This window comes from Globicephala melas, chromosome 15, assembly GCF_963455315.2.
Source record: "Globicephala melas chromosome 15, mGloMel1.2, whole genome shotgun sequence".
Classification (NCBI taxonomy): Eukaryota; Metazoa; Chordata; class Mammalia; order Artiodactyla; family Delphinidae; genus Globicephala; species Globicephala melas.
The window spans coordinates 38,997,247-39,060,231 of NC_083328.1; the positions used below are offsets into that span (position 1 = coordinate 38,997,247).

The 62,985-nt window shown below is 45.8% G+C and overlaps 2 protein-coding genes and 1 non-coding gene across 6 annotated transcripts; 1 reads left to right on the forward strand and 2 right to left on the reverse strand.

Moving 5' to 3' along the window:
* Positions 1-22,056: 22,056 nt before the first annotated feature.
* On the reverse strand, positions 22,057-50,469 carry SNX5 (sorting nexin 5). Of its 4 annotated transcripts, XM_070043796.1 has the most exons (14): positions 50,318-50,469; positions 49,997-50,078; positions 40,196-40,300; positions 38,969-39,079; positions 37,792-37,913; positions 36,607-36,730; positions 35,837-35,932; positions 34,520-34,625; positions 34,362-34,437; positions 33,058-33,097; positions 32,882-32,968; positions 31,483-31,642; positions 28,887-28,972; positions 27,470-27,638 (listed from the first exon to the last, which is right to left on the reverse strand). In XM_070043796.1, exons 2-14 carry the CDS (start codon positions 50,045-50,047, stop codon positions 27,588-27,590), a joined length of 1,215 nt encoding a protein of 404 aa, XP_069899897.1. In that variant the 5' UTR covers positions 50,048-50,078; positions 50,318-50,469; the 3' UTR covers positions 27,470-27,587. The 4 variants fall into 4 exon arrangements, with proteins under 4 accessions (XP_030728266.1, XP_069899897.1, XP_030728276.1 ...); XM_030872406.2 differs by lacking the exons at positions 27,470-27,638; positions 50,318-50,469 and adding an exon at positions 22,057-22,662 and having other exon boundaries at positions 49,997-50,204; XM_030872416.3 differs by lacking the exon at positions 50,318-50,469 and having other exon boundaries at positions 27,470-27,617; positions 49,997-50,204.
* Positions 44,848-45,084, reverse strand: LOC115861663 (small nucleolar RNA SNORD17). Its single transcript, XR_004042850.1, has one exon. It is a non-coding gene; the product is annotated as a small nucleolar RNA SNORD17 (small nucleolar RNA).
* MGME1 (mitochondrial genome maintenance exonuclease 1) lies at positions 50,285-59,321 on the forward strand. Its single transcript, XM_030872421.3, has 5 exons — positions 50,285-50,742; positions 51,820-52,397; positions 55,533-55,752; positions 58,500-58,632; positions 59,020-59,321. The coding sequence occupies exons 2-5, from the start codon at positions 51,887-51,889 to the stop codon at positions 59,179-59,181; spliced, it is 1,026 nt and encodes a 341-aa protein (XP_030728281.1). The 5' UTR covers positions 50,285-50,742; positions 51,820-51,886; the 3' UTR covers positions 59,182-59,321.
* The last annotated feature ends 3,664 nt before the right edge of the window (positions 59,322-62,985 follow it).

Sequence of the window (62,985 nt, forward strand, 5' to 3'; positions counted from 1 at the left end):
CCTGAAGCAGAACCCTCACCCAGAGAGCAGGAGCCTCAACTGGCCACTGTGCTCTTCCTGTGTTTCCTCTCTGGTTTCTCCTTTGCTGAAATGACAGAAACAAAAATTATTCTAAAGCTGTGACCCTTGGGCATGTGTGGCTATTTACGTATAAATTAAAATTAAATAACATTTAAAATTCAGTTTCTCAGTCACACTAGCCACGTGTCAAGCACTCAACAGTTTCACGTGGCTGGTGGCTACTGAAATCGCATAGGACAGATTGTAGAGCAAATTTCCAAAAGTTCTGTTGAACAGCCCTAGTCCAAAACATTTTACATGCCCTTCACTACCCACGGTCACTCTTCATTCCAAGTTAACTTTAAAAAAGTAAAGAAATGAAACTTCAAACCCACAAAGCGTGCTTTTACCTTGTTCTCATTTGTCAAATAGAAGCCAACGTTTTCAGCCATGAAACATCAGGTGTTAGAAGGGAGGCCCCTACTGGCAACACATGGGATTACAACCTAGCACAATCAGACACTGGAAACAGGCCAGAGGCTGGGGTGGAACAGCCATCACTGAGGTATCAGGGAATACACAAGTGTGGGAGAAATTCCATATCTGGATAGGATCAGGGATGAGACTCCAGGAGCAGACCCTCAGGCAGAGAATCCATCCATCGCCAGACTGAAATCTCCAGTATCATATACCTCATGCCTAACACAATGCCTGACACCAAGAAGATACATAATAAATGTTACTTAATTTCTAAAAATCTAAAACCAGTAAATGGCACGAATTTTCCAGTCATTTATCAAAATGGGCATATAGGTTTCTGCCTTTGATATTCTGATGTGATGATTATGTAACTTCCTAATAAAGCTTGGTCTTGATATTAAAAAAAAATTAGTCACTTAAATAATTGATTGATTGATTGATTCTGAGGATTCCAGAACTGCACCACTGATTATTTAATCCTTTTATCATTTTTTCCCCAATTGGACACATCCTTCTTTTTTGTTTTTAATTTTATTTATTTATTTATCTATTTTTGGCTGCATTGGATCTTCGTTGCTGCGCGCAGGCTTTCTCTAGTTGCGGTGAGCGGGGGCTACTCTTCGTTGCAGTGCGTGGGCTTCTCATTGCGGTGGCTTCTCTTGTTGTGGAGCACAGGCTCTAGGCATGAGGGCTTCAGTAGTTGTGGCTCACGGGCTCTAGAGCACAGGCTCAGTAGTTGTGGCGCATGGGCTCAGTTGCTCCGCGGCATGTGGGATCTTCCTGGACCAGGGCTCAAACACTTGTCCCCTGCATTGGCAGGCAGATTCTTAACCACTGCGCCACCAGGGAAGCCCCCATCCTTTATATTAAGAAGCCAATGGAGAAACAGGATTTACTATTTCAGACACTTAGCTGACACGAGAGTGTTCAATAATCAAGGGTGGTTAGGACTTTATGAAATCATCAAGAACAAGATGTCAAAATTTTTGAGTCTCTGGTAAAACATGAAAAGACATTCCTGGTTTTTCCTTTGGCCCAAGGTGGCAGGAATGAAAGATCGCCTGCCTGATCGGGAGATGAATCAAATCCCAAACCATTCATTTATCCATTCAGTTCACAAATACAGACTCGGCCGCATGGGAGCCAGGTGGCAAAGGAAATGAGCTGGCGGCTGCTTATCTGAGCCCTGCACACAAAAGAACACAACACATCCAAAGCTCATCCCCAATCTGGAAAGCACCCTGGGCTGAGCAAATGCTCCACAAAGACCTGGGCTGGGGAGGGCAGCCTGTGGTCTCTGACGTCTCTTCTGGGGTTCCAGGTGCTGGGAGCCCTGGGCTATTGGATGCAAATCTTGACCGTGAAGAAATTGGAGTATAGATAGTGATGCAATCCCAGGGCCCTGCAGAGGACCCCCAGTTATTGGGGAGGCTTTTCATGGGATCCAAGCAAGCCGATCAACAGGTCTGAGTCAGGGCTGTATTAACGATCTGGTGGCCTAAGGCTGCTTATAGGTCTCTGTCCAGAACTGGAGGGGACACGGGGTCTGGCCTAGCTTCACGGGGATGGAAGAGTGGAGAATGGAGAATATCATTTATTGCAAGATCCAAAACAGCCCGCCCTCCGTCAAAAAACAAAGGATGGTCCCCCTATTTGATGAGTTTCACTGGGTTCCAGCCTTGTGCGTGGTCCTGTTCTAGGTGCTGGGGAGACAGATCGGTGAGCTTCCGGGGCCGGGGGCAGACTCATTACAAAGGGCCCTTCTATCTCATCCTCCTCTTCACAATCCCACTTGAGCCCCCTCTCAATTCCTGGCATAAGTAAGGCACTATTTCACGACACTTCTACCTTAATTAAAAGGTCTCAGATACCCATACCCAATGTGCAAACGACTTGGACAGGGGACTATCCGAATGGCTGGGAAACATGAAAAGATGCCCAACAACAATGGTTACAGGGAAATACAAATTAAAACTACGAGTGCTGTGACTGCACCCTCACCAGAATGGCTAAAGCCAAACCTCTGGAAATGTCCAGGGTGGGTGAGGTTGGGGAGTAGCACACACTGTCAGTGGGAGTGTGGATTGGTCCAAGCACTGCAGAGAACTGTCGGGCAATTTCTGTTCAAGTTAAACAGGGACTTCCTTGGTGGCGCAGTGGATAAGACTCCGTGCTCCCAATGCAGGGGGCCCGGGTTCAATCCCTGATCAGGGAACTAAATCCCCCATACCGCAACTAAGAGTTCGCATGCTGTAACTGAGGAGACTGCCTGCTGCAACTAAGACCCAGAGCAACTAAATAAATTTTTTTAACAAAATAATAATAATTAAAGTTAAACATACACTTAACATACAACCAAGCAGTTCCACTCCTGGGGATAAACCCAAAGGAAAGGAGGGTGTTCGTGCACCACAAAGGCCATGTCCAGAAATGCACATCACAGCTGAACTGCGAATACCCAGATCCTAAACATAACCCAAGTGCCCATCAGTGGAAGAATGGAGAAATATCACTTACGGCACCGAAGGGAAATGACCGAACTGCTCTTACATGCGATAATATGGATGAATCTCAAAAACAATGTTCAGGGAAAGAAACCAGACACAAACGAGCACATCCCGTGTCACTAAGTTCATATGGAGTTCGACAGGCAAAACTCACCGGGGGGACTTCCCTGGAGGCGCAGTAGTTAAGACTCTGCGCTCCCAATGCAGGGGACCTGGGTTCGATCCCTGGTCAAGGAACTAGATCCCATATGCATGCCCCAACTAAGAGTTCACATGCCACAACTAAGGAGCCCGCGAGCTGCAACTAAGACCTAGCACAACCAAATTAAAAAAAAAAGTCCTCATCCATGGCGCTGGGGTCAGACAGCGGCTGCCTGCTGGGGCGGTGGGAGGTGGCGACTGGGAAGAGGGCTTGAGGTGACTCACTGGATGATGGAATGTCCTCTGTGCTGATCTGGGTGGTGGTCACATGGGTGTAGACACAGGTAAAAATTCATCAAACTGTCCACCTAAGATTTGTGCATTTTACCGTGTGTAGATTATGCCTCAATAAAAGGGTAAAAGCAATCAAAGGTCTTGGTGACCACACTTGACAGAAGCATGGCTGAACATCAAAAGCTTACATGAAATACCATGACCACATCCCCTGGGGGTTTAACAGAACAGCGTCTCAAACACAGTCACAGTCCCCAGGCCCTTGGCAACAGTTTCCATCCTTACTGCTCACCTAGCACCAAAAGGGATGTGTCCCTTTCCAGCCAAGCGGGCTGCAGCCCCTCCCAGAGCTCTCAATGGACTCACTCCCTGGAGTTGTCCTCCAACAGCTCCCAAGCACCTGGGGTTGAGTGCTGCCGGCGCAGCCCTGCACCCCCGGAGCCAGGCCTGCTCAGAGCCTCGGAGATGGCCCTGCTGGACTTTAGTGGAAACTTACGGGGCCCTGAGCAAACTAGACACGCAGGGCTGGCCTGCAAGGAAAGGTTAGACAAAGGGGGCTTCCCTGGTGGCGCAGTGGTTGGGAGTCCGCCTGCCGATGCAGGGGACACGGGTTCGTGCCCCGGTCCGGGAGGATCCCACGTGCCGCGGAGCGGCTGGGCCCGTGAGCCATGGCCGCTGAGCCTGCGCGTCCGGAGCCTGTGCTCCGCAACGGGAGAGGCCACAACAGTGAGAGGCCTGCGTACTGCAAAAAAAAGAAAAAAAAAGTCCTGCTGTATAGCACAGAGAACTATATTCAATATCCTACGATAAAGCATAATGGAAAAGAATATTTTAAAAAAAGAATGTATATATATATATATATATATGTATGTATAAATGAAGCACTTTGAGCAACAGAAATTAACACAACATTGTAGATCAACTATACCTCAATAAAATATTAATTAATTTTAAAAAACCAAGAGAATGAGTTAAAAAAAAAAAAAAAGAGCTGTCAAGTGGTAGGAAAGATCCAGACTGGAGGTATATTTGGGCATCATTAAAACAAATTCAGTTTTTAAGTCCATAGGAATCAATGAATCGCCTGAAGAGAGATTTAAAGAAGAAAGAGCCTGAGCTCCTAGGAACCCAGACTTTAGAAATTGGGTAGAGCAAAGGGAGCAAGTAAGGAAGCACAAGAAGACTCCAGCGAGGCAGAAGGGAAACCAGAAGAGGCAGGTGTCGCTGAGGCTGAGAGACAAGAGGATTTGGAGAAGGAAGTGGCCTCCCGGGTGGGACGCGGCCCATAGGGTGGGCAGCACGGAGGCGGTCAGGACCTGGACGAGGCAACTCCAGTGTGATGATGGGCAGAAGCCCACTGGGATGGACCAAGGGATGAATGGACAGAGCGGGGTGGGGAGTGGAAGCTTGAGTGTCAGTGACTCTATCCAGAAGGTTGGATCAACTGGGTGCAGCTACAGGCAGATATGGACCAAGGACCGATGGAAGAATGGGCGGGAGGGTGTGCAAGCTGAGTGTCAAGACTCTATCCAGAAGGTTGGATCAACTGGGTGCAGCTATAGGCAGATATGGATAAAGGATTGATTCTCTTCTGCTCAACATATTATTGTGAAAAACTTCAAACCTGCAGAAAGTTGAAGGAAGAGTACAACGCACAGCTCTTCACCCTTCACCTAAAGTCATCATTTGTTAACATTCTGCCGCATTTACTTTCCACACACACACACATATTCATTTTGGGGTGAATCACTGGAAATAAAGTTGCAGATACTCCTAAATACCACAGCATGCCTTTCCTAGGAACAAGGCCATTCTCCTACATGACCTCAATGCCACATCCCACCCAAAGAAATTTAACATTGAATCGGTAACATCATCTAGCAGACAGACCATATTTACGTTTCCCCAGAAGTCCAGACACGGCCTTTATAGCTGCTTTCTATTTCCTGGTCCTGGATCCAATTGAGGTTCACTCCTTCCCTTTTGTTGTCAGGTTTCCATACTTTAATCGGAAACAGTCCCTGGCCTTTTTCTTGTCTTTCAGGGCACTGACATGCTTGAAGAGTTCAGGCCAGTTGTCACGTTGCCTGTCCCCATACTGGATTTATCTGATTGTTTCCTCATGACTGGATTCAGGTTAAACATTTTTGGCAGGAATACCACATAGATGATGTGAGCTTCTCAAGGGAGAGTTTTTGAAAGATGGAAAATACTCCATCGACTTGAATGCAGATGTAAATGACACAGTAGATCAGGATGATGACGGGGAGGGAAATTGGCTCAGTGAAGGAGGTCATAACATCCTTAAATTGGCCAGAGGTGGGGTGCGGGGCCGGGGGATGGGGAGGGTGGAAACAGATGAAGGGATAGACATACCTGACTGGCAGCAGGTACGTCTCCTTGGTTGTAGCAAACAAGGAGACGCAGAAGGTGGTGTGAATGAATGAACATAGTCTGAGGCAGGGAGGGTGAGTCTGTTTGGATCTGATAGCTTCTACCTCCTCACTGAAATGAGGTGGCTGGTGGGAATGTAAAAAGGCACAGCCGCTGTGGAAAACAGTATGGCAGTCCCTCAAAAAATTAAGTAGACAGGAATTCCCTGGTGGTCCAGTGGTTAGGACTCTGTGCTTCCACTGCAGGGGGCATGGGTTCAATCCCAGGTCGGGGAGCTAAGATTCTGCATGCCGTGCGGCATGGCCAGAAAAAAAAAAAGAAGAAGAAAAAGAAGAAATTCCCAGGCCTAGATGTTTTCACTGGATAATTTTATAAAATATTTAAGGAAGGCTTAACACCAATTTTATACAATGTCTTCCAGAAAACAGAAAAGTAGGGAGTACTTCCCAACTCATTTTATGAAGCTAGTATTATCCTGACACCAAAACCAGACAAAGATAGTACAGAAAAGAAAACTAGAGACCAATATCCCTAATGAACATAGATGCAAAAATCCTTAACAAAGTATTAGCAAGAAAAGTCAGTCATATATAAAATGAATCATACATATTGACCAAGTAAGATTTAGTTCAAACAATGAAATATTTGAATGCAAGTTTGGTTCAATATTTTAAAAATCTATCAATGCAATCCACCATACTGACAGTCTTAAGAAGAAAAATCACATAATCATATCAATCAATGAGGAAAAAAGCATTTGACAAAATTCAACATCCATTTATGATTTTAAAAAAAAAGCTCTTAGAAAAATAGAAATAGAGAGGAACTTAACTTGAAAAAGGAATCTACCCAAAAAATCTACCACTAATGATATACTTAACGGCAAAAGACTGAATGTTTGCCCCGTAAGAGCAGGAAAAAGGGCAAGTAAAGGCTCTCACAACTTGTATTCAGCATCGTGCTGTAAGTTCTAGTCAGTGCAATAAGGCAAATACGAAAACAAAAGAAACAAAAAAAGTAGGAAGGAGTAAAATGCATATGACTGGAAGAAAAAAATTGTTCCTGTTTGCAGAGAACATGACTGTCTATGTAGAAAATCCCAAGGAATCTGAGAAAACAATTCTAGAACTAATAAGTGAGCTCAACAAGATCTCAGGACACAAGTTAAACATATAAAAATCCATTGTATTTCCATGTTCTAGTAATGAACAGTGGACAACAAAATTAAAAATACAATACCATTTACAATTGCACAAAAAGAAAAGGAAATACTCAAGAGTACACATCTAACAAAACTTGTTCGAGATCTGTATGCTAAAGTGACAACATGCAAGTGAAAGAAATGAAAGCAGATCTAAATAAATGGAGGGACATAGTATGATGGTGGATTAGAATACCCAGCATAGCTAAGACGTCAGTTCTTGACAAATTGATACACAGGTTTAAAGCAAACCCTATCAAATTCCCAGAAAAGGGCTTTTTTTTTTTTAGATACAGACAAGATTATTTTAAAATTTATACTGAAAGGCAAAGAAACTAGCATAGCTAAAAGAGTCATGAGAAAGATAAATAAAAAGAGAGGAATCAGCCTATCAGATTTCAAGACTTGCTGTTAAGCCTGCAATTATCAAGGATGTATGGTATTGGCAGAGGAATATACATATAGACCAATGGAACAGAGTAGAACATTCAAAAATAAATGCACACAGACTTGCCCAACTGATTTTTTACGAAGGTGCCAAAGCAGTTCAATGAAGGAAAGAGAGCCTTTCCTACAGGAGCAATTAGACATCCACAGGCAAAAAAAAATTATCATCAACCTAAACCCCACATTTAATACAAAAATTAACTCCAAATGGATTACTGACTTAAAGGTAAAATGTGAAACTATAAAACTTTTAGAAATATGCATAGGAGAAAATCTCTAGGATCTAGGGCTTATACTTGATACTAAAAGCGCTATTCATAAAAGGAAAAATCAGTAAATCGAACATCAAAATTAAAAACTTTTGCTCTATGAAAGATCCTGTTAAAAGGTAGAAAGACAAGGTACAGAGTGGGGAAAAAATATTTGCAAACCATGTATCCAACAAAGAACTATTATTTTGTGTATATAAAGAACTCTCAAAACTCAACAATAAGAAAAACAAACAATACAATTAGAAAATGGGCAAAAGACATGAAGAGAGATTTCTGAAGAGGACATACGGATAGCACGTAAGCAGTTGAAAAGATGCTCAATGTTATCAGCCATCAGGGAAACACGGTTTGAAACCGCTATGAGATATCAGTACACATTTATCAGAAGTCTAAAATAATAATAGTGACACCACCAAATGCTGGCAAGGATGTGGAGTAAATGAATCCCTCCTACATTGTTGGAGGGAATGTGAAATGGAACAGCCCAACTGGGTCTTGGAAAATCTAAACATGCAACTCCCATATGAGCCAGAAATTGCACTGTGGGTAAATTATCTCAGAGAAATGGAAACTTATGTTCAGACATAAACTAGTACATGAATGTTTATAGCAGCCTTATTTGTAATAGCCAAAAACTGGAAACAACCCAAATTCCTTTAAGGGGCAAATAGTTAAAGCAACAGTAGTACATCCATACCATGGACTAATGCTCAGCAATAAACAGGAACAAACTATTGATACGGGCCGTAACCAGGATGAATCTCCAGAAAATTATGCTGAGTGAAAAAAAAAAGCCAATTGCGAAAAGAAATCTAAAGAAGAATGAATATATGTATAACTGAATCACTTTGCTATATACCTATATAACAAATTGTAAATCAACTATTCTCCAATAAAAATAAAATATTAAAAAAACAAAAATTTTTTCAAAAGCCAATTGCAAAAGATTACACATTGTGTGATTCCATTTATGATTCCATTGTTGAAATGGCAAAATTATAGAAATGGATTAAGGAGGGAATGGCTGGGCTTCCCTGGTGGCTCAGTGGTTAAGAACCTGCCTGCCAATGCAGGCGACACGGGTTCGATCCCTGGTCCGGGAAGATCCCACATGCCACGGAGCAGCTAAGCCCGCGTGCACAGCTACTGAGCCCGTGCACCTACAGCCCGTGCTCTGCAACAACAGAAGCCACCACAATGAGAAGCCCGCGCACCGCAACAAAGAGTAGCCCCCCGCTCGCCACAACTAGAGAAAGCCTGCACGCAGAACAAAGACCCAACGCAGCCAAAAATAAATAAATAAATAAATAAATAAATATATATATATATATATAAAAGGAGGAAATGGCTGCAGGAGGCAAGTGGGTGTGGCTATAACAGCTCAACATGAGAGCCCTCCCCATGTACACAGGATCACTCTGTATTACTTCTTCCAACTACATGTGCGTCCACAATTATCTCAAAATAAAGTTTAATTGAAAAAATTCCAGTTGAATTATTAGGAAATAAAGTCAATGACATTTTCCAAAAGTAGAATGGCAACAAAACATGATAACCTGGAAACTAGGAAAGAAAATGTAAAAAAAATACAGCATTCATCCAGGTGGTCTGACATCCAGCTAAGATGAGTTCCAGACAAAAGAACAGAGAAAAACAGTGGGGCAGGAGATTATCAAGGAAATTATACAACAAAATGACCAGAATGAAAGGAAGTGATTTTCCTATTGAAAGATTCATATAAATGTAAATCATCACGAATGTCAGGACTCTAGGGTGGAAGAACCCAGAGAAGGAGAAAACAGAAGTGTCTCTGGGGTCCTTTGGTGTCAGCACTTTCCACTTCCCCACTGCCGGCCACTATGGATCCCTGTGTCCTGGCTGCTCAGCCCCTCCAGCTTCTTGTCTCTGTAGGGTTTCTCTCCCTTTACTGTCACTTGGATTCAGGAAGGAGCCGACACTACCTGTGCTCGGTCTACCCTCAACTCAGACGTCAGGTGCTAGAATTTTACTCTGTGTTTGAACCTAAAATCTAAATTCTCTCCTCTGCCACCTCACAAAAGGCTCATGTACAACCAACAAGCCAGTCCCCTCCCAGCCTCTCAGTCTGCAACTGTGCCTTCTTCACAGGAGTTCACACCTGACTCTTACTGTTGTCTAGTCCACATTTCACCTGCATGGCAGAGTGAGTGCTTTATCCCTCGATTGGGAGGTGGGGCGGAGTCTGGAAAATTCACTTTCCAGTGTAATTTGCCTGTCTTAGATCAACATGCCTAGATGTCATGTTTTTTAATTATACGAGTAATATTTAGATGCATTCTTTTCATAAAAATTAAGCCCTTACAAAAGATTCTGCCTTTACCCAGCATTCCCAATACAGGCAGACCTTGCAGGTTCGGTTCCAGGCTACGGCAATAAAGCAAGTCAGGGGCTTCCCTGGTGGCGCAGTGGTTGAGAGTCCGCCTGCCGATGCAGGGTACATGGGTTCGTGCCCCGGTCTGGGAGGATCCCACATGCTGCGGAGCGGCTGGGCCCGTGGGCCATGGCCGCTGAGCCTGCGCGTCCGGAGCCTGTGCTCCGCAACGGGAGAGGCCACAGCAGTGAGAGGCCCGCGTACCGCAAATAAATAAATAAATAAAAGAAAGCAAGTCAGATGAACTTTTTGGTTTCCCAGTGCTCATAAAGCTATGTTTACACTCTACTGGAGTCTATTAAGTGTGTGATGGCATTAAGTCCAAAAAACAATGTACACACCTTAATTAAAAAGTACTTTCTTGCTAAAAAATAACTCTCATCTGAGACTTCAAGGAGTCATGATCTTTTTGCAATAGTAACATCAAAGGTCACTGATCACAGATCACCATCACAAATATGATAATAATGAAAAAGTTTGAAATATTGCCAGAATTACCAAAATGTGACGCAGAGACACGAGGTGAGCAAATGCTGTTGGAAAAGTGGCACCGATAGACTTGCTCAATGTGGGGTTGGCACAAACCTTGAATTTTTATGAATATTGTAAAACATGCAATATCTGCAAAGTGCAATCACGTGAAGTGCGACAAAACGAGGTGTGCCTGTACCAGAGGGATGCGTTTCCAGTCCCTTTTCTATACATTTTCATACATATTCACAAGCCCATAGAAAACATAGAGCATTGTTTTATTGCAGATTTTCTTTTTTACATTTAACACTTCAGAAAACTGTATATCCTTTTTCTACTCAATAACATGTCTCAGCCACCTTTGCACGTCAGGTCTTATAAATCTCCCATCTTTATTTCTTACTACTACACGGGTTTTATGCTATGGACATAACATGTTTATATAGTCATTCTTCTATTGATAAGTATTTAAGCTCTTTCCAGTTTGTTTTGCAAGCAGCACAGCTGAGCATCATGACTCAGAGTCTGTGATCCAGCAACCAGGGCTGGCCCCGAGTTGTGAGGCAGGGGTTGGGAGGGAGTGGTAAATACTAAGAAACTTTTAGACCAATTTGGCAGTGATGTTATGTCAAATCTCACAATAAAAATCATGGGCTTGTATTTTGTAAGCCTTTCATTTTTAAAACTTTCTCTAGTGATTCATTTTTACTGTAAAAGTAAAAATGTATGAGTTTGTGACAGATTGGAAATAAAGGCTAGAGCTAGCCCAGGACCACTGAGAAGCCCTGCTTTTGTGAACAACCTCACGCACACCCAAGACCTTACCCTCCTGCTCAAGGGTCTCTGTCCCACAGATTCAAAGACGTGATTCTCTGGGTTATAGGATGTGGAAATTTTTTTATTGCAATAGGTAGTCTCAACTTGCCTCTTTAATTCACTAGTATTTTTTTTTAAGAATTTATTTATTTATTTATTTTTTCTGCGCTGGGTCTTCACTGCTGTGCGCGGGCTTTCTCTAGATGCGGCGAGTAGGGGCTACTGTTCATTGCGGTACGCAGGCTTCTCATTGCGGTGGCTTCTGTTGTTGCGGAGCCCGGGCTGTAGGTGCGCGGGCTTCAGTAGTTGTAGAACGCAGGCTTCAGCAGTTGTGGCTCACGGGCTTAGTTGCTCTGCAGCATGTGGGATCTTCCCGGACCAGGGATCGAACCTGTGTCCCCTGCATTGGCAGGCGGATTCTTAACCACTGTGCCACCAGGGAAGCCCCTTCACTAGTATTTTTAATTCATATGTTCCTGAAAACCGGTGAGGTGGAGCTTCTTTTTAGATTGTTTTTTTTTTTTTAATATTTATTTAATTATTTTATTTTTGGCTGTGTCGGGGCTTAGTTGCCACCACGGGTTCTTCGTTGGGATCCTCCACTGCAGCGGGTAGGCTCCTTGTTGCAGCACATGGGCTTCTCTCTACTTGTGGCCCACGGGCTCAGTAGTTGTGGTGCGTGGGCTTAACTGCCCCAAGGGCATGTGGGATCTTAGTTCCCTGACCAGGGATCGAACCCACATGCCCTGCATTGGAAGGCAGACTCTTAACTACTGGACCACCAGAGAAGTCCCAGAGCTTCTTTTTATATGGTTATTGTCTCTTTCTGTTCCTTGGAGGCCAGGAAGTCAGCCAGGCCCTGGGTTGTGACAACCCTTTTGTCACCTCATCTGCTTTGAAGCCCTAGGCAGTCCTAGGAGGGGGACCAGGCGAGGGTAATTTCCTCTTTAAATTTCCTCCTGTGGGTAATGGAGGCGGGGGCTGCACCCGGGCCCCACATCCACAGATATTTATTGGCAAAGCCCAGGTCCCCTCCCTCCCGACTCAGAACGAAAGCCCAGGCCCAAGAGTTCACCAGGAGAACAGGCTGGGAATACAGGAGGGGCCGGAGGAGTAGTGAGAACATGAAACAGGAACTAGATGCAGGAGGTCAGGAGGGCCGGGGGAACAGTGCAGAGCTGGGACACACAAAGCGTGACTCGGTTCCCTCTTCTGGAGCCGTCAGAGGGGCTGCCTGGGGCCAGAGAGACAGTGGACTATCCATCAGCCCGACAGTCTAAGTCAATAAGAAGCCAGGCGTTTCTTCTATTCACCTAATCTTTTAACACTGTTTATTGGAGGGGTTGACATAACTCAAGCCTCCTGAAATAATGCAGGGGCTTTTCCCCAACCAACTCAAACATCGAACCTGCAACTACCAAGACACTAGGCGGAACCATCACAAACACACACCCTGCCCAGCCTGGGAGGCAGTTTCCTGGCTAGCAAGAGGGCTGCAGAGGAGGAACCTGCCGTGAGAAGCAGGGGCAAAGGGAGAAGGCTCCAGGGTGTTCGGTGGAGACTTAGAACTGTCCTCATCCAAATTCATATCTTCAAGCGCCAGCTCTCAGTACTGTTTCTAGACCCCTATAAGTCACTTAGCTTCTCTGTACCTCAGTTTCTTCACCTGTAAAATGGGGCTATGCCTGGAGTGGATGCTGTGGGTGTCCTGCCCGTAACCTGTAGACCCTCACCATTTCCGGGCACAACTTTGCCTGAGGACTTTCTCCAGCCACCATAGCCTGCTCTGCCTGCATCCTTAGAGGAACTAGAGGATGAACACGCCCAGGAGCAGCCATCAACCCAAACTAACGGGAATCGGTATATAAGCACCCCTGCTCCTGAGGGGCCGGAGAACTCAGGTATGAATTCCACACTGCCTCCCAGGCTCTCCAGCAGGACTGAAGTCCAGTTGCTCATGGTGATGATTTGCTTGATTATACAATAATACAATAATAATACAGCAATGGCTGCCCTTCTCTCCCTGTCTCACCTCCCCACACCCCCGAGATCACTTCCCACAGAAAGCCCTTGCCCTTGAATCGTTATAACAAGGTCAGCTTCTGAGGGACCCAAATGAAGGACCTCCCTTCCAACAACATTCTCAGTTGTTGGTAAGCTCAGTCAAAGCTCGTAGACAAAGGTCAAGGTTATCATCATGATATCTTGGCACTTCCTGTCTGCCACGCAAAGGGAGCTCCTGGTCAGCATGACTTGGGTGTTCTCCAGCTTTTGAACCCTAGGGGCTCCCTGGGGGGACTCTAAGGTAGAAGGAACAGAAACCATCAAAGACAACCATTTGGAGCCAAACTAGGTCCTACCTGGTTTGAATGGATCCCGACACAACAATCACGACTTCCAACCTCCAGATGGTGGGGATTTCTGCAAAGACCCAGCTGTGCCGACACACCAAACAACTAAGATATATGTTAGGTATAATCTGGCCCATAATTGATTCAAACAGAAGATGTGACCTGTGGCCTCAATAGCCCACAGAACCCAAGGAGAATATCTAATAATTAGCCGAGTGAGGGCGGCAGCAAATCCTAGAAAACCGAGGGGAACCAGAAAACACGGGGCTGGTCCAAAGGGTACAGGGGCCCTGAAGGAGCTCCCAGCAGCCAGGGCTGAGAAATGTGAACAATAAAATAAAAAATGATAGTATCAGATTATCACCCACAGAATAAAATATCCCTAAGTCCACACAGATATAAATAAGTATTTGATTAAATAAGTCGGAGCAGAAGGGACAGCTCTTTCTTTTTTAATTTTTTTTTTTTTTTTTTTTTTTTTTTTTTTTGCCGTACGCGGGCCTCTCACTGTTGTGGCCTCTCCCGTTGCGGAGCACAGGCTCCGGACGCGCAGGCTCAGCAGCCATGGCTCACGGGTCTAGCCGCTCCGCGGCATGTGGGATCTTCCCGGACTGGGGCACGAACCCGTGTCCCCGGCATCGGCAGGCAGACTCTCAACCACTGCGCCACCAGGGAAGCCCTCTTTTTTAATTTTTTAATTTTTATTGGGGTATAGTTGATTTACAATGTTGCATTAGTTTCAGGTGTACAGCAAAGTGAATCAGTTATATATATATATATATACATATATCCACTCTTTTGTAGATTCTTTTCCCACATAGGCCATTACAGAGTATTGAGTAGAGTTCCCTATGCTATACAGTAGGTCCTGGGACAGCTCTTTCTTGCAGTGGAAATCCAATCAATACATGTGGAAGGAAGGAGGGAGGGAGGGAGGGAGGGAGGGAGGGGAAGCCAAAGAAGTGATGCTGCAGACAAGATCTGATGGAGGCTAGAATCTTGAAAGGTTTAAGGAGAAAAGGCATCTGCACGGCCTCAAGGAATTTCTCCTGAGATGTCTGTCGATGGGGCTGGGGGTGGGGATGGGAGGTGAATATAACCACTCAGGACCACTTGACCAGAGAGCCAGGCATCGCTGCACAAACCAGCATCGTGACCCCGTGGCCCCAGGTCCGGAGCTCCACGGCAGCGGTGCCCTTGCCAGATGTATGCCCTCCACCCAGACATGAGGACCCCACAAAGCCTGGGCTCAGGGGTGTCGGTCAACACTCCTCGCGGGTATCTGGGTCTGGGCAGACAAGGAACAACTTAGGGACTGTTGCTGATAGCAAAGCAGCAGAGATGCAGAACAACTAAATGCACGGGCGGGACCCTGGACGCATTCTTCTGGAGCCAAGAAGGACGTTCGTGGAAAAGCTGGTGAGGTTCACGCAGGGTCTTGGGTTGGATTAAGGGTGTTACGACGAGAGCTAACCTCCTGGCTTTGATCGCTAGGCTGCGGGTTTGTAAGTTTGGGGAAGTTGGGAGAAGAGGACAGGAAACTTTCTGTACTGTTTTTGCAACTTTAATACTATACTTACTACGTTTTACTCCTACTTTTTGAAATGTAGTTCAAAATGAAAAGTTTAGAAAACAGCAGCCAATGTCCAGTTTGCCAGCAATGTCCTTCTTAGAAAAGGAACAATCGCCACACCTGTGCTGATCTGAGCAATGCTCAAAACTGGGACGATAGACCTCAAAATATTCTGCCGCGTGTGAGTGGGGAGGTAAGAGCCAAGGCCTTTTCTCTCTGCAACGCGCCCCCCAGGTTCAGAGGAGGCAAAAATTGCAGGATCGCATCTGAATAAACTTGGCAGAAAAAATGTTTGGTGGCCTGTCCGAGGGCCGGTCACACATTCACCAACAGCGTTCGCAGCTCTGGGCTCCCCACTGGGGTCTCCCAGGCCTGTGCACGGCATCCGCCAAGGCCAGGAGCTGATTTCCTGGAAAATAACGTGCAAAACTGTTTCAGACAACACGTCCTTTCACCACAACCTCTACGTGGCTTGTTCGAACTGGGATCAGGAGCCCGTGTTGCAGCCAGGAGCAGTTTGGGACATTTAGAATATTCTCAGGACCTCAGTTCTAGGCCCGTGGACCAGACCCGACATGTGTGGAGCCAGAGGACAGGTTCGAGGTGGAGTCGAGTGACCTGGGAAAGCCATGCTGGGCCCAGGGAGTCTGCTCACAGAGAAGGGGGAGCCCCCAAGGAAGTACAGGGAAGCAGAGGGCAAGGAGGCGAGGGCTGCCATGTCTGCTGCCGCCCTTTAAGTAAATACCAGCCTGTTTGAGGAATAAATATTGACCAAGGCGAAGAGCAGCACAAGGCCAGGAGGCTGAGGCTGCAGAGGGAGCCTGGCTTAGAAAGGGTCCCCTGGAGAGAGCTCTCAGGATCCCCAGGCCACTGAGGTCCTCTCCCCAGGGCGTTGGAGAGGGGCCCTCACACACGTCCTCGATGTCTTTCAGCTGATGCTCCTGGGGGACTTGGGGTCAGCGGCCAGGATGGGAGCCACACCAGGGGCAAAGGCGTAGCCCAAGGGGCTGTCCCTGGTCTGGGATGAGTGCCAGGCCTAGAAGGTCCTGGGTAAACACAGTCCTGCTTCAGCGGGTGCTTCATGGGTCCCGGGTCCAAAAGGCCTACCAGCATTCTCAGGGTCAGGGGAGCTTCTCAATGTGTGGGTACAGGGCTCTCATCAGAGGCCCCTGGGGAGCTGGGTAAAAATGTACATTCCTGGGCCCCCCGGGCCCCTCCATACACTCAGAGGTGAAGCCTGGGACTGTGCATTTTTAGCACCTTCCCTGGTGATTCTGATGCCGGTTCAGGCATGAGGCCGGTTAGACCCATTTCGCAGAAGAGTAAGTCGAGGCCCAGAGCGGGAAAGGTGGGCACGGCTTCCTTTGGCTGCAAGGCGGGTGAGGGGCAGTGAGGGAGGGAGGGGAGCCCTGGCTTCACCTCTCCTAGCCCCCGGGAACAGCCAGCCGCTTCCACCCTTTGACTGGGAACGTCTTTCCCTCCCCCCACCCAGATTGTACAGATGACTCCTCTGGGCCACGGGGGTCTCAACCTCTGCCTCCAGCCCAGGAAGGAGTCCCTGCCTGTCCTCGGCCCCCAGCCCCTGGCCCTCTCTCCCGGCACTGGCCACGGCGAGTGTGACTGACCACGACCCCCGGAGGCCCCACAGCAGCACGGACACGGGTGCTGGAGCCACAGCCTCAGGGATAGCTCTGCAGCGCCACACTGCCCACCTCCACCCGGCAGCTCTAACAGACGAGGAGCTGGTCCTCCAAGTCCCAGGGCCGTCCCCCATCGGCCTGCCCAGGTCAGGGGAGAAGCTCACCCAGGCCGGACCTCAGGGCTTCAGCCTCACCAGGCATGGGGGCAGCCCTAGCAGGAGGGCAGGGCTGGGAGTGGGGGAGAGGCTCCTGGGATGGGGGGGTTCCTCCCAGAGGAGGGAGCAGCTGGGGAAGCAAAAGCCAGCACCTGTCACCCCGCCCACCCCCTCCTGACCCAGGTCTCACCTTCCGTGAGGGCTGCATCTCCTGCCCATCCCTTTCGCTCACCAGATGGCCCCTAACAGGCTTGCTGGCAGCTCCCGTGTCCCCCCCCCCCAGCCACCCCAGGCTCCACTTCCCTCACACGGGTGTATCCCTGGCCCAGCACTCCCACTTCCTTTGCCTAGAATTGCAGACCCCTCCCCTGCCCAGCCATGGACACCTGCCCTTCCTCGCACGTGGCCACTTCCCTGCTCAAACCCTCAACAGCTCCCTATTACCTGCCGTCTGAATCCTCACTCTGGGGTTTAAGTTCCACCTAAATCTGGCCTCCAAGGTGTCACTGGCAGTGTCATTATTCCATAAGCCTGTTCTGATTACTTATAATAAAAAAGGTAAATATCTCCAGATTCTCCGACCCTCATAGAGATTGGACCTGCTTGTGGCCACTCTTTTCTTCTTTATTCCCACGTGGGATGGAGAAGATACCAGCCACCTCATTACCTTCCCTCACTTTTCCTCTGAGCCTAAAACTGCTCTAAAAAATAAAGTCTTAAATAAAGCCACCCCCTGAAAAAGTACTTGCGAGAGAGGAAGGGAGAGAGTGAGTGTGTTTGGGGTGGGGTGGGGGACCCACACTTGTGCAGAAGGAAAGGCTGGAAGGCTGTGTGGGTGTCTCACCTCTCCGTCCTGCCACTCAGTGACTTAACATGTAATTTGGGGGACATTAAAAATCAGTTTAAGGAACTTGGGAGGCAAGAGGCAGTTTGCATGAGAAAAGGCACCAACCACGACATTACACAGGCTGGGTTGGAATCTCCATGGTCACATGGCCTTGGGAGAGTCACTTGTGCCTTTTTCTCTCTGAGCCCTGGCTTCTCACCTACAATGTGCGGGATTATAGTAAATTGCAAACGTGGCCACAATCTTTGCAGCACCTGCTATCAAAAATTGGATCGATTTGCCCTCCCCTTGAATCTTATATGTTGACAAAACATGTCCGAAGTGACCGTGCCTGTTCCAAGCCCAGACTTGCTCTCCTGGAAGCTTGTCCAGCGGCCACGAGCACAAGCTGGGTAAGGCCTGCTGGGGGCCAGGAGCCGAGAACACTCACCCCAGTGGAGGCTATCTGAAGCCCCCCACCCCAGCCGGCCTGGCCGCTGACCTCAGGCAGTTGAGTAAGCCCAGCTACCAGAAAAACTGCACTGCTGGGTCCAGCCAGTAAAAATAAACAGCTGCTATTTTAAGCTACTAGGTGCTGGGGTGGCTGTTACACAGCACTAGCTAACAGATATACTCACCAAAAATGCCCCGACCTTGCAACCTTTGCCCTTGCTCTTTCCTCGGCCTGGACCCTCTTCTCCAGATACCCACATGCCTCTCTCTCTCATTGTCCTCAGGTCTCTGCTCAGTGAGGCCACCTCAGCAGGTCCACCCCCACTCACCCTCCCAGATGTGTACCTCACCAGAGCGCCATCACCTTGCTTCTTTAAGTGCCTACTTGTTTGCTTACTGTCTCTCTCACCCCAACACTCACAGTAGATTAAAGCTCCACAAGGGCAAGGACAGTGACTCCTGCCCGGCTGGCTCTGCACCACCCTTGGTGGCTTCATGCCGGCAGCCCCCCATTGGCCCGCCTTGCTCTGGATTCTCACTGCCCTGGTCTTTGCATTCGAACGGTCCCTTTAGAGTGTAAAAGGGACTCCACACCATCTATTGGTCCCCTTTCCCTCCATCCACCACTGGGGACACTCCCACCTCTATTTTTCAGAGGGGAAACTGGGGTCTGAGTGACTTGCCAAAGGAGATGGGGGTATTTCAAGGCACATCTTGCCCAGAGCTCCCTCAGACCACTGGACAGAGGTACCTCCTGCCTCCTAGCCCAGGGACCCACTGGAACCCTGGTCGTGAGACCGCGCTGGAGCCTTTTCTTCTGCTCCAGGCTGCACTGGGGCCTGACCTGCCCTCCCCACAGAAGAAGTTCCAACAATCCCAGTGCCTCATGATGCTGACCTCAGCATTGTTTAATGTGAAGCACACCACAGGGGTCTTCGACTTTGGCCTGGGGTCCCTCTACACCGAGAGCTTCAGAGACTAAGGAAGAGGGGCAAGGAGGGGGTCCCCTGCAGCCTCGGGGCTACTGCCACCTGCACCTCAACCTCCCTCCCACCCCCATGGGCACCTCGGGGTTGTCCTAGTAATTTGGGAGGAAATGCACCGAGGGCAAGTCTCTGGAGTTCCCGGGTGAACGCTCCGTCCTGTTTGCCGTGGTTCGGGCTCTTCCCAAGCGTACGGGAAGGACTTGGGCACATTGTATTCGGGATGTGGCCCGAGAAGCCCTGGAAGAGGGTGTGGAGGTGAGTGGGGTCTGGGACTGTGGACCCACCTCTAACTCATCCCACCGAGGGCCAAGGACCCCCCCAGCTCCTGCCCCTCTCCAGGTGGGGTCCCTCCCAGGGGAGCAGCCAGGCCCGGGGGCAGAGGGCCAGCTGTATGTGCAGGAACAGCAACAGGTGGCCTTGGTGGCCAGGGTTGAACCCAGGGTACCTGCAGTGCCGTGCGGGACAGAGACCAAAGAGTGGCTCCCCAGTGGCTGTGTCAGAGGAGAGCAGGGCCAGGAGGAGGGCTCACGTGGCTGACTCTCCATCTCCAGACCGAACGCAGGGTTTTCCGAGCCCACCTGGCTAAGGGCCTTTGCCCGCAAAGGCCCCTGTGTGTACACAGTATTCTCGGAGGGCAGCTCCAGTCTGGGGAGCAGGTCTAGGCCACTTCGGGAGCTGCCCACCTGGCCAGAGTACAGCCTGTTGCCTCTGGCTGCCCTGCAGGCGCCTATGAACTCTGGCGGAGCTGGAACTCCTAGAATTAGCCCCAAGGAGAGTGGCTCCAAACCAGTGGAACAAACAGCAGTGATTGGGAGTCTGCTGTGTGCACGGCCCTCAGCCAGGAGATGGCAGGATGGATAACAGGACGACCTCACTTTTGTGAAGCACTGACTGCGCCGCTCAAGGCTTTGCGTGGACCATCTCCCTCGGTCCTCACAGCCCCTCCAGCTAGTCGGAGCTATGACACTCATCTGAGATGACACTGATATTCCAGCATCTCAGGTATGCGCGGGGGCCCATACCTCCCCAGCTGGACCCTCTACTGTGCTCAGAGCAAGCCCCACCCTGTCCCCCGTCCCTGCGCACATGTGCAGAGGCCTGAGCTTCGGGAGCGGAATCCCTGTCACCGCTGATGGGAGGGAGGTAGATAACTCGGCCTGGATGACGTGGAAGCGTCACAGAGTCCTTACCCACAGGAGACACAGTCCAGGCAGAGAAACAAGCCCCGGAGGCAAAGGAGCAAGAGAAGTTAAACCCCAACACAACGCAGTGACACAGGAGAGGGTGCCACCCAGAGCCAGACGCTGGGCACCAGCTGTCCTGCCCCTGCTCTTTACCAACCCTGTGGTTTCTAACAAGTGTCTGAAAAGGCACTTAGAACAGCACTGGGTGGATGGAGGGGCCGCTGCCTCCTACTCTAAACTGTTCGCAACAGATCTTCCCACCCCTTGCAGGGCTCTGCAAACAGCCGCTGTCCCCCTCCGCCCTCCCCCAGAGGGATCAGCCAGCAGGAAAGCAGCCCCTTCACTAAGGCAGGGATGGGCCTCCTACTGCAAATGGAGTCCCCAGGCCTTGGGACACTGCTGGGGAGACAACAAAATTAGAGGAAAGGGCAGTGAGCAAATCAGAGTGGGAGTGGGCAGTTCAGAGAGCCTCTCGTTAGGCTGGTGAGCTGTGCAGTGTGAGCCCAGGCCCTGCGGAGGGGTTACCTACCTCCTGGGGGGTTGAGGGCCCCTCTGAAGCCCAGGGCACCCCAGCCTCGGCTTCCACCTTCTGGGCAGACCCTGTCCCCTCACTGTAGGGGAGGAGCCAAGGGGCTGCCGGAGGGACCCTTTGACCTGTGTGCCTGACCTGTGTGCCCGGCCGAGCCTCATTTTCCTCATCTGTGAAATGGGGCTTATGAGAACCTGGCTCACAGGCAATGACCAGGGATCCACCTAAACAAGTGGTTCTGATCCTGCCTCTCCATCAGAACCATGGTGAGTGCTGTGAACTGCCAGCACTGGGGCTGTACCCCCCAGCACTGAAATCAGAACCTTGGGGGTGGGCCCAGGCATCAGCATTTAAAATTCTCCCACACCAACAGCAGGTTGAGACTAGACCAGGCCTGTTCAAAGTGGCTACAACTCCTTGGTTCGTGTCACCAACACCTAGTTAAATGGCCGATTTGGAGTCGCCCTCCCAGATCCCCACCCTCCTAGAACAGAGGCTACTTGAGGTCAGGGCCCTCATCTGTCACAGCCACCTTTGCAGCCCCAGGGCCTGGGACGGTACATGGCATACAGTGTTTGTTGAATGAATGCTGGTAACAGAACGAAACCTTACATCTACAGGGAATCTAGGGTCAGCAATCAGCCGTGCTGAATACTCGAGGGCGTTTGGAAAGACAGCCCTGCCTCTCCACTAAGCAGTGGTCACTCCTTCCACAGACGTCTGCCAAGGACCCACTGCATGGCAGGCACTGTTCCAGGCGTCCAGGCACATGAGGGAACAAAAGAGGTGTGGAGCCCTGCCCAGCCTCCTTGAGCTCACAGTCCAGCAAAGAGAGACAGAAAATGAGCTGAACATATCAAGAGTAAAGATGGAGAGGTTTGTGAACATTTTTTCAAGTAGGTAAAGTAGATCAGGAATTAAGTAGGATGGTGAGGGAGGCCTCAATGAAAGGCAAGATCTGAGCAAAGACTGGAAGCATGTGAGGAAAGGAGCCAAGGGCGTGTGGGAGAACATTCCAGCTCAGGGCCCGGGGTGGAAGTGAGCTGGGTTCCTGGGGGACTGAGGGAGTTCCAGCTACAAATGACCACAAATTTAGCGCATGAAACAAGCACCATCTTACCACGCTCAGGGATTCTGTGGGTCAAGGACTCAGGGCCTAGGGGGACAGCTTGTCTCTGTAACACATCGTCTGGGGCCTCAGCTGGGGAGCCGCAACTGTCCTGGGGTGAATGACTGGACCTGGCTTTCTCTAGAGGACACTGGCCAATACAGTAGCCACCAGAAACATGTGGCTGTTTATTCAAATTTTTATAAATTGAAAAGTCACTTCTTGCTAATTCCCTGACAGTCCAGTGGTTAGGACTCGGTACTTTCACCGTTGTGGCCCAGGTTCGATCCCTGGCTGGGGAACCAAGATCCCACAAGCTGTGGGAAAGAAAAAAAAAAAAACTCACTTCCTCAGCTGTACTAGCTGCATTCCGGGTGCCAGTCTTTGCAAATAAAAATGCAGGATGCCCAGTAAATTTGGATATCTGAAAAACAACACATAATTGTTTTGGTATAAATATATTCCAAATATTGCATGAGACATACTTAACACTAAATAAGTAGTGTTGAATTCAGAAACAATTTGACAGGGTGTTCTGTGTTTTCTCTACACCAGAACTACCATGTGGCCGACAGGCACCTCGCTAGACCACACAGACAGAACCTTCCCATCACACGGAAAGTTCTATTGTCTGCTTCCTGGGCTGGGATGGCTTGAAGGCTTGGGCTTAGCTGGGACCCGCGACCTCCTGCATGTGGCTTGGCTTCTCCCAGCACAGCAGCTGGAGACAGAGAGAGACAGAGACCAGAGGCAAGAGAGAGAGCAAGGCTTCCTCTGGTCCCTACCAGGAAGTTCCACCCCCACCCCACCCGCAGTGTCACTCTGTCCCATTCTATGGATTACAAACGTGTCACTAAAGCCAGCCCAGGTTCAAGGGGAGGGGAAGTAAATTCCTGTGCCGGGCAGTCACATTACAGAAGCACACAGGGGACGTGGACACCTTTGGAAAATACAACCTCAGGGTGGGGTCTACAAATCAGGTGGGGTCTTGCAGTCGTTGGAAGGACTTGTGACTTTATGTTGCATCAGATGGGGGCATCCTGAAAGGGCGTTTTGTGGATGAGGGTAATGATCAGATTCAGGTTTTAAACTGAAACGTTAGGAGCGAAGTGGGGGACCGTGAGCTCGTCCAGCAAGTGGCTGCCAGTGCTGGTGATGCGGAGGCTCCCTGACAATCCCGGCCCCTGCCCACCTCCTCTCTGCTTACCCAACAAGGACCCTCGCGACAGCACCCCACGCTGGCCTGTCCCCGCCCCCCTCAGTGGGACAAGCGCTTTGCAGGCGGTGTGAACGGGCCCAAAGGCAAAAACCAGACTCCAGAAAAAACACTTGTGCAAGCCCCACAGGCTTCTGAGCAGGCGTTTCCAGAGTTTCCCTCTCGACATGGGCTTTATCCATCACCTGTTTGTGGGCGCTCACCGGCTGCTTCCCTTTTCCTCCCCCTCCTCCTCTGGCCACTTTTTCTGCCCCCAAATCCATGCCGCATGCCTCCCAACAAGACCAAATGGGCTCGTGATACGATCAACCCCGAGGACAGGGAGGCCCCAAGAGCCTCTGTTGGAGCCAAAGGCTGACTCACCCTCGAGTGACCTGCTCAGCTGCTTTGCAGGAACCTCCCTTCCCCAGACAGGACAGGCCACTGTGGCGTTGGGACTCCCACCACTAGGCCAGGAATTAGCACGTGTACCAGGCCTGAATCTGGGGAAACTGGTACTAGCCTAAGCCCAGCAGCAGCGTTTTAGTTTGCTGTCCCGGAATCTTGCCCTGTCTTAGGTTGATCCTCCAGAGCAGGCAGAGTCCCCTCCTGTGATTCTGCAGTGTGAGGGGACATGGCCAAGTACAGACACACAATCTCCATTCCATCTCCAAACTCCACCAAAATGACAAGAGTCTGCAGCGTGGCAGTTAAAAAATGAGGCCAGTAAACAGTTCCTGAAACGTTAAGCATCTGGCCAGCCTTCCACTACATGATCTGTGCAGCAAGCTTCAGCGGAAATCCTATCCCGACCCCGCAAGCCTCTCCCCTTTGACTGATGCTAAAAAATCCTCCTTCAGCTGAGGGTGCACCAGATGAATTAATGCAAGAGCTGGAAGGCAGCCATCAGAAATAAAATGGCTGTGGGCTGGGATTATGGGCTCTCCTTTTTCCTGAGTGTTTTGAAGATTACAGGTCTCACAATTTAACAAGCTTTAAAAAGAGGTTTTGTAAAGCATGAAAGTAAGACCCAATTAAAATTAAAATCTTCCTAAAATGGCTATGTAAGTCTTTGGTTTAACAAGTGACGACTTTGCGGGAGGGGAAAAAAGATTGCTGAAGAGACGCCCGAGGGTGGGAAGGCCAAGAAACCCTCACTTCCTCCACACTTGACTTCCGGGGGTCCTGCCCTCTTTCTGGTGGGACTGGCAGTGGAAAGACAAAGAAACAAAAGGTGTTCAGGCCTCTGGACCACGGAGACCATTCCAAAGGGAGAGAGAAGGTACTCAGCGGTTAGGAACCTCCAGAAACCAAGCCCTACTCTGGCATCCTGAACTGTAAAATACACTGCCTACATAGGTAGGGGGAAAATCAGAAGCATATTAACTGACTTTTATGGGATGTGGTAAAATAGGATTTTTACTTCCTAGTTTAGTTTGTATTGTCTGAATTCATTTTTGGTAGTCAGAAGTAAAGATTAAAAACAGAAATTAAATGCCTTTTGAATGGCAACTAACTAAACCTGCAATAAGGAGTCACTCTGCTCTGCCCACCCAAGCAAGGGGAGCCGTGCATCTGTTTTGAGGGGCATGGGGAACAGGGCTGGGGGAGGCTCCTCCTGGACCGCTCAGTTCCCAGCTGTCTCTCAAGTTCATAACCGGCCCCTGCCCAGCTGTGGTGCTCCCGGCCTTCCTTCCAGACTTGTCACACGGCCCAGCTCTGAACCCATTACCTCCCATCTGTCTGACACCAGTCCCAGAATGCAAGGAGCAGCCTCAGCAACAGAGTGTCTTGGGTCACCCAGAGAGAGCTGCTGCTCTGGGAAGAGACCATCGGAAACAACTCTGCAGACACCGGGCTGCCCCTCTGTCCCACAAGCTGAGGGCACGTGTGGGATCTGGGTGACTCTGCCCCTACAGGTGGAAGCTGACAGAGCAAGGTGACTTCCAAATGGGTCTAGGCATCACCTCAGATGAACCGCGAAGGCAGCACCTGACATGCGCTGTATGTGGTACAGAAGGGTCACTAGCTACCAGGTCTCTCAGAGCAATCCTCAACCCTACAGCACAGTCACTGAAGCTTTTAGAACACCTCAACAAAAGTCTCCCACACATCACTCAGAAGTGGCCCCAATTCACCCATGTGCTTGAGGAAAAGCATTTTAGAGTGCTCTGTGCCCACCTGTGCCCCTGGAAGGTGCCTGGGCAGCTGTAAGTTTCCCACTTGGCTCTCCTCCTGCTGAGGCTGCACAAGGTAGTCCCTTCCTTGGGTCTGCACCCTCCGCCGCCCCCCAGGCGGCACATAGATGTCAGCACCCAGTCCCACACCGAGCCTTGCCTTCCTGCATCAGGGCGTTGGCTCCCTCGTAGCCAGGTTGCCTGGCTCCTCAGGAAGAGCCCAGGTTTGCAGAGGCAGCAATGGCTCCACTGGCCGACGTAGGCAGGGAAGGGGAGGACTAAAACACCCTCACCCACCCAGAACCCCGTGCAGTTTCACGAATGACCAGCAGGCCCATGAAGACTTTAGTGCAGAAGGTAAACACAAACACTCTGAGATCACGCGTATAAAATTAACTTGAGGGGCACCTAGTTTAAAGCACTGCTGCACCTTACAGATCTGTCTGGTTCAGAAGGGTGCCCCCTTAGCCACCAAGCAGGGCCGGGACTTGGACCCCAGCGTCCCAACCACCTGTTTCACATCCAGCAACAGACCTAGTCCAAAGCGGCCCCCAGTCAAGGGCTGAGGCAAGGTGAGCCATAGCCAGAACTCCTGGGACCAGCTGTGACCCAGGCACACTAGGCAGAGTCACACACCCCAACGCCACATGACGCCTGTGTTACTGTGGGGGATCCGGGGGTGACAGGTGTGCGGGAACCGAGATGTGGTTAGGAACCCAGACTGGAGCACAGCTTGTTTAAATGCACTCGCTTCCTGCACCACGCCTCCCTCCCAAACGCTTTACGTGAAGGGAGCAGGAGTTACCCTGTCTAGGCTCGTTTAGTAAATTTCAGTCACTGTAACTGGCTGGGAGGGCAAGACTTCAGCATCAGTTTAACATCAGAAAAAGTCACCTATGGTGTCCAAAACCAGAGTTTTACAACCCTCACACCAGTTACAGCTGATTAAAACACAGGCTAAAAGAAGTGGGTAAACTTTTTACACAGTCTCAAAGTATCTTTCGAATAATTACAAAAGATAGACATAAACCTGGCAGGCACCACCTTAAGGCTCAGTCACACCGATGATGGGACAGATATACCCTTAAAAACAGGTCTGTAGTCTTCTAAACTGTTAAGATTAGAACAGAGGCTGGGACAACGCCTGGCAGATACCAAAGCCCTCACCACCCCCAAGGCTTAGCTGCAAGTGCAGTCTCAGGGCACACCTGGCCTTGTTTCCCACAAAAACACTCCATAGTAGAGCATGGATTATTTTATTGTACACTTTATAAAAAGTCCAAACACACATACCGCCCCCCCCATTAGGTAGGGGGTTCACATCTTTCTTAATGTAGATCTGGCCACCTTCTAAATTAGGCCTTATTACTTGTTCTTATACCCTTAAGATGCTTCTCTTCCCTCAAATATTTATCTCCCAACTACAAAAATGGAGTTGCAAAGGGTGTATATAAAGATATGAGATTTTTCTTGCTCTTGTTATAGTACAAACAACTCAAGGTGATTAAAGAACCAGGAGAGTAAGAAAGGGGGAAATTACCTAATGAAGAGATGGAATGTCCCTCATCTGTAACAAGCGGCTGACTCATCTGTTATAATTGGCACCTACCCTAAAGTAACCGGTTTGTAGGGGCATGGGCACAGGGAACAGTGAGGCAGTGTATGCCAGACCACTGCTTACACAGACTCCAGAAGGCGCAAGATTCCCGCACCCTTTCTTAATTACGAAAGACAAATTAGAGGAGAACCCAGTACTTAGATTCTACCCGCTCTGAGGTATTAAATGCATAAAGATTAGTTATGTCGAAGTAGCATGCAATAGAAATATTTTTGAACCAACATGGTTAAGTGTTAAGATCTTTAGAAATCAAAATATTTATTCACATAATTTTAAACTAAAGCCAAAGGTAATAAATCTTCCGTGGTAATGATCTGAGTGCAAGTGATGCGGGCTTTCTTCACATTCACGTCCTTCGTTCAGTTGTTCTTGAACAAGTCGATGCAGCTCTGCAGGAGGGAGACGTTGTTCTAGAAGACAGACGTCGGGGCACTGGTGAGGCATGGGCCTCAGACCTACCGACTTCACTTGTCACAAGACATCTGGCCGGGTACTTGTTTTTCATTCAATGACCCCTGAACCACAATTCCCCTCATCCCAATTTCACGTTGGGGATTTCCTCACCTCAGAAGGGCTGGTCAGCACTTCAGCACCTCCACCCCACACCCCAGGTTTGCTCCCACTGCAATCATGCCAATCCCACTCATGTGACTTAACCTAAATGTGGTATTTGAAAGCCTTGGAAATACTGGATAAAAAGTTGTTAAAAAGTAGTTGTGGGTGAGATTATAAATGAGATTACAAATGATAAATATTCACATAGGACTTGGCAGGAAATACTGTACAAAGTACTCACTTTAAAGGAATTCAAAAAACCTAGAATACTCAGAACACTATCATAAATGACCCATAAATGATACTTTAAAACTCCAGTTTAAAAGGTCATATATACAGCAGGACTTAAAAGAGGCAAGTGAGTAAGCATCTCTGTTGTGGTCAAAATAAAGAAATTCAAAATACATACAAACGTTCAGTCTTCCTGCTTTAACCAGCACAGATGGCCAGTGACAGTGACCTGACTGCCCTGGCTCAGACAGCACCCTGAGGCTCAGTATCTGCTGTACCCAGGAACCACCCAAAGAGCCCAGAAACCCTGAGTGAATGAGCCTGGGCACAAAAAAAAACAAAAACAAAAATTCCCTAAGAGCTCCCCAGTAGGATTCTAATATGCTCTAGCACTGAGAACCACTGTTCTCCATCTTTTCTGGGCTAAATTATGCTACAGACATTATGAGGAAGTTTTCCTCCCTTTTAAACCAAAAGGGAATTAATATCAGAAGACACTTAGCAAATTAGAAAACTATTTAAAAAAAAAATCTTCCATGAAAACTCCAGATAACGAAGAGCTTATAAATGCTATGATGGATGCTCACAAATTACTGGAAAAACTCCTTCAGGGTGTGGCCCGCAAGGACGTCAAGAGAGAAGCTGGGTAAACGCCACCAAGAATGCTCTTCTCAAAAAGCAGTATTTCATCAAGACACACGGAGTTTTGGTTTGCAGTGGAAAAAATACTCTGACAAGTGGCTCCCATCCACACCTCAGGGGATTAAAACCACAAAGCAAATGCCATCTGCTTGATGACACTGGAATAGTGAATTGGTAAATAACTTGAAAAAGACCCCCCAAAGTTGACTTAGTTTGAAGATAACACTTACCCTGGCATGCTTTATTTCCAGTTCAGACATTTCAATCAGATTCTTCCTAAATGCTGCCACTCTCTTTCGTTTGAAATTGATTAGCTCTACAAAGCAAAGTTTACCAAGAAAAACAGAACAATCTTCATCTTTAACTTCCAAATACCATTTTTACAAATAAAATGATCTCCAAAGCTTTGGTACCCTACAACCACATTTTCTCATATTTTTGTTATCTCTGCCATTGGAACACACCCCCAGTCACCAAGAATGGCCCCTGAACACCTGGAGGTTTCTGAGTTGAGCTGCCTTGCCCTTTCCCTCTGGGAACCAGTGCTTGTGGAGGGTGGGCTAGGGAGGTAGTGGGCCACACATACTTGCACCAATGACCTTTTTTACGGATCATTTTTAAGCTTTGAAAACTGCTTTTTTGTGGCTATTTCTACAGAACATGCCACCTTTGTGTCTATATCCATCATGAAAATTCAGGATCACTGTCCTATCAGACTCCCTCTGATTCCTTCCACACACTTGTGAACTCAGGCTCTACCCTGCAGCTCTCACCATCATTCCTGTAATCAAAATCCTCCCTTAGCTTAAGGTGGTGCTCAGAGTCCTGTATCTTGTCTACACAGCACCATCCAACAGAAATGTAATACAAGCAGCCACATTAAAAAATAAAAACTCAAAAAATGCATAGTGATGTTAACGATAGTAACTCGGATACATCAGGCTGGTTTTGTCAGATGTCAAAATAAGCTCTTCTCCTTCCCTCCAGGACCAGAACTCCAGACTGACCCATCTGTCTCCCAGGACACCTGCCCACTGCCCTGTGCTTCTGCAAGAGTTCCCATCAATTCAGCCACAACCTTAGAACCTCAACCTAAGACAAACAGGCTAGGAGCCATTTATCTCATTATTCTACAGAGTACTGCACTTTTAAATAGTGTACACCCAGGCTTACATTTTGAATGAGGAGGATAAGATCAAACAAAAAAGGGACAAACCTTGGGCAATAGAGACAAGCCTAATCTGGCACCATTGTAAAGCTTTGTGGCTTCTCTTTAAAAAAATTCTCAAAGCCACTAAACTCTGGCCTATATAATAACCTAAGATTTCAACTCAGTAGTTTTGAAGTGTTCTTTTTCCTTATAAATTTAAATTAGCTGTTTTTTTTTTTAAAAAAAGCTAGAATTTTTATTTAAACTACAGTGCAGCGAGAAAGAGGTTCCTCTGAAAGAATACAAAGGGCAGCCATGGGAGCATGTCTGCAGGCCATTTGCAAAGACTGTACAGAGAAGTCCTGTCCCTCAGTGAGAGCACCGGAGTCCTGAACAGAGAGAAGCCAAGACAAAGGAGCAGAGCTCTTCCAGATACACCGGGACTGCAGCGCCAAAGAGGAGGGGGAAGTTCTGAGGAAACAGTCTTATAATGAGATACGGATTCCACATGGAAACTTGAGTTTTGAAGGGGGAGGGTGTTTTGAGGGTTAATCAAGTGTCCACTCTAATTTACATTCACATTCTGGAGGACACAGTCTTTACTTTTTGCTCTGGCATGTTCCATGGCCCCTAAGAACTTCAGGGCAGGGAGATCCCCACCAAGGAAAAGACTACCTAGAGTACACTCATGTTCAATGGATATGGTACACCATCTCCCAATTTTATTTTATTTTTTTGGCCATGCTGCGTGGCATGCGGGATCTTAGTTCCCTGACCAGGGATTGAACCTGTGCCCCCTGCATTGGAAGCACAGGGTCTTAATCACTGGACCACCAGGGAATTCCTAAATTATATTTTAAAAGCCCCTTACTCTGGAATGGTAGAAGGCAAGAACCAACCCTGTGGAGATGGAATACAACTGAGTCATTATCACAGACTCATGATCCCTGAAGAGTATATACGTGTATGCACACATCCTGATATTTCCCCACTGTTGGCTGAAAGGTCTAGAAGCAGAGGCACCCCAGAAGAAATGAGCACACGTAGCACTCAATCTGGGCTCCTGGAAGAAATGGCGATTTTCATGGCTGGAGTAGAAAAGGTCTAAGATTAGCACAAAACATCTAATCCTCAAAAATACGGGGGTGTCATAAGGCCACGCCAGCTTTAAGGGCGCTCTCACTGGCTCAGTCTGGACAGTAGGAACACCAAAATAATTTCATATAGTCATGAATTTTAAAACTGTTTGAAAACAGGAATCCATGGGTCTAATGAAGATGATAAAAATAAAAATATGGGAGAGAAGGGAAGACTTGTGTTAATAAAGGATAGACAGCACCAAGTGCTGACCTGGAGGAGTGGGGGAGAGGACAACTCTGTATTGTATCAAAGGTTACCAAAGTTGGTAACTGTACTGTAGGGATGTAAGAGAAACACAGCGAAGTTTTCAGGGATAAAACTACTAAGAAAGATACAACTTAATCTCAAATGGTTAAAAAAAAAACCACCCAGATATGTTTATAAAATCACACAAGTAGGAGCACATGTACGTGTGCAAGTGACAAGGCAGAGGATGTATGGGTGTTCTCTGTACCATTTGTGCAACTTCTCTCTGTAAGCTTGAGATTATTTCCTAATAAAAAGCAAAAAGTAAATAAAAAGTGGCCCCACTCAACCTTCTTTTGCAGATTCAGAAAGCTGTTCAAATTTCTGGCAGCATTCCTGCTGGTGTGCCTCAGCCAGCTTGACATCTTTGCTTTTTAACCGGGCCTTATCCAACGCCTTGTTTGAATTCTCATAGTCAATGAGGGCTTTAGTGCGTCTGTATAAGAGATCCTGAGAAGAAAATTAACAGATATGATGCATGGTAGTTAAACCAATACCGAAAAACCTCTAGAACAGAACAGGAAGACTATCTGAAGTACTCTAAAAAACAGACAAGTACCTTGGGGCACTGCCTAAAATGTCAGACATCAACCACCTCCTGCACCGCCCCCGCTTTAAATCTCAACATTAGGCTGGTAATAGCAGTGCTTAATGCATTGCTGACGGCCTTTCCGGCATTCTTTATACGGATCAAGAGAAGGAACCAAACAGTGACAACTACAGGATTTTTTTTCTCTAAGAAAACATGTCACAAGACAAGTCACCTAAAATAAAACTAAACTATGGGGGAAAGAATGAACTTCTACTTCCTGATGACATTTTCCCATTAGGTATTTTCCCTACCTAATTTTATGCTGCCAGGTTTAGTATATTTCATATAAAAATAATTTAAACATTTTTCTTCAGGACAGTGTAGACAGTGAAGAATGCACGTTCCATTCCCAAAGGTCATTCTGCTGACCACTTCACCTTGCTTTCGGTTAAGTAATGCTCTATGACTCAAAGGCTGCAGTGACAACTGCAATTCAATAAAAGATCACAACCCCAAAGCCTTTTCTGCCTCAGAAATAGCCCCTTTGGCATGTGTCCGGTTATCTCTGCATCCAACAGCATATTATCTCCCAAGCCATTACCTGTCTACTCGGCACCAGCCCTACTGCCCCTAAGTTCCTAAGCAATGCAAACTAAGGACACAATGTCACAAAAAAGGCACGTCACTGTGAGATGATTTCAATCTAAAACGGAACTGGAGGATACACACCCGCACCCTCAGAATATAACTATACAACTTAAGAACTGAGAGACTGATTTCCCACAAACACCTGATATACAGGAGACCCAGACTTACCTCCTGACCAGTGAACACCAGCCAATGAGCTTACTGCTGGGGACCAGCTCCCTCACGCCAACCATCTTACTGCCAAAGACTCTTCCTCTTTGCACTCCTTGCCCCAAAATACATCCCACCCCACACCCTCAATGGACTCTCCTGTGGCTTGCTACAGTGTTTCCCACACTGCATGCAACTCCTCTCCTACTCCTGAAGAAACTCGAGCTTGCCTCAGTTTACTTCTTTATTTAGGCTGACATCACTTACATGAACAATCCTGACAAATTCCCATCTTCTTTCATTTTTAACAAAGAGAATACATCGGTATCATCAGACCTCTTCTGGGAGAACTCCCTCACCTTAGCAGCCTCTATGTTGAGCATGTAGTATCGGAGGAGCTCTGTCAGCTTTAAGTCTTCATCTGAGGAGACTCGACTCTCTACTTTCTGTTAAGAAATCAAAGGCCACCATCATCTAAGCAGAAATCTACAGATTATAAAATACATACCTTGAAGACCAACATAAAAATCCTTACCCTAAGTTTTTCAAATAGCTCAGCCGCCTTCAATAGGTACCTGCAAATATACACGATTTTGGCTTACGGTCTTAAATCATGTATGAAATATGCTTATCAATGCTCTAAGACATGAACGGGCAAATTCAGGAGTCCTAGTCTGTGGCGCTTTAGAATTAACTTATCAAAGCAATGCTTTCATCACAAGTGGCCCAAACTAGCAGAGAAGATGGTTACGAAATCGAGCACATTTCCAGTGCTGCACTCACCGGCATTGGTCTCTCTTGCTGCCACTCAGCCACCTTGCTGTGCAGAACCTGTGTCCCCAAGTTTTTATCCGCTGTTAAACTTGTGTTAGTCAAGGTCAGGTTCTAAGCCATAAATACGCTACTAGTTTGTCTTGGTTCTGTCATCAGCCTGACTCCCATTTTCAAGTCTGAAATACTAACGCCCCCTAGACCAAGCCTAGGTGTAAGTAGAACACAGTCATTTGACAGTAACAGTGAGGGATGGTTCCAGGATACAGTGCCCACCCTGCACAGAGCTTAAAATCCACAGTTGATCAAGTCCCTTATCTATATGGTGTATTTGCATATAATGCACATACACACTCCTGTATATGTTAAATCATCTCTAGATTCCTTATCACGCATAAAATGTAAATACTATGTAAATAGTTGTAAGTACACCGTAAATGCTATGCAAATAGTTGCTGATGCACAGCAAATTCAAGTTTTGCTTTTCGGAACTTTCTGGAATTTAAAAACAAGTATTTTCGATCTGCAATTGTTTGAAGCTGTAGATGCAGAACCCACAGACATGGAAGGGGCCAACTATACCATCTCACACCAGAAATAACTAGAATGAAGAAACTGGGAAAAATTAATATAAAAAAATGCTCAAAATCAGACTGGGGTCATTACTTTACCCTTATGGCTACCTTAACCAAATCTCTTCAAGTCAGCCCAGGGCATTACCTAGTAAAGCGCAAGCACCATTTGCCAGAAAACACAAAGCAAACTTCTCTCAAAGACAATTCCAAAATCAAAAGAATCAACAACAGACACATGTAAGTTTGACAGAAATAAAGGCTTTGACAACAACTATCACGTTTGGTACAGAAGTGCCCTGAGTCCCCTACAAACGTCTTACAAGTTTTTATGTTCAGAGGGTGTAATAGTATAAAGTGAGTGCTGGAGACTATGGTCCACCCGAGATGGGCTTGGCTCAAGAGCGGAACTGAACCTGTGTAGTCATTACCCATTTTACCACCCAACAGCTTTCAATTAGGGGATTAGAGAAAATGTTTTCCAACAAAAACTTACTTTTTGATGACCGTGGGCTCTTCTAAAGCCAGGCTATGCAAGCAGGCTGCGGTGTGGATGTAATCGTCTGCTACATCTGCAGGAATAAGGATAGCCGTTTTATGTGAGCAGAGCTGGCACATTAGCAGACTAAGGGGCTAATGGGCGAAAGTATTTACTTTTGTGAGCGCTGGTCATTCTGTCAGCCTTTGCACAGGAACCCTTGATCCTATCGTAATAGTTACTGAGGAAATGCTTCTCTTGCTCAAAGAAGTCATCTACTTCCTAAAGGGAAGGAAAAAAGAGGTCTAAGAAGCAAAACTTCTTACAAATATGTATTTTATATTAGAAAAAAACACTAAAGAAATAAGCTTATGCATAAGAAGTTTAACCTCTAAAGACTAGGGAAATAAAAATAATTTTTTTTTGAAATGCACTTTTTATACCTGGGATTAGGAAAAGCGAAATGCTAGCAGGAAATGTCAACAGAGAGAACCACTTTGAAGAGCCATTTAGCACAGCCCAGTAAAACTCAGCATCTTCTCTAACCTCCAGCAATTCCGCTAGAGCAGTGGTTCCGCCCAGTGGGTGGCTCCCTCGCCTCGGATACCTGCACCTGCCAAATGTGTTCGGTTCCAGACTGGGAGGCAATGCTGGCATCTGGTGGGCACTGACCAGGGATGCCAAACGCCCCCGCAATGCGTGGGGACAGCACACCTTCAGCTGTGCCAGAGACAGCCCCAGAGCTTCCACATTTCTGACAACGCCCTGTCTTTCTCAGCACCTACACCCTGGGCTCCCTACTCAAGCCCTGAAGTGGCAAAGTCAGACACCAGACAGTAACTGTTATGGTAGAAGGGAGGGGCGCTGAGGAGTGAAGAAATAAACCACACCTACAAGGCTAGTGAGAAACTTGTACATTTATTTGATGTTCTAGAACAGCACTGTCCAATAGAAACATGTGAGCTACACGTGCCGCTTAAAACTTTTGTAGTAACCACATTATAAAAAGAAACAGGTAAAACCCATATTTTATGGTTCCTTCTCCCTATCAAGTCCTTGAAATCCAGCATGTAAACAAAATATAAAATTCAGTTCCTTTATTACACCAGCCAACTGCATCTGTCAAGTGCTCTACTGCCACCTGAGGCTGGGGCTACCAGGGGGCAGTGCAATTCTGGAGAATAGCATGAAATACTGGTCTTGTAGCTTATTTTTTTAAAAAAATAACTGAGTAACCTCTCCTTACAGAAAAGGAGAAAATGAAGATTTAAGTGTGGAAAGGTTCTTATCCCTTCTCCTGGGAAAGAACAGAGTATTTTTGGAAAATAAGTGAAAATTCAATGAGTAGATAAAAATAACCAAATTTGAAAAAAATTATTTACATTTTTGAGAAGCTAATACCGTTTGTTTCACAAATATCTATTCTGAAGAAACAAAAGGTCACCTATTCACACAAAGAGAAGAATTTTCTCAAATAGCTAAAGGCCACTTACCTTAACTCCTGAAAAAAGAACTTCATCAGCACTTTTCACCACACTTTTGAAAAAGCCACCAAACATCTCTTTGGTATTTTTCCGCCTAACACTTAGCTAAGGAGAAATCCAAAACAGTTAACGGTACATATATTTCCCATCAAGTCCTGAACACATTCCAAGTAACTGTTTACTAGTATAAGTATACACTTAAGATACCTCTAATTCCATCGTTAACAACAGATCTAAAATATCAAATAAACAGCTAAATCTAAGCACAGGTTGTAATTCTAAAAGTGTGACTTAGGAGATATTGTGAAAAACTATCTAGGTATCAATATCAAGTCTTAGTGCCTTTAAATTCTTGATAGAATTACTGTGCTGTTATGCTGATTATTCACTGGTTAGAAGACCTGAGGAAATGTCTAGGTCAGGGCTTGCCTCATACATATTAAACAGCAAGAAATGTAACGTATTTTTGTAAAAAAGCAAGCATATGTCTCTCTTTCAATGAATAAAACAAATGTGGATCAACTTAAATTATTTTGAATAATCCCAAGCTTAACTGAGGGGGAAAAGGTCAAAATATTTACATGCAACATTTTATAAAAATGCCTTACACATTGGATCTATTGCCCTGGGGGAGGTAGGCAAGGGAAGGAGCATCTAAGAAAGGTTTCTGTTGTGTTGATAAGAAACTCAACCTTGAAAGTCAATTTTTCAGAAAATATATCAAGTATATTCTTTGTACATTTTAACTGGATCATGGAAATGGAATAAAAATGCCTTACATCTTGATCATATTCCAGGAAAATGTGAAAGTTGCGATCTTTACTGAGAACAGGGTGAGAGGAGAGCCGCTGAAGAAAGACTTCATGGGAAGACACAGTCTTCTTGAAGACCGCGAGATACTCACTGGAAGAGAAGCGCACAAGGCCTCAGCTCAGCTGACCACCCAACACTGCTCCCTGGGACCTCACTGTGCTGCTCCTGCAGCCATGCAGAACACCTCAACTGGACCCAAAGCAGCTTGGTATAATGTAGCATCCAACTAGGTAATAAGGCAGTTCTCGTTTTGGAATCTGTGGAACAGCCACCGAAAGGGGAAGCGATATAACCAGAGTTGATAGGGTACATCTGTGAAGCCCAAACCCACATGTACTTAAGCACAAAACACTGGCTTCTTTATAACCATGAAAACCCTTTAATTTTGCAGCCATGTACACAGCAGTGAGTCTAACAAAGCCTGGAACCATCAGAAACTACTAAGTGGCTTCATCTTAATCTACACACTAGAGATGACTCTAAACTTCCCAACAGTAGGAACTTGTCTGTTGTGTTCAGCGCTCTATCCTCAGAGCTGTCCACGGGGTACCAGGCTAATGGGCCTGTGGCAGCATGCTGAAGAGACTTGCTGAGATGGACCCCGAAGAAGGGAGGGAGCCAATAGAAAGAAGTGCAAGGAGGGCGTCATAAGAAACTGTATGCAAACCTCCAACTATGATACAGAATAAAGAATCCATTTTTCTTTGAAAGAATTACAACCAGATTAAAAGAGCCATAGCTGTGGCTATTCTTAGAATGCTTCTTTGTAGCAGCACTCACTGCCATCTAGTTTCAACCATACTTCCAGTAAACAAACTTAAGGGAAGAAAGTTTTGTACATTATCACAGCCTGAAGACTTGTTTATATATAAAGACAAACGTTTAGTTCTTCACTTTATGCCAGACCAACACTCCATGACAAGCATGGTCTACAGATAGAACCACCATCTACTCAGCGTCAGCAGTCCCCAGGGAATCAATGTCTAAAGTACAAAGACCAGGCCCCTTCACCCACACTCTGCAAAATGTGGTTTGAGAAGACAATAGCCAGGTAACTAATTAACTGAAATTAGCTGTCAGATTCTCGTTTCTGCACACATCACCACTTTTATTCTCAAAGGGTAGAGCCCCCATCAAGAAAATGCACTTACGCTTCCAGCTCTTGCTTCATCTTGGCAAATTCTTCTTTGGTCATAGACCCTTCACCCTCTCCCAGTTTCTGCATCTTCTCTCGAGGGCCGTCGAAGTCAGGCTTTGCAGGCGCGGGCGGAATCTGCAGTCAAGGCAGTAACTCGTGAGGGTTCTTGCCCCCGATATGTGCAACTCAGTGCCTGTGCACAGGAGGCAGGGAGCCCAGTGGGGCTGCCTGAAAATCAACTTGCACTTTTCTCTTAACCTTATTTCTTTCGGCCATTTAAAAGAAGTGTCCCCTACAATGGGCACTCACTTTGACTGCAATCATTTGTTCGGTTAATCATTGGACAGTTGGTAGGTATGACAGTTTATCCTGCTTCAACTGTCAGTTTAATTTATATATTACAATCAATGCTAAAATGAAGCCAATGAAGTACGATGAAGATAATAATCTCTGGATTTATAAAGGAATTTATTCCAGAGGATAAAAGATTCTAATTTTGTGTGGACATTCTTAAACATAAGCTTCAGTACTGATTTTGTTTAACTATTTGGCCAGATTCTTCAGCTGGCCTGGCAGGAAAAGCCATGTTTCTCTCTCCTTTAAAATCGGCTAAGGGACTTCCCTGGCAGTCCAGCGGTTAGGACTCTGCGCTTTCACTGCCGAGGGCGCGGGTTCAATCCCTGGTTGGGGAACTAAGATCCTGCGCGCTGCACAGTGCAGCCAAAAAATAAAAATAAATAAAATCAGCTAAGTCTCTTCCCAGAGCCACGCATTAACTCTCAAGGGCCAAGCACAAAGACAACTGCCCCCTTTACGCCTTCAGCAGAACACACCTGAGAAACCCAGCATACACTACCACCAGCAGAGATCAATTCCACTTGATGGCTGAAAGGAAATGCCAGAGAAATGCTAAACCCAAAGGTAGACAAGACTTTACACCATGAAACTGCTTACTCTCTTTTATTGTACAGAATATAAGACTATGCTTCATCTTACAGCTAAAACGCTATTTTCACATACTTTAGATTTTACCAGTAATAGCTAACACATACTCTAGTTGACAAATGAAATCAGACTATTTTCACAATCTATTATAAATAAAAGTGGGTAAAAGTCTCTCAAAACAAAATGAACAGCAAGGTAGAAGAAATTGGCTTCAGTAATTATCTGATTACCCAAAATGTACTTACAATAAGCCCAGCGTAGTCTGTAGTTTCAATAAGAGTGTCATGTAGCCACACAAAGTCTTCATGTTGCCTTGTAACAGAAAACTCTGGGCTCTGAAACGTGGGCAGCGTGGTCTGTAAAGAAAAAAGAAGTGACTGTTAACTACTATTTTCAGATAAAGTGGCTTGGGTTTCATGCAGTGCACTATGGGAAAATTCTGCATAATAGAACATCCAGTTTTTTAATGAGATCCAATAAAGAACAAAGCTAAGATTCAACACGTTCTTTACGGAATTCTAGTCACAAAACTCCACCTTTCAGGTCAACTCAAACAGATATAATCACGTAGGCCTCACGCTGCCTGAGTGACAGGTATGTTAATACCACCAAGCCACCAAGGTACACAGAGAAAACCTCATGGGAGAGGACCTCATAGACAACATATTACCAATATTATGCTGGAGATGGCATAAACCAAGAGCTCTAGCTTCAAACTTCCTGACTCAAATTGTGCCTCAGCCATTTACTTCATTTAAACCTGTACCTCAGTTCCTCACCTGTAAGATGGGGATAACAGAATACCATAAGATTGTTAGAAAGAGAAAATTAAGCCCATGTAAACCCTTTACAAAAGTGCCTGGCATAAGACAAGCACTCAATATATTTTAACTAGTATGGAAGGAGAAAGGAGGCTAAAAATGTTCCTGAAAAGATCCCAAGGAATTAAACTTTCTATATTTTTCACAGATTGGCATATTGCTTTTGTCAAATGAAAAATCTGGAGAAAAATTAACACAACATTATAAATCAGTTATACTTCAAAGTAAATTTTTTTAAAAATCTGGAAGAAAAAAACCTCTTCTGAATCATAATAGGTGGGGTGACGGCCAAGAACTTAGTAAATATGGGAAAAGCAAGCACTTCCCACGCACGCAAATTACAAACAAAGGTGGAGTTCTGTGGCAGGTGGCTCCAGCTCTGTCACTCTGCCTGGTTTGCTTCCCCACGGAGCAGAGCACAAGCCACACTAAACACCAGCAAAGCCCACAGCCCCAGGGCTCCACCACAGTAGAAAATGCTGTAAGAAGAGCACTCATCTGATGCTTACTAGGAGCAAGTAGAGGGAGGGGCCTCACTTAGCAGGAGTGCCACACTGCACTCAGGTCACTAGGTCTCTTCTCACACCCACTGTGAATAACAAGGCTGCAACCTGGCACTGTTTTTATTACTGAAGTCATTCTGTCACTTACCTTGGTGTGCACCGTAAATTTGACTTTATCCCTCTCACTGAGTGCATCAGGTATGTCAATCTGAAGCGAGGGATCAACATTCAGGTCCACTGACACAGATCTCAGCTGAAATACATTTTTTGGCTATTAGTCTCAAGTTCATTTTAGTCCTAAAAAGTATCCTTCCAAAAATGGGGAGCTAGTAATTAAAAAGCAGTCTATACAAGACTTCTATTGTTCTATTTTAGAACAAAGTTGAGATAGTATTTGAAACTGTGGGGAAACCTGCTCTTAAATGCATGGGTGGGTCCAGTGAATTCCTGTAATCTAAACAAAGCAACTATATAATTCTAATATCATGTACATTACATACTTTATGTGTACATGAAAAATACATTTAACCAAATAATTGAAGAACTGTACTAAGAATAAGAAGGCTTCAACTGGATAAAACGAAATCTTGAACTTCTTACATAAATGCCCAAATTACAAGAATATTCAAGAGGCGTTAACAGACTGTACGTATATCTGAAAGTTAGAGGCTGGGAAAACTTGGAAGTACAGAGAACAGTCAGGTGGTATGGGATCTTGCGTGGAGAGATAAAAACCCACTCAAGAGTGGACCTATTGATATTCAGGGACTGCAAGGAGATGCGAAATCTAGACACAAGAAGTGAATTGTAAAAACCAACAAAGGCCTTAATTATCAGAATTCTACTGCGATTACACATAAGGAAGAAGTGTGAGCACTGCCCTGGAAACAAAAGTAAATGATTTTTGTTAGTTGGAAACTCAGAGGAAAATAATATCCAACTCCAGTTTTGACTGTTTAAAAAGAATTCTTGGAAGAAGTGGACTGTTAGGAAAAAGTGGTTAAAATGGTCTTGCTTAAAAAAAAAAGCTTTCCTACTGAGTCTAAAATATGATAATTTCTTTCATTCTTAAGACAGACAAGCTGACAGTGGATCTGAAGGCCTGACACAAATAAGAGATTGCAGGGATTAAACATCTCATCCTTCCCCCAGCCCCCAACTGTAAACTAGTGCTAAAGTTGCCAGAACCCTCTAGACTATTAAGGAAAATGCCAAGTGAAGACTGGAGTTAAGAGGATGAGAGAACAGGGAATCCTGAGTATTTCCCTTTAAATTTCCCTTTGAATTCCTTTCTTCAAAATAAAAAGACCAAAGACTGATGAACTTCTGAAAATAGAAAAACTGGTTCTATTAGGTATGAAAAGATTAAACATATTCTCTAAGAACACATGGATTACTTCTCTCTCCTTTGTAGTATCTCAGAAACTGTCAGTACTTCCCTTTTTCCTTCAGCACTGTGACCAAGAAAAAAATTTTAATTGCAAAAACCAGAGTGAGCCCTTAGAACAATGGCTTTCCTCTAAGAACTAAGGCTCACGTTCTTGCCACCAGAACTTGATTTTTAACATCAAGTATTTTAAGATCACAATATACTTAACAGTTCCTTACATATCAACCTAAATACATCTTCCAAGTGAACTCGTGATGACTCCTATGAAATATTTGCTTGTTTGGCTTAATTTTCACATGTCCATTTATGAAATCTCTGCAAAGAAAGATAAAGCTTCAAGGTCAGGGATACTTCATTTTATCACAGCTGTGACTCTCTGACATATTTCTGATAAAAGCTTCCTTCCTTCTGATAATTTACCACTGGGCAAATGCAGCATTCAAAAAGACCTCAAAATATACACTAAATTTGACTGCAGAGAATACTGGCCACCCCACTGATCTCATGTTTGTACGCGTCAAGAGTCAGTACACGAATAAAGTAGGTCAGGTTACTGGTGGAAAGATGGGGCCGGCCCAGGGACCGTGTCTAAGGTGCATTTCCCTGAGTTCAGCAACAACAGCCATGTTTCCTGAGATTCCATTTCCCAACGAGGTCACAAATCCTGGTTTCCAGCAGTCTCTCAATTTCTGAACATACTGTCAATTCCATTTTAGCTCACTCCCAGCCCAGTGAGCCTGCGAGCACCACAAGGACTGCCTTGGGAATTAGGGTTAGAAGACCCAAGGGGAATGTAATCTAGTAAACGGGGCTCATTGAAGCACCAGTCAAAGCAGCAATGGACTTCACCAGCGAACATCAGATGCCACCTCTTTCCCACACCTCCAACCATACAGAAGTAACAGCCCAGGTTATTCACTGTGTTACTATCTTCTTGTCAGCAAAGATATTTTGTTTTTTAGTCTAAGAGTGTGATGAGAACACAAAATAACAAAAACCACTAGAGGTTTGGAAAGACTGTGCACTATAACAAGATGCCAAGCACCCAGCTTCTCCAGCAGTAATCACTTTTGCCTAAATATACCACCCTAGGAAGGGACTCAACAATCCCACCACCTGACATGATAAACACTCCCACCCCACCACGAAAACAAAACAATTAAAAAAAAAAAAAAAGAAATCCACAACAGATAACACGAAAAAGTCTGCGTTTGGGCCTCAAAGAATTGTCTGAAAAAGGATGGTGGCAAAATTCTGAGTATGCAGACCATCACCAACTCAAATGATCCCTATTCACAAGTCAAAGGAACTTTCTTGTATTGTAGCAAGATAACCCTCCAGATAATGAAGCCCATAAATCACCAAGGAGTAAAAAGTTGTGAAACCTTCTAAGTCAGCACTGTCTCCTCACTCCGGAAGCATCAACTGTGATTAAAAGCTCAGCATTCCTTTTTCTGCTTGGTCAACAGAACCAACACTCCATAGCCCCACGGCACAGTACTTGCTAAATAATCAACAGGGTGGAGGGTACAGCGAGTGAGTGACACGCCTCCATACACTTTCGCCCACTCACCATCTCTGCCCCCTAGCCTAAGTAAGTGCCCAGAGTGCTGCCTTAGCCCTGTTGGCCAACACTGTCTGACCTGGGCCACAGGTGTCAAAACGACTGGGACAGCTGTTTAAAGCAGCGAGGAGAGGCAGGCAGGAGAGGCAGGCTTCAGAACAGAGTCTAACCTTAGGCACGTTAACTTTCCCTTTCCCATTCCCTTAGGTCACTGGTGAGAATCAAATTTAAAACACATTTATTCTCCAATGCGCAATGTTGTTTTAAAACAGACTTTCTTTTGTAGATTTCCACAGAAACCACTACATCACATACTCCAACTTTTAGATGGAGTTTCAGTCCCCAATATACTTCCTTATCAGACTAATCCTTACAGTAAGGATTACAGTGATCTTTGTGAGAAGAAAAGGGGGTAAACAAGCATCGCTTCATTTAGAAAACAAAATTTTAACTGTTTTAAGAAATCTGAAGGCTTGGTAAGAGAGCTGAAAAGGAGAAAAACTAAATCAATCCCTGTGCATTCCCTCACTTGTTCATCAGCCTCCCAGCTGGGGCACCTGACACTGGCCACAGGACAGATCTGCAAAGCTCTGAGCTGCTAAGGACCACTTTTGGTCCAGATCTCACTTATGACTCACTTTGGTACACAACTTTAATTTAACGCCATTGCAAAGCCTCCTCTTCAAAAGGTTAAGTGGCACACAGATGGCAAAGAGCACCTCTGTGGCTGGACGACACAGAAAGCCAGATTCAGAAATTCAGAACCCACAGAAGAAGATACGTAAAGTATAAAAAATGTTATGGCAGCTGCAGACTCCAGTTTACATTACTGCCATATAGCCAAATGACAAACACAATGGGAAGAAATCATCTCCACAGTCACTCTGATCTGCTAGAATGGCGTCTAGTTGAATAGCCACTTAAGTCTAACCAGTTTTGTATACATGCAAGAAATTGAATATGCCAGCCCCTATATTTCCATCTTAATTTGAATGTTGCAAGGAAACTACTGCAGATAGAAGAAAAGCCTGCATGTATACACTGAAATGACTTTCCATTCTCCAGTACCGAAGCAGAAATGTACTTAACCAGCACATGCTACATCAGTGTGCCTCTCCTTCAAACTGTTTCTCTCCTAAGGATTCTGCTTTGCTTTCCCTTCACCCAATGGCTAAGGTAAAAGACCCCTACCAGGGAGAGGGCCAATATGACAAATAATCTTTGAATGGTCTGTAAACAGCATGGAGTCAGAACAGGCAAGAAACAACCAGGCCATATTTCAGCTAGACAGGTACGGATACCTTGCCTAATCCAATACTCACTAGTGAGGAAATAAAACCAAAAATGCTCTGCGGCAGACACACTGGATTTGCAGTAATTTCTGAAAACTGACTCAAATGATACATACTTACGAAACATATATTACTTTGTTACTGTTTCAGCTCACAGGAAGGAAGTGCTCTGTAAGAAATTCTCATACTGTATCTTTCTCCGAACCCCTCCTTATGGCTCAAATACTGTAATGGTACTGAATTATTTCTCACTATTTTCTCCCACCCTAAAGGTAACCAAAACTTGTCTGTGTTCTATCCCACTTATCCCTGAGGCACTGGTGCATGAAAAACAATTGAACTGACTGTGCAATACATGAGCTGCTTTTACAGGTATGTGTTCATCTCCCCCCCCACCACTGGCTCCCCCCTTCCTATAATTCAGGCCTGCCAGTATCATATCATAGTCCTCAAGGACAACAGAACCAAAGACTTCTAGATCTCAGTCTACTAACATAGATAATAGTTATGGAAACTAGCCACAAGCTTAACAACTAGATAAAGAGCTGCAGCAAGTGATCAGATTTCCACCACTCATCTTGGTGAGATGAGACCCACAGGGACCCATCCCTGCTGACACCAACCATTCTTACCGGCAGTCCACCAACACACAAGCTGTCCACAGTAGAACACTGCAGACTGCAGGGCATTTGGAGGCTACGCAGCCCAGAGCTCCTAGAACAGAAATCCAGGCTTCGAAGAAGGTCAGTGCAGCGCACTCAGCGAATGGATAAACTGAATCATCATTTCACAAGGCTGCAAGCCCACGAGCCAGTGGAATCCCAACGTGGAACCAGAAAGAAATTAAGTTGAATTATTGGCTAAAATAAAATTCATTGTGAAATTCATCTAATTACAATCCATCTAATTGCAAGATACCTGGATTATTTTCAGGAGTTCACAAAGTGAAACGCTTAACCACATGATCTATAATGATCTAGCACAGAAATTCTATTGGGAATCAACATACCACTGCTACAGAGGAAGAAGCTGCCACAGACAAAAAACTAATTTCCTCCATTCAAAGCTAAAGCCCTTCACCTACTACTAGATTTCATCAAGTCTCCCAAAAATTCCTGGTCTATCAAGTCCACGGCTCCTTACTACAAAGCAGTCTTACTTTATGATCAACCCAAGATGAAATAGAAAAAGATTTGAGAATAAAATTTACCTTCACCAACAAGGATGATTCAGCAACGTGGATGGAGCTGAGCTTGAGCTTGTATCATGAGTTAAAGATACAAATGGCAGCGTGGAGAGAAGAAAAGCTTGCCTGCTTCCTGGTGGGATTCCTTGTACGCTAGTCAGAGGCACCACACATTTCGCAGATCTTTCAGATATAAATATTTCAGCCCTTCATCCCTCACCAGATACCTGGTCCCCACTAGCACAACATGTAAGCTTTGTACTGCTCTTCATTAAAGATCAGGTGAAAGCCTTAAGGCTGGTGACATTTGCATTTGTGCTCCTCACCATTTACACTAACTAGACCCAAAGGCTTAGGGACCTGCCCCTCAAAAACAAGTAAACCATAAACTCTTCTGGCAGATAACGCATACCACAGATTAACATAAGCAACTATTTTGAGAAAACTACACTTTTCTCTCCAGACCATATAGCAGTGCCTGAAAAAGTTACACCAAATTTCTAAAAGGAAGCGGGGGAGTCAAGCCAAGAACCCAATCTCTAAACTAAAGTTCAGTCTCTCCTGAACCTCAAACTACAACTTCACTCCTCCCTGTGTATTTACGGTTTGCCTTTGGGGTATGAAACAGTTGAGAAATTCCATATCCCCCTTTCAGGGGGAAATCTCTCTTCTTAAGAGTTAACTCAATGGCCAATCAGAAAATATACAGGTGTTGGAGGTGAAGTATCTTTTTTTTTCTTTTGGGGGGGGAGCTAGTTTCTCATGTAAAGATGTAGAGAACCTTCTCAATTTGAACCTGTAAAAAACAAATTTGCTATTCATGCAAGACAAGATTTCCCACTATCCCTTCACTATTTCAAAAATAAAAGGCAGAACTTATAAAGCGCAAAAATACTTTTCTCTGAATAACTGGGTTTATTAAAAGGTTGTTTCCCTAAATACAACCTAACTTCACTATATGTGCCTTTCACCACTGGCCAGTGGTACTACTGACCTACAGAAGTACATCCTAATATCCTCAAGCAATCAGGACAACAGAGCAAAAAAGCAGGATTTTTAAACCAAGTTCCACCCTGTAGCACATTTCTCAGTGATCTTCAATTCTGCACCACAATGCTTTGTGAGTACTGTGGCATCCGAGCCTCAGGTTTCCACTGTCCAAAGGGGGCAGTGAACTCCAACATGGTAAACACAGCAGAGTTTGTAACTCTCAACTGCCCAGAACCCTTTACCATTTTTTGGTAAGGCTCCTCAATACTGGGGGGAAGGCTAATTCTACCAAAGATAGTCAACGATCTGACCCACCCATATCACACCATTTTAGAAAGTTTAAATTGGTGATTCTCAACCAAGGGACATTTGACAGTGTCTGCATTTATTTTTGACTGTCACTGATGAAGGGAAGAGAGCTACAGGCACCCAATAAAGGCCAGGAATACTGCTACAATATGCAGGAAGGACAATTCCCCACAACAAAAAATTATCAAGCCCAGAATGTCAATCGGTAATGCTCAGGTTAAGAAACCCTGGTTTAAACTGAAGCTCTACATTAGATGTTAGTCACTTACTACGTCTCATAGCAAATGAGAATTTGGATCTCAGAATCCAGAAAATTCTCTCATAGTTGCCCTAAGCCATTTCTTCCTACAGCCAAAAAAAAAGTGGGCAGATCATGACCTGCTATAGTAGTATTCACAAATGGGGATCTTAAGACACTGTCTGCAAGTTACTGATCCAGAACTAAGGCTTGGGCAGCTTTGAGAAGCCACACTTCCCGAATTTAAGAAGTCAAGCCATAAACATAGTACAAAACTTCAGTCCACAAGAATCAGTTACTCTGGACTTGCTGCAGTATTGGTGAAAATTCAGGACTGTTCCTATACTAACATAAATTTTAACACTCTTCATCTAAGCTGGTGGAGAGTGGTGTCCCTAGAGACAACTTCCACACCAGTTAACAATCTGCAAACCAGAGCAGCAGCATAAATGTAAAACATTAATGACTGGCTCTGGGAAGGAAACACTGTCTACCCAAAGCCCATGTAACCAACTAGTGAAAGTTAAGGTGAAAGTAACAGCACTAGGCTGGGGAGGGCCCTTACAGATTCTCCTGTGTGATCATTTGCTTCAGTCCACTAACAAGTTAAGAATAATAAAAATCCCAGGAGACAATCAGGACTCGCACTCCATTTGCCGTAGGTTGGCAAGACTAACAGGACCAAGACTCATCACAATAGACATACACTGAGTCTGTGAGTGGGAGCCTAAACGCGCTGCCCACTGTTTAAAGGACCTTTTGGCAAACAGGAAGCCTGGGTAAATATCTTATGGGAACAAGGTTCTGCATAATCTCCATTTCTCCCCCCAACCTTTAAAAACTCCAGACACCTTAGAATGTTGATGCAGCCAGTGCGCGAGGCAGGGCGGGGACTGCACTACACCAGTTTCTTTATCGTGAAGATGCGGCCTAATGGTGTTAAAGGTTCAGTTAAATTTCTCAGGGGCTCGACTTAGCAAAACCTTACTTTTCTAAATTTAAAGACCAGAACACCATCTTTCCCATCAGTAGAGGACTAGTTAAAGAACAAATTAATCGGGTTTCCCTGGTGGCGCAGTGGTTGGGAGTCCGCCTGCCAATGCAGGGGACACGGGTTCGTGCCCCGGTCCGGGAAGATCCCACGTGCCGCGGAGCGGCTGGGCCCGTGAGCCATGGCTGCTGAGCCTGCGCGTCCGGAGCCTGTGCTCCGCAACGGTGAGAGGCCCGCGTACCGCAAAAAAAACAAACAAACAAACAAAAAAAAAAACAAAAAAAAGAACAAATTAATCATGCAACTGCTTTCTGGGAAAGGAGACAAATCAACACCTTCAGCTCAAAAGGATATGACTAAATGGAAGTGCCAGGCTACCGGATATAGGCCAGTACTCCTGTTTTGCTGAACTAGCCAAAAGTTCTGCAGGAGCACTCAAAATCCTCAAGAATTAATTATGTTCCCTGCCTTATTAGCAGGTCTAAACCTCAAGAACCCCTATCCTCATGGAAATTCCAAAGCAATCAGAAAGTTTAAACTTACATTTTCAGCAAAAACGTAAAATATTTGTTAACTAACAAAGTTGAATTACAGCAAGAGAACAGTTTGCCCAAGATTTGCCCTCCTGTTATTCCACTCTTGTCCCAATCTCCCCTTTGGTGAACAGTAAAAATCATCTAGACTTGATCCACATGCCAGGACTAGTATCGGATACCAGGAAGTAAAATGAAGCCACGTGTTACAGTAATATTTTATTAAGTTTACTATTTCCTTATTTCTGCAATTAAAAGAAAACCAGGAAGAAAATTCTATATAATCCTTTCCTGTAGTCACTAAAACCAGGAGGCAGGAAACAGCCTTCAGAATCCTCTTTTGCTCAAGGATCAGAATGGTGGGGAAGTTATTTTAAAAACCAACCATAGGTATACTATACTAACAAATAGGAAGGTCGGTTGAAGTTTTAAACAGCTGTCTAAAATAAATTCTGGACCAAGAAAGAAGATGGAAGGTAGGGGATGGGGAGGGGAATCCATCTACCCAAATTTCTATTCAGCCATCTAAACGTCTAGAGAGAAAACTACCTTTGGAATGTTCTAGAAAGATGGTTCTCAAGTTCCCACTTCCGGCTTTAGGGAAGGAAAAAAAAATTACTTCTTTCCACTTTGAAATAAAAATACCCCAACCAAGACCCTATCCTCACGCTTCATTTCAGTAACTAATACAGCAGTGGCCCCCTTGCTGAACAATCCCGCAGCCGTGTGCGACCTTTGGCACCACTAGATGAAAAGCTCTCTCCAAAGAGCTGTGGATCAAAAATGCCTTTGATTTCTTAAGAGATGCCTTCCACGTTACTTAAATGTCAGAGCGCCTCGAATTTCTAGATTAGTTATTTTGATTTTCTGTTAGAAAAACGTTTCTGTTGACGATTCTGCACAAAACGTTGCGGCTCATACCAACCCCTGTATATTTCAAACTAACTTATAAGCAAAGGACGAATCAAAGTGGAGGCTTACCTCAATCTTCAATTGGTTATGGTGACATAAATTGACTGCATTAGTCACCTTTTAGACCTCAAGATCCAAGCGGCATGGGGGTACCTGACATCAACACGCAAATCTTAAGAGCGAAACTTAAGTTCAACTATTTGAGCACCTCCTAAAAATGACAGCACTCCCTCCCGGAGCGGCGCACTGAGCGCTTATGAAGTTGCAAGAGACACTCTCGATACCTGACTGGACTGAATCTCCCCAGTATTTTGGAGGGGCTGGGGTGCGGTTTCGAGCTCCGTCGTTTGCTGCAAAGCGGGTCACGCGTGCACCGCGCGGTCTCCCCCGAGAAGTTTTAGCAACTTTCCACGCCGAGCGCGCGCTCCCGCGTCTCCGGCCCCTGCCCCGCGAGCCCCCCCCGGGAACCACGGCAAAGAGCGTGGGAGTCTGGGTGACCGCCGGGGCCTCCCGGCCCGGGGGCCGAGGGCGGCCAGGGCCTCACCTTGCTGCGGTCCTCCTCCTGCTGCTGCAGCAACTCGGGAACCGCGGCCATGGCGACGCGGGCCTCGAGCGTGGCCGCCTGGCTGTGCGAGGAGAGAAGAGGCTGGGCCGCCGCCGCCGCCAGGGCTCGTCTCGAGGGCGGCCGCGGCCCCGCCTCCGCCAGCCTCTCTGCCCGACGGCGGCGGGAGGCCTCGCGACTCCTCCACCGTCCCAGCAGCCCCAGGAAAGGCGAGCGGCGCCCCACGTGCTCCCCCAGGGCGGCCTCCCCCGTCCCCGCTGCCGTCCATCTTGGAGCCGGGCAAAGAAGCTACGCGGGGCCTACCCTCGCTCCGAGCCACGCAGAAGCCGCCGACCACCGGCCGCCACGGGGACGCGGTGCCCCTGACACTCTCCCAACGAGGCTCTTCTCAAGAAAGGCTGCGCGCTCTTGGAGGGACGGAATTTATTATTCAGTCAGAGTCCAAGATGGCGACGAGCTCTGACGTAAACGAAATCTCGTGAGAGAGAGAGAAGGCGAGATTTGGAGGCGCCCGCGCTTCTGCGTGCGGGGAGGGTCTCCCCACGGATCGCTCGAGTGTCCACTGAGGTGCACGAGGGGCTAGGGGTGGGGCGTGAGCACCGCAGTGTATGCTGGGGCCGCCGTGCCTGGGGCGGGGCCTAAGTCTGGAGCAAAGCGCGGGACTGACCAAAGTACCTGCTCGCGGGATTGTCGCGCCCTGGAGCTAGCAGAGCGCGCCGGCTTCCGAGGTACCTCCCCTGCCGGCCCTCCCTAACTCTGACGCCCGCCCGAGGGGCCGCCGCCGTCCTGTCCCCCCTGGGGCTGCGCCTCCGCCGGAGCGGAGATTGGGCGGTGGGCCTTGCTGATGGCCTCTAGCCGGCAGGTCAATGGGGACCCTTCAGGAGCGCGAGTGCCGCGTCTTGAGCGGGCCGGGTCGCAGTGGTGCCCACCTTGGAGGGTGTGAGGGGTTAGATGAGAACTCTCCACGCAGGATACGTAGCAGAGAATCTGGTGTTTAGGGATGAGTGGAGGCACTGTTAACTGTCGCCGCTCCTCGAGCGTCCTGTGTTTCTTTGTCTCACACACGCCTACCTTCGTGGCCGGCACATGGCTCCATAGCTGGGGACATGTGGCCCCAAGCTGTCTAGTTCACGTTTAACAGGTGCCGGTCCTTTAGAAATAGTTTTGTCCGAGTATTACTGAGTCCAAGCTCGGCTGCAGGACAAGCCAATAAATTGACAGATGAGCTGTTAGGGTAAAGTATAGAGACCTTATTCAGAAAGCCAGCAGCCAGAGAAGATGGTGGACTTATGTCCCAAAGAACTATCTTCCCCAGTTAGAGTTAAGGCTTCTTTTATACTAAAAGGGGAGGGGGTGTGGCTGCTTGTTGCCCACTTCTTGGTGCCAGAATCCTTTGTTCTTACAGCTGTCCACGCAGGTCTGGTCACAGTGTTCCTATATACCTGCAACAAGATCGTTATTTTCTGTTCTGCAACTTTTTAATCTCTATATGATTGGAAAAGTGTTAATACCTTTAAAGGTCAGAGCCTTGAGAATGGGTTCTCCTGTGTATTTCAGGCTATAGGCAACGTACTTTTCCAAAAGGTGCAGAGCCGAAAAGACTAAGCCCCCTGCAACAGGGCACAAAGGTTAGAGCTAAAGTAATAGATTCAGTATGGAGTTAGGTTTGTTTTCCTCTGTTAAACATGTCGAAAAAGCGTACCGAATACAATTTTAATGTGCAATATCATACTGTTGCAGCTTTCGCTTTGATGGTTCAAATATTTAACACATTTGATATCTAATACCACTTTTCTCTTTGATAGGAAAGCGAAAATTAAAAAGGTCCTCGACATTACAAGTAGACTAGAGGGAAGTGAAAAAAATCTGAAGATGAAGGTATTTCAGACCATCTGCAGGCAGCTTAAAAGTTCAAAGGGGTTTTCTGTAGAACCAGCCCCCCGTGTGGTCTTCTCCACTTCCTCTTATTTGTGTGGCCGGAAGAAAAAAGTGAACCCTTACGAAGAAGTGGACCAAGAAAAGTACTCTGATTTAGTAAGGTCTGTCTTGTCATTCAGAGGCCATGCTCAGGCGCCACAGTCTTTGTTTGAGGAAGATGCTTTACTCTATGGACCTGTGAGGAAGTGTAAGGCCCCAAAGCAAGAAGAAGCAGGAGTTCCACGAAACTGGTGTCCTCTCTTCAATCCAGAGAAAAGCGGAAAACCAAATGCAACAAATGATCCTACAATTCCTTTGAAAATCCCTTTGCAAAGGAATACGATACCAAGTGTGACCCGAATCCTTCAGCAGACCATGACCTCAGAACAGATTTCCTGTTTGGAGAGGTGGAAACGTCGGATGATTCTGGAACTGGGAGAGGATGGCTTTGCAGAATATACTTCAAGTAATTTTCTTAATCCTGATTCTGTATGGTTATTATGTTTTCCAGAATACAGAGCACCAGTGTCAAAAGGATGAGTTGTTCTTTTTCTAACGTTAACTAGCGAGGAACTACTTTCAAATGATAATTAGTATTAACAGCATTTTTTATATATTAACTCATTTAATCCTCATGACAACTCTATGAAGCACAGATACTATTATCCCCATTTCACAGATAAAATTGAAGCACAGAGATCAAGTACTTTGACTAAAGATGTATGAAATTCATTTATTTTATAAGGTACAAACTTAAGTATTAGAATTGCCTGTTTCGTTTGATTATGGGACAATCGCTTCATAATGGAATTCTAGTTGTTTGCTAGGCATTCTGTTCAGAATCTAGTAAATACCCCCTTGCCCTGCTTATCAGCAGAGACTGACTCATAAATTTAAAGATGGGCAAAAAGCCAGAACATGTGATCTGTATTTAGGTCTTAGTAAATTGAGATTATCGGATGTTCTTCATTAGGAACTGAATTGATAAACATCAGCCTTCAACTCCTAACTCACTAACTTCTTAGACAAGTGAAGAGAATAGCTTTCTTAAAATAGATTCCATTCAAAAGCAAGATGAAAGAAAAGACCAATGGTACAGGAGAATTAGCTGGTCCCCCATCAGGATTATAGTTGTTGAAGCTAAGTTTTACACTGAGCATTCCTTAGGCCATGCTTCCCAGAGAGCAGTACATGTACCCCTCGTGGTACACAAGAACTTTAATTTTTAATTTAAGAGCAATGCACTTATTTTGAGGCATCTTAGAAAAAACCTGTGTGTATGCATAACACATTAAACCTGTGGTCACGTGTTTTAAAGAAAAAAGTATTTAGGTGGCACTTGGACATGGCAAAAATGGTCAAGGCCGGAGCCCCATGTAAATTCCTTGGCTCCCTGGGGCAAGGACTATATGCAGGAGCTAATTGCCTTTTATTTTTATATAAATTTATTTTATTTACTTTTGGCTGCGTTGGGTCTTCATTGCTGCGCGCGGGCTTTCTCTAGTTGCGGTGTGCGGGGGCTACTCTTCATTGCGGTGCGCGGGCTTCTCATTGCAGTGGCTTCTCTTGTTGTGAATCACGGGCTCTAGGCACACAGGCTTCAGTAGTTGTAGCACGTGGGCTCAGTAGTTGTGGCTTGAGGGCTCTAGAGCAAAGGCTCAGTAGTTGTGGCGCACGGGCTTCGTTGCTCTACAGCATGTGGGATCTTCCCCGGCCAGGGCTCGAACCTATGTTCCCTGCGTTGGCAGGCGAATTCTTAACCACTGCGCCACCAGGGAAGTCCTACACTGACTTTAAATTCTAAAATATCCACGCTGTCAGTCAGAATATAGGAAACTCATGTGTTTTTTTTTTAATACGTTTTATTTACTGGGACTTGAAAACATTTCACTTTTATTCCTTTAATTGAGTGAATTACTCTGACTTGATGCTATCTGCGATAACTCTTGAATCTTTTAAGATTTATTTTCACAAGTTTAATCACGTTTAACGTTCTCAGCTTTACAATCCTAAGGGATTCTGTAACCCAGATCCCATGTTTGTTGCCCCTTAAATATGAAGACCTCCCTGGGGTTAAGACTGCAGTGGGGAATGAGTTGTCTATTTGCTTGGCTGTTGATAAACAAATTTTTTTCCTTCATGTTTTTAATATGTTTGTGTTCTGCTTCAGTAAAACTAGTCTGTACATAAATACTGCTCTTCTTTTCCCTAGGTTTTAATTCCATAAGGCTTAAATTTGTAGGCCTTTTATGTGCTAATAAGTCCAATTAAGCCAAGTAAATTTGGAGTAGAATAACTTATTTCCTCAGTTGAATTTCACTTCACTTTCCAAGTAATTTCCCTGAAGCAATTCCACTTTTTGCCAATGGTAGAACTGACCTTTCAAAATCTTTGTAAAAAATACTTGACAAAGGTAATATGGTTTGACATTACCTCATTAGATGAGATGGTTTTCCTCATTTTCTGTGGGTCTGTCTCCAAGCATGTATATTTCCTGCTCTGTTTCTGTGTGTATCTTCCTGATTTTTCATCTCTCACTCTGCTGTGTCAGGGACCAGAATGACCTTAGGCTCTGGTGCCAGGCCCCAGGCCAGCATTTTGCTTTGAGGCAAATTAACAGCACTGCCTAGGCCTTCTTCATTAAAATGGGGGGTGATGATCTTATCTTGCCAGGTTGTTGTGTTTGAAAGTTAACAGTTTGAAAGCGTCAAGGCCACTGCTTAGCACAGCAATACCCTCTTTTTCTTTCTTTCTCTCCTTCCCTTATCAAAAGTCAAGTGAATATGTAGTGTTTCTTGCATTTGTTGAATATGTTTGTGTCCTCTTTTCTTAAAAGTGTATGAGAAGGGACTTCCCTGGTGGTCCAGTGGTTAAGACTCCACACTTCCATTGCAAGGAGCACGGGTTTGATCGCTGGTCAGGGAACCAAGAACCCACATGCTACATGGAGGCCAAAAAAAAAAAGTGTACGAGGAAAAAAAATTCAGGACAGAGCCACTGTCGTAGGCTGTTCTTGCCCTAAAAGAAAGTGCAGGAGAAAAATGTCATATATTTTCCTCCTCTCTGCCCCAAATCCCACAACATTAATTTGTGTGTGCCTTGATTTTCACTCTTTGCCAGTCACTAAGCCTGTTGGTAAAAGGATGCCTCCACCTATGTTCATAATTAAGATTTGGTTGTAAAAAGAACTGTAAACAAGCACAGTTCCCTAATATTTATCACAGCTAGTTAACTTACTGGTTACCTAAATTAAACGGACACTTAAATTCACACTTAAATTCTGTGTGAATTCACTAGGTGTGGTCCTGTAAGCCCAGATCTTCAATTCTAGCTTTGACCTAATGCTACTAGAAATACTTCATTTTAATCTATTTTATTATCTAAGCTCTACTAGTCCCTTTTGTTTTCAAAGTGCATTCTTAGTGTATTTCACAAGAGGCTGAAATATGGTGTCTTAGGGGTTGTCACTTAAAGGTAACTCATGTAATTTTTAATTTGATTGTTGAGAGTTTTACAGAGTATCTGTTCGTTAGTATTAGCTTTGTTTGGGGGTTTTTTTGTTATTGCTGTTGTTTTCCTTTTCCCCTGATTTTCTTTTCAGACATGTTTTTACAAGGGAAACAGTTTCATGAAGCCTTGGAAAGCATACTGTCACCCCAGGGGAACTTAAAAGAGCCTGATGAAAATCTTCTCAAATCCGGCTACATCCAAAGTATCCAGCATGTTCTGAGAGATGTCAGTGGAGTGCAGGCTCTGGAAAGCGCTGTTAAACATGAGACCCTAAAGTATGTAGGTCTGCTGGACTGTGTAGCTGATTATCAGTAAGTATTCAATTTTTTACATCAAGTGTGGAGGTGAATTCATTCTGGGTGGGACACATGGTTCCCTTCCAATGCTAGTTTTTCCTTTTAATTCCTGCTTCAAGGTGTGGCCTCTGTAAAGTCACATCAGGTAAGAGCCATCTCATCCTTGTAAATCTATCTACATTCCGAAGTCAAAGTGTTTCGTGGAGAAAAGGTACAACTTTCCAGTATCCCTAAGATGGCCTTTTTTCCAGCATGTTCCCCTCCCCTCCCCCCACCCACCCCTAGCAAAGTACCAGCCGTGAGATCCAATTTGATTCCTGCATTTTCTTTCCTGTTTCCCTAAAAATAGCACCTTGATCTGTTGGCCCTGAAAGTCAACTCTTTGCCTGGCTTCCAGGCTGTGTTTGACATGGATAGGAACTCTGAGCTTAATAAAGCTTCCCGTGGCTTTTAAATTGCTGCTTTGTTCCTGTTTTCACCACTTACTCCTGATTTCAAGGGTAGATATAACCTGCAGATACCCCTATTCCCAAAAAAAAAAAAAAGGAAAGAAAAAAGCATATGAGCGATACAACAGGATAAGGGGAAAATCTGTGAGTGAAACCCTTGGAACTCTAGTTAAAAGTTACTGGGCTCTGGAGACAGGCTGCCTGAGTTTGGTTTCTGGCTTTTCTTCTTAACCCTGGGCTACTTACTTGGCTTTGGCTTCTCTGTACCTCAATTTGTTTATCTGTAAAATAGGGCAAATAATAGTACCTACCTCATAGGTTTGTTATAGACGTTAAATGAGACATTCCCTGTACGGTACTTAAAATGCACACTATCTACTCAGTAAATGTTAGCAACATTATTTTGATCCTATTCTCTCTTGATCCTATTCTCTTTTTAACTGCTGTTAGGTATGAATGAACCATATCCAGTTCCCTGTTGGGAGCACTCAGGTTATTCTAGTTTTTCAGTTACAAACTACAGCAATGACCGTGTCTCCTCCTATTCTGTCGTGAGTTTCTCTTGGCAGGCGCACGGGTTCGTTGGTTTGTTTGTTTTGGTGAATGATATGTGAGGTTTGGATAAATTCCGTTGATCTGAAGTAGGCCTGGGCATGAATACTTCTTAAATTTTCCAGGCATGTGTCACTTGCACCCAGGATAGCAAACCGTTGCTCTATGGTACAGACCTAAAAGGGAAATTGCGGGGCCACAGGGAACATGCGTTTTAACACTGTTTTGTCATTTCAGCCTGCATTTCAAAATAAATTAGGCTGAGCAAAATAAATTAGCTCTTTTTATTTGTTAAAGAGCTATTTGTGGACTGTCTCATTACAATTTTAATTTGGGTTTATACTACTAAGTTTTTTCCATGTTATTAAGTTCTACAAGTTATAGTACATTGCTAGAAACAGTGGTACGTGGCAGAAGTCTTTACTGTAGGGTGTTTTGATTTTTTTCAAGAGAGAGAACTGGGAATGGTAGTGCCCTGGGGATGCTGGGGCCCTCTCTTCATTTGCATAGATTGTCAAGCTCTACAGCAATAGAAAACAGTTATAAAGATGACATGTTACCTCTGTACCTGCACAGTCCAGTAGAGTAGCCTTTAGCCATAAAAGGCCATCATTAAGCACGTGACTGTGGCCAGTCCAAACAGAGGTATGCTGTAAATAGACAAACTAGATTTCAATGACTTTGTACAAAAGAGAATGTAAAATATCTCATTAATAACTTTTTAATATTAATTATATATTGAAATGATATTTTGGATACGTTGGGGTAAATAAAATATTAAAATTTCATCTTTTTTTTTTCTTTTTGGATGTAGCTACTAGAAAATTTTAAATAATGTGTGTAGCTCGCATTTTATTTCTTTAGACGGTGCTATTCTAGACTTTATAGATTTTATAAATACCTTGCATAAGTTGTAATCTAGTGCTACGGTGACAGGAAGGTAGCTCTGTGCAGATCTCCCTCTACACTGCTGGTTTTGAAGCTGAAGTGAGCAGATAGAGCCCTTTGAGAATCACCGGTTCTCAGTGCACCCACCCTGCAGCCCTTTTGACATCTGTGCTTGGCAAGTGTAAAAGTCCACCGGGATGGGGTGGGGGTGGGGGATGTACTGGTTATTTAACTTAAAAAAAGTGGCAGGAATTTTTCTATTTTCCCAATATCCCTAATAGTAATATCCCTACCCTGTGTGTAAACTTTTAGGACAGGGACCAGGTCTTCTTATTTATATTTCTGCATATAGTTGGTGCCTGTTAAGTGTTGATGGATTTGAACTCCAGCTTTGGTTTCTGAGGCACCACGATGCTTAGTCCTTTACGATGGGGACTTTGCTACTGGTCTGTTGTGGTTCATTCTGATAGACGTTTGAAGCCAAATCAACTAAGATAATAATAGTTTCAATTCCCTTGTCAACTGTTAAACCATGGAGGTCCAAAGGAACATCTAGAAAGTTTAGAAGCTTGTGCTGGAGGAGTTGTTTCCCAGCACTCGCACCTGGGCCCGCACCTGCAGCTCCCATGGGTGCACTTAGGAAGCATCTTCCGTCATACCTTGTGGCTGACCTGAATGAGGGGCTCAAAGGAAAGAGAACGTCACACCTCTTCAACCCTAAGTAAAGCTCAGGAGAGCCGACTTCTTGGAATGTGGGGAATAGAAGCAACAGTCATTGGGTGACAAGTAGCAAACTGTGTAAGAAGAGGCTTAGCCTAATAACGTTTTAGTGTGCACTATTACCTTCAAGGGCTTCCTTTGGTTTCTCTTTAGGGGCAAGCTGTGTGTGATTGATTGGAAGACATCGGAGAAGCGAAAGCCTTTCATCCAAAATACATTTGACAACCCGCTGCAAGTCGTGGCGTATGTTGGTGCCATAAACCATGACATCAACTACAGCTTTCAGGTCAGGACGCGGAGCCTCCGCTTACTTAAAGCTTTGCTCGATGCTGGGTTATAGCTCCTTCCCTCCTTAGGGTTTTATTCTGTTTGTAACCCACTGCTTACTCTGTTGCTGTCCTTCTACCACTTCAGAAAGCACTTTCCCCCTCTTCCTGGGCTTTTTGTTGTTGTTAATCTTTAACGATCACAGTCCATTCTTCAGCATCTTAACTGTCATCTTTGTGTTCTTGTGTATCCTGGGGCAGTCTTTCATCCACCCGCCTTAGAAATTGAGTTGGGAGCTGTTACTGTAGATTGTTCTGTTCTGAGTGTGCCCTGGAGTAAGAAGGAAATGGACCTCAACTCTGTTGCTACTGTGGAGATGCTGGAATTGCCCTGTGTTCCTTCCTAGGTTCAGTGCGGCTTGATCGTGGTTGCCTACAAAGACGGGTCCCCTGCCCACCCACATTTCATGGACGCAGAGCTCTGCTCCCAGTACTGGGCAAAGTGGCTTCTTCGACTAGAAGAATATACAAAGAAGGAAAAGAACCAGAATATTCAGAAACTAGATTAAAGGGCAGGAAGCTGTGTGGGAACGTTCAGAGCTTTCTCAAAGTTTGGGAACATGTATCGCTGTTTCCTGTGATCTGGAACGAGGTGCCACAGGGTCTGAGAGCTGCAGTAACACAAGCAGAACTAGTAATTTGTTGAAATTTATTGCAACCAAAAAGGCAAAGCCAGAAAAGTTAAATTTAAAGAGCTGGACTTAAGCACATAAAAGACCAGCTCTGCTACCTCTGACTAGCATTTACCCGAAAAAAAGGCAAGCAACACTGGCACAGTGTTGGTGGCTCTTGGACCCCCATAGACCTTTCTGTGTCCCAGGCAGGGCGCCCAGTCTTTGAACTGAGAGATTCAGGGCGGTGAGGCTTGGTGTGCCGAGCATTTCCCCTGGGTACCCCGGGGGGGGGGCTGTGCGCACCCCAGGGTATGTGTGCAGTGAGAATTGCTATCAGCCAACCACTGCTGCCAGTGCCGGCTCCTAAAACTTGTTTTATGTATGTGGTTCCCTGTATTTCATTTGGGGGAAAAAGCTTCCATTTGACATTTTTGAAAAATAAACATGATTCCTTAGCCTCAAGTAGACATTGCTCTCTGGACAGATGGAGCGCACTCACCTTATTGTGGGCAGTGCCCCTTGGCATCCCACCAGATAACCCTCAGAAGCAGCCAGGCTCTAGTCTGAGAATCGTAATTGTAGGTATTTTGGTAGCTAGCTTCTGGTTTGAGTCAAGGGATTGTGTACATGGAGAAAATGTATTGTTTGTGGAATTTTCCAGCTATGGGAAACAATAATAACATGTAATTTTTTCCTATGTTTGGTAAGTAATAAAACTGACTAGTTGCCCCTGGGTTCGGGAGACTTAATAAACGCCCACTACAGCCCTGGGGGAAGGCTCCCTGTTTTATGGAGTAGATTAGCATTTAAGTTACAGTTGCTGTCTTAAAATAGTAGGATGCTACAAACACTTTTTTCCTTCATTAGCCATTAATTATAAGAAATAAAATACAAGATGTGATTAAGGAATGAGGCTTTTGGTTTTGCTTTTTATTTAAATTTGTGCATTTATAGAGTGATTTCACAAACCTAGAATTGTTTAGATTTTGTTTCTAAATTCAGAATTTTACCATTGACCCAGTACCTCTGGGGCATGTTGTATGTACATGCACACACGAAGGAGGTGCCCTTGACCATGGTCACCTCACACAGAAAGTAAGCTTCGGGTAGGAGGGGGGAGGATTGAGGGAGACCTGGTGTTGACTCCACACACGTCACATATTTTTCAAGCAGCGTATATTCCTGTAACCTGTAATTTCCAAAGTCAGAAACCAAGTGAGAGCATTCGGAGTTGTCCCAGCAGGTGTGGCCACTGCTCCACCAAGCCTCACCCTAGAGGTGGGGAGCCCAGACCCAGCAGGTTCTCTCGGCTTAAGATCAACACACCTCAGACCTGTTACTCTGTCCCAAGTCTCCCAAGCTGAGGTGGCACGAATTGTTCCATGAAAGACCCTCAGTCCAACCGGGAAGGCGTGGTGAGAGTGAAAACAGTTAAGGCCCCCGGAACTGCACCGGTTCCTCCCTGCATCCGCCACACGCCTCGGGCTCACCAGTGAAGGAGGCTCTCAGTCCCCTGAGCCGGGGAGGTCAACTGAAAAGAGCTTGTCTCACTACTACGGCAGAAGAGGAAGTTTCTCACGGAGTCACAGCTCTTCCAGAACTACCGTGGGTGTTCCTAATATTTGGAACCACTTGTTCCCTTAAGCGATGTGGCATGTTAAACTCCAGGGAAGGGAAACAGGATTTGCAACAGGATAATTAAAGTATTTGTGAAAGGAAGTAGAGATTGCTCTTCTGAGGAGGCCTCCTCACAGAAGTGCAGAACAGAGCCGTACCGTCCTGAGCTTTGAGGCAATCCCAATCCGTTAGAGTCAAAGCTAATCTGCACGCCAACCTATTCCACCTTTCCTCTGCAATTCTACACTTCTTCCCCGCCCCCTCCACCCCCCGGCTGTGTGGCTTGTGGGATCTTAGTTCCCCGACTAGGGATTGAACCCAGGCCCCGGCAGTGAAAGTGCAAAGTCCTAACCACTGGACCACCAGAGAATTCCCTACACATTCTTATTAATGCATTTGGCAGCTGGCAAAAGCTCCATGCTGGCACTAAAAACCAGTTTTCGATTTTTTTCCCCTCAGACCTGGCTTCTTGCTCAGAGCCATTAGCCCCCGTTAATCTTGGAACATTAACCTCTATAAACCTTTCAGAGTTCTAGGGAAACCTGTCAACGAATGACCTATGGTTTCATATGTGTTGACCCTGGTCAATACAGGAGGCCGGTTAGTCATAAGTCGTTGTGTTTCTAGGTAACCAATTTGCCTACAGCTTTAGAAGAACTTGGAGGGGGGAAATTTGTTTTAATCACTGACCTTTCCACCTGAGCAATTAAACATTTGATTTAACCTACCCTACCCTCCTCCTACACACAAAAAGCGAAGCAAGGGAACAGTTGGAACTTTTATGTTTAAAGAAACACCTCAGTTGTTTGGAGCTGGTGTCCTAAAGAGAAGCACTGTCTTAAAGCAAACCAATTACTAAGTAAAAGGCAGAACTGACTCTCCCGGGCTCCCTTCCTTTCCCTCCATCCTTCTTTTCCAGGTTAACAAAGATGTGCTGTGGCTGGAGTTCTAACCTGCTGAACTCATGAGCTATTTACACCCCAGGAGGGAGCCTGGGGGAATCTCTGGGGAGATACCCTGCCTGAGCAAAGGCTCACCTGTTGCCTTGACAGTCACAGCTGTCAGGTGTAAGAATTGCGTTCGTGGGGACTTCCCTGCGGTCCAGTGAGTAAGACTCCACGCTCCCAGTGCAGGGGGCCCGGGTTAAATCCCTGGTCGAGGAACTAGATCCCACATGCCTTAACTAAGATCCTGCATGCCACAACTAAGATCCTGCATGCCGCAACTAAGATCCTGCATGCCGCAGTTAAGACGCGGCGCAGCCAAATAAATATTTTAAAAAAGAAATGTGTTTGTGAAGATCAATCATAAAATGCTTTTCTGAGTTAGAGTAGGGTTTGAGTTTTTTCCTTTTTGCTCAAGAGGGAGGGAGGAAGAGAGAGAGAAAAAAGATAATAGACACTACAGATAAAAGCTATTTTCCCTAATCCCACTTGCCTCTCCCCTGAGACAAACACCATCATAAACGGGGTGCACTATTTTGAGCGTATCCTTTTATAGTCTTACTACTTATACCTGTGCTGGTTGTCATGAATAACACAGTTCTAATTTCTGTGTTTGGTTTTTACTGCTGTCTCAACATCAGTCTCTGAGATCATCCAGGTTGACCACCACTAAATCTAGCGCACGGCTCCCAAGCGCCCTGCCTTGTCCCCTTGTGCTTTACAGTCTCGCCCGTGGGCTGTTAGACCAACAGTGTTTCTCTGCTGCAGACAGTGCTTCAGTGAGCACCCCCAGGTGTACCTGTTTCCTGGAACACGAGCCGTGTGCAGCGCAGGGGAAGCAGGGTGTGGATTGTGGCTCTGCCACTTGGCGAGCTCTGTGACCTTGGGCGAGTTACCTGACCTTTCTGCGGCTGACTTCCTCATTTGTAAATTGAGAGGAAATAATAGTACTTCTTAGAGTTGTGGGGATTAAATGAGGCTTCGTGCCTGGCACACAGCAGGAACACAGTACATGTTGGCCATCCTCGTCCTTATCAAGGGTGAGACCTGCCATGTCTGCCGGGTCCCAGGACGTGCAGGGCGTGAGCATCACTGCCCAGTCCCCGGACAACTGCGATGTCAGCTCACGCGCCCACCA

Coding starts and splice junctions, on each gene's coding strand:
- MGME1 (XM_030872421.3), top strand. CDS start 51,887: ATGAAGGTATTTCAGACCATCTGCAGGCAGCTTAAAAGTTCAAAGGGG. Junction 52,398..55,532: donor CTTTGCAGAATATACTTCAA/GTAATTTTCTTA, acceptor TTTTCTTTTCAG/ACATGTTTTTACAAGGGAAA. Junction 55,753..58,499: donor GACTGTGTAGCTGATTATCA/GTAAGTATTCAA, acceptor GTTTCTCTTTAG/GGGCAAGCTGTGTGTGATTG.
- SNX5 (XM_030872406.2), bottom strand. CDS start 50,047: ATGGCCGCGGTTCCCGAGTTGCTGCAGCAGCAGGAGGAGGACCGCAGC. Junction 34,438..34,519: donor AATGACCAGCGCTCACAAAA/GTAAATACTTTC, acceptor TTATTCCTGCAG/ATGTAGCAGACGATTACATC. Junction 33,098..34,361: donor GAGCCCACGGTCATCAAAAA/GTAAGTTTTTGT, acceptor GTATATTTGCAG/GTACCTATTGAAGGCGGCTG.